At 33.1% G+C, this 68,743-nt stretch overlaps 4 protein-coding genes across 4 annotated transcripts; 2 read left to right on the top strand and 2 right to left on the bottom strand.

Moving 5' to 3' along the window:
* The first annotated feature begins 8,256 nt into the window (after nt 1-8,256).
* Nucleotides 8,257-12,177, top strand: LOC145575111 (putative inactive histone-lysine N-methyltransferase SUVR2). The gene is made up of 9 exons (XM_081633027.1): nt 8,257-8,445; nt 8,582-8,723; nt 8,757-9,044; nt 9,123-10,072; nt 10,647-10,912; nt 11,064-11,130; nt 11,233-11,283; nt 11,890-11,983; nt 12,137-12,177. The coding sequence occupies exons 1-9, from the start codon at nt 8,257-8,259 to the stop codon at nt 12,175-12,177; spliced, it is 2,088 nt and encodes a 695-aa protein (XP_081489153.1).
* Nucleotides 12,178-14,942: 2,765 nt separating this feature from the next.
* On the top strand, nt 14,943-18,494 carry LOC145574420 (calcium-dependent protein kinase SK5-like). The gene is made up of 7 exons (XM_081632204.1): nt 14,943-15,557; nt 16,332-16,475; nt 16,763-16,915; nt 16,995-17,110; nt 17,624-17,791; nt 17,879-18,103; nt 18,231-18,494. The coding sequence occupies exons 1-7, from the start codon at nt 15,008-15,010 to the stop codon at nt 18,354-18,356; spliced, it is 1,482 nt and encodes a 493-aa protein (XP_081488330.1). The 5' UTR covers nt 14,943-15,007; the 3' UTR covers nt 18,357-18,494.
* Nucleotides 18,495-18,698: 204 nt separating this feature from the next.
* On the bottom strand, nt 18,699-20,805 carry LOC145574421 (uncharacterized). Its single transcript, XM_081632205.1, has 3 exons — nt 20,554-20,805; nt 20,303-20,446; nt 18,699-19,039 (listed from the first exon to the last, which is right to left on the bottom strand). The coding sequence occupies exons 1-3, from the start codon at nt 20,728-20,730 to the stop codon at nt 18,896-18,898; spliced, it is 465 nt and encodes a 154-aa protein (XP_081488331.1). The 5' UTR covers nt 20,731-20,805; the 3' UTR covers nt 18,699-18,895.
* Nucleotides 20,806-27,348: 6,543 nt separating this feature from the next.
* On the bottom strand, nt 27,349-29,460 carry LOC145576138 (MLP-like protein 43). The gene is made up of 2 exons (XM_081633923.1): nt 29,216-29,460; nt 27,349-27,844 (listed from the first exon to the last, which is right to left on the bottom strand). Exons 1-2 carry the CDS (start codon nt 29,403-29,405, stop codon nt 27,570-27,572), a joined length of 465 nt encoding a protein of 154 aa, XP_081490049.1. The 5' UTR covers nt 29,406-29,460; the 3' UTR covers nt 27,349-27,569.
* Nucleotides 29,461-68,743: the final 39,283 nt, after the last annotated feature.

Raw genomic sequence — 68,743 nt, 5'->3', positions numbered from 1 at the left:
TGTATCACATATTTCATGATGTATATAATAGAGATATAGATCTTATTTTTAAATGATAAAAAGCTAAGAGATTTTTTTAAAAAAAAAGATTTTGAAGAAAGCTTCGCCAATTAGGAGAACAATTGTCTCTAATGAACTTATCCAAGACATATCTAGATATCCTTATTGTAACTTAAATGAATTCTTCACATTATAAGTCCAAAAATTATAGCAAGGACATCTAATTTAGTCATGTAGTTTTTTATTCAAATACGGAGTAATAATTATTATTTGTTTTCTTGACATATGCATAAATACTTAAAAATTATAAAGTAAAAAAGAAATTAAGACTTGAAGAAGCTGTAGTTGCAAGATGATGCGTTTAGTGAACTCTACTGATGAGGTCAACATTACCTCCTTAGAAGAAAAAAGAAAAAAAAAAAAAAAAGTTACCGCGCAAATGCTTAAAGCAAGGTTTCACAATGAGTTGACAATCTGAAGGAAACATAGAATTTAAAGTATTTACTGGATGTTTGGTACGTGAGATTATAGAATGAGAATAGGAATTTATATATGGGCATGACATGTTCCTTTGTTTGTTTTAACAAAATATGAAATTAACTTGAACTTCACTTAATTCCCACATTTCAATTACTGCCTTGGGGAAATTGGGGAAGAGAATTAAAATCGAAAAATTATTGACAATGAAGAGAAAGAGGAGGATCGCGGTAATTGAAATGTGGGAATGGACCAATAAATTGTCAGTAATGAGAAAGAGGAGGAGGATTTTAGAGGAGAATATTAGGGGTGTGGGCGTGTGAACCTTTGCCTAGTCCCTCCATAGTATCTTTTTGTTTTTTAGTGTGCTTTTGTTCTTTTTCTTTTTCTTTGTTTGGAATTTAATTTCATGTTATGGATTAAAAAAAAAGGACGGAGGAGGAAGGGAAATACGTATATTAGATATCTGAACATATTTGAACTTATTTGAACTTATCTGTTCTTATTAGAACTTATTTTAGTTATAAATTACACTTGGGGTAGTCCTGACCTAATTAACCCTTATCACATCTTATCTGAACTTATTAACAGGGCCTTAGTAAGGGTAATAATGATACTGTAAATTTTTTTTACTTGTATTTAATATTAACATGTTTTTAGCAACAAGTATATATGGATTTTTTTTTTACTACTCGTATATTTCATTAATTCCTAAAAACCAATTCCTAATTTTCCATTCATATCCTACATAAATTCTCTAAATTCCCATTCCTACATGCCAGACGTCTCGTTAAGGAAAGATACAAAAGCATTCTTCAAAGCACCTTTTATGATCTTATCAAAGTCATGTACTAGTATAGTTATCAAAGTTATGTACTAGTATAGAGTTTTTCACTTATCGACTTTTGACACCTCCATCAATTTACAATATAGATCACGCATTAAAAGAAGAAAAAAAAATCTCTACGCATCTTGTGCAGGTGATTGATTAATCCTTAATTAAGGTTAGGTTCAATTCAGCTTATTTAGGTTAATATCAAATTATTTAAGAAATAATAAAATTAAATCAGATATGATCAAATCAAATCTTATTTTTATCTTATATATATATATATATATATATATATATATATATATATATATATATATATATATATATATATATATATATATATATATATATATATATAATTGTAAAAATTTATATTTACAAAGTGCAAATTAATACCAGTCTAGTGACATCTCATTTAATAATTTTTTATTTTTAAAGATTAGGATACAAATTAGGTCAAAATTTGGTTAGATCTAAAAGTCATCGGATCATGTGAACTCAAAATAGCCTAAGTACTAAGAACATAGCCTTAGAAATTCAATCTAATATCTCATACACAATTAATCGAAATAGATCATAGGTAAATAATTGAATTCATAACTTAGATGATCTTTTTCCTAATGTAGGTGATTTCTTTTTTATAATATTTAAAAATGTAGGATTAACGTTCAATTTAACTTATTTAAGTTAATATCATCTTATTTTAGAAATAATCAGATCAAATCAGATCAGATTTGAGTAGATCAGATCATATCTTATCTTTTTATTTGGTTCATATATCGTCGAATATCTTTATTTTTCGTAATTAAAAAAAATCATAAAATTTCATATTTGGAAAGTGCATATGAATAAGTCTAATGATATTTCATTTTATAGTTTTTTATCTTATAAATTAATGTGCAAATTAGGTCATATGGAAATCATAATTGACCAATTCAAATCAGATATCATGTGAACTGAACATAGCCTTAGACTATAATTGATCTGTTACGATTAAGACTACTTACCGCCGAGTCATTTTTTTTTTTCTTTCAAATGTTTTTTTTTCTTCCTTTCAAAAAACACACCATGAGATGATATAATATCAATGTTTATCGCTGATGTGTCTTCTAGTATAAATATTTATTCAATCAAATATCCCTTATACAAATAATCAAAACAAATCATTAATTTTTTCTTTCAAAAAAAAAAAAACCAAATCATTAATTTTCTTAATTATATATTAATGTGTAATTTAATCACCCTTTGATGCTACACAAATAAACATGGATGGTAACCATAATCTTGGTGATTCTCCCTCTCTTTTTTCTTTCTTCTTTTTTCTCATTATTTTGAAGAGGTTGGAATTAGGCTATAATTGTTTTGTTAGTATTGTTACAAGTGATACTCCATTCGTTTCATAATGTTAGTCCCATATACTATTTTACGCATCTCAAAAAAGATATACCCTTATTGAATATATTCCATTTTTAACTTAGTTTTGATATCCTATTTTATAAATATTAAATTCTAATTACTTAAATTAATTGATTATTGATTGATGACATGACTCTAAGTTAGGAAATCCCACCCATAAGGCTAATATTTTCCAAAAAAAAAATCAAAAAATTTAAACAAGGCAAAACTAATTATGAACAGTTTTTGTACTTTAATGTTAAATTTCAAATATTATTCTTTTCTTATTTTATGTGATGATTTTCATATGTAACTATCATATTAAAACGGAGGGAGTACTATTTATTGCTAAGTCAATATTTTATTTACTTACAAAAAAATTAGAAGATGGCAAGTGCAAGTGATTGTATGCCTTTTGTTGTTCTTGATGATGATGGTTAACTATTGATTATTAATTGACTATATGGCTTTATTGTTAGTAATAGCACCGGCAAATTTGTAGATGCGATATTAGAAGTAAGATTATAAAGTATAGTTGAAATCCCACAAAATTTCTAAAGCGTACTATTGTCAATGGTACTTGCTATAATTATCACTCTGTACTTCAAATAATTTAGTTAGAAGTAATAAATGCGGTTGTAACCCCACAAAATTGAACCCTAAGCCTTAGCACAACACTAGAAGACTTGAAAGCCCTAACGTCTCTAACAATCTTTTAGTAACTGATAAGGCCGTGATGAATGTGGTGACCTGTTTCGATACATAAATAGAGCCCATTTTCATAGTTACAAAATTAGTAACACGATACATAAATAGAGCCCATTTTCATAGTTACAAAATTAGTAACCATAAGTGTCAAATTAGATCTTCCATCTTCAAAAAGAAAGGTACAAAGCATATGAGACTTGTGTAAACCTCTATATAGGTCTCTATGTACACTTTTAAGTTTTAACCTTGTTTTTTGTGCAAAATTTTTTATTCTTAAAGCCACTAAACCGTAAGTTTCAGAACCTCAGACTATAACTTGAGAGTATCACACAAAATTCATGATCACAAAAATCTACAAAAACCCAACAATTTCTCCATTGTAGCCAAATTCAGCAACTTTTTTTTTTGTTTTCCATAGATTCTTGGTTGCACTTTCTCTCTCCTTTGTTTATCAGTCGCCAAATTTCGAGTTTTTCGGGATACGATCAACAACACTGATATTTGCTACTTTTACTGGGAACTTGGTCCTCTGATTTTCGGTAATTTTTTTGATAATGTATACAGTATACATGCAATGGGGTTAATTACATAATGTTTTCCATGTTAATTTGTAAAATTTCCCGTGAAATTAATGTGGGTGAAATTTAACATGTGGGTTGTGTTTTTACTCCCCTGTTTTTGAAAGATTGAATTGTTAATTTTTGTGGGTATGGGTCAATTTGTGGAAACAAGGGCGGTGATGTAGACGAGATTTTAACTTAGGTCATGAGTATCACCCCATGTAGTTTTACCAATTAACTTAGTTGACATCCACTTTGGTTTCGAATTATAGATGGTTCCTTTTGTTTTGTTTTAATGGACGAATGTGACTGAAATTTAGAATTTACCAATTTATGTTTTGTTGATGTAACTAATTCTGAGTTTTAAGAACTTTTAATGGTTTGGTGTTGAATTGTTTTTTTTGTTTTTGTTTTTGGTTTTGTTAAATTTACAGGAGATTTTGTTGAAATTAATACTACTCTTTTTGTTGGATATAGGGACCAAGAATCAGAGCTCCTTGTCTGGTCCCACTATAATTGGAGTTGAGTGCTCCTTATTTTGGTGTGTGATCACTTTTTATGTTGATTTTCTCAATTATTACTTTGGCTTTGCTTGATAATGATGTTGTGATTGTTGGATATTGGATTACTTGTTTTGTTTAGTTAGCTGGTAGCATAACAATCTATTGTTGTAATTGTTGGATAGTGTTTATCGCGGTGTTTGGTATAATCAGTTGTTATCGTGTTTACAACTTAAAGTCGAGTATAAATAGTTGTTACTGTGTTTATAACTTAGAAGTCCATATGTGGAATTAGCCATCTTATTTGTTTGACCAAAAGCTATCCCAAACATCTAATTTTCATGTTAAGTTGAAAAGTCAGCTTTTCAAGCATACATTTTTAGTGGTGGACCATTAGGAAATTGGCAAAAACCATATTATATACAGTAATGTTTAATTTCTCATAAAAATGAGACTTGAAGCTCGTTTGTTCCAATATAGGATTATAGGGTTAAAAGTGCCTTGCAATTGTCTTTGTTCCCTGGATTTCAAAAAGTTAGAAAAGGGGAGTATTTATGGATGATAGTGATTTTTGATGTGGTTGCATATTAGACACGTCGAGTTATGTGTCTTTGGAGTAACCAGGAATTATAGGAGTTTGAGTGTATTTTAGTTGGGTAATGGATATCGAGTTGATATTTTCTGTCCTACGAGACAATTGAGTATACGAAAAGGGTATAAGTATATTTTTTGATGCAATAAAAAAGGGTATAAGTATATAATAAGAGGGAAGAATGAGATGTGAGTTCATTATAAACGAATTCATGAAAAGGGTACAAGTATATAATCTTCTTGCCAGTGTACTTCCTCTTTTGTGAGCGTTTTCTTTAACAGGTTTTTGTGTTAACAATGAAAGGATTACTGAGCATTAGTATCATATGGGGATGTTACTAGCCATTGTGTATACATGTTGGAGAGAATATGGTGTTTGATATATTCAAGTAGCATTTTATTTAACCTTTTTACGTTTACATTTGAAATGGAGTCACAACCACCATGTAATGGCTAGGGGTTATGATGAGATGAGACATTTTGCAAGGCATTATAGGTTAGATTAGTGACAACTTGACTTAAGCCGAGCTAAACTTAGTCCATGCAACTGCGCTAGAGTTCATTGCATGTTTTGAAAAAGCTCGGCTTATAAAATAATAGAGTAGAAAGTTGAAAAACTAGATATATATTTTAAGCACCAAATTCTGCAAGTATCGGAATAATATAAAAAAAAAACTTAAGGACACAAGTGTGAGTATTTTTTAAATCTTTTGATTTATAAAAGTATAGAACTCATAAATTGTTTCTTATGTGTTATTTTGTTGCCAAAATTAGATCAAGTTATGGGTGATTGATGATATAGAGGAGCTTTTGACCTATAATTAGTCAAATTTGACTAGAGATTTGGTCACTAACTAAGCTGAACTCAGCACATCATCACCTGAAGGCGAGAACCATCAGTCAATTTGTATGTCAAAATTTTAAATCTATGTCGCAATTTATCTGTGCATTTCCTGGTAAAAAGCCATCTTGGTACTACATAACTGATTCTGTGATGAGGGAGAATTTAGTGGAGTGGAGCAGTTAGTAAAATTCCATATAGCTTAGCTCCTTTGCTTTCTTCTGAGCTGTAGCAGATTTGTAACCTTTGACTCTTTTATTCTTTTCCTTCCCGATATGCTTAACAAGATTTCCAAGGCTTCCCGTTTCTTTGACATCTGGGGCAGGTTACTCAAACCCTTCAAAATGCTTTATCCAGCTGCTTTGCCGTCGTTATGGTATCTAGGAAAGCATTTCACAAATTTGTTTACATTTAAAGTTTGATTCTTGTTTTCTTGTGCTATTTTGCTTTGGATAGGCTCTATTTTTTGGAATCTTAAACCCCAAGGGAATTAAAGAAATCATATATTAGCTCTCTCAATATCTATGGATCGGATGAGTTGAGAATTGTAACCATATTTTACGTGATTTTGTTGTGTAGTATATATTTAATAGTTTGAACTAACATCCTGTAATATCTCCTAGTAACCAAAAAAAAAAAAAAAAAAAAAATATGATTACCCTATAAAAGATGCTGCATTACTTTGTTTCCCAATGATGTTTCATCTTGTATACAGAAGTTTTGTTCTTGTAGTGGGGATGACGTTGGTTACTGGAAACTTATGATGTTTATCATCAAAATTTCTTGTCTTAAAACCTGTGTTAATGGTCTTTTAAATGCTGTTTTTTAAGAGTCAAGTCACTGATTTTTCCCTTTTAATGGAAGTTATTGGAGTCACATTTATTGATGGCAACTCTGTATAAATTATCTTTTGGATCCCTCTTCTTTACTTCTTCAATTCCCTGTATGTTTTTCACAAGCAGTTGACTAAATGAGGAGAAATATTTGATCCTTTTGGTCATTTCTCCTCACCCTTTCTCCAATTCTCTTATGTCTATCACCTGGCATGCTGTAAAATAATATAAAAAATAGTTGGCATAAGTGTGTAATACTTGACTGGGTGGGGAGAAATTTACCTCCATGTGTATGGATTTCAGAGTTTTTCCAAATTGTTGATACATCTATTAGATAGTCTACTAGAGTATTTATACAAGGAATATTAAACTTCAAAGTTTTACTGAGGGCAATTGTCTCCAGAATTCAGCAAATGCCTTTTTAAACTTCTAAGTTCTACTGAAAGAAGTTGTCTCTGGAATACAGCAAATGCTTTTGTTAGCTTGGTCTTCTAAGTGTTCTTTGTCTTTGCATGCAACATGAGCTTTTTGCATACAAAATTGTTGTGAGGCAGGGGAGGGATAGAGGCTATCAATGACGAGGTTATGGGATCATTTGTTTATCATGCAGCGAAGGTGAGTTTTGCTTTTATTAGATGAAGAAGATTCACGTACCATATATGTCAATTTGCAACCATCTCTTGTTAGTTTCCCGTCCAGCTGTCCTGAGTCACTTTAAATGCTAGCTTTAGCCCAAAAAGATCCATTCTCTATCAAGCTGAATATTCAGTTATTCACCAATGGATTAGTGATATGATTGATATTGCCTCTGTCTTCATTTATGTACTTCATAATTTCCCCAACTTTTCCGGCACATCATTCTACAATTTAGTCATGGTTTTGGCAATTGTTTCTCTATATATTTTCCAGGGTCTCCTCTCATTTTTGTGGTGTAAACTTTAACATTCTGCTTCTGTTGGGGCTGTGGAACAATGTAGCATTTGCAGCAAGGCTGACCCCCAATTTGTGGGTTGCATTACTAACAAGATCTTCCAGTGAAGAAACTTTGCTTCCCCATTCAGTGTTAATTTTATCACCAAAATTTATTTATCTAGACAATTTGTGAAGCTCATGTAAAGTGTGTTTTAGCTTTGGTTACCAAATTGAGTTGAAACTATATATATTTCTCGCATTTTTGTGATAATGAAATCTAGACACATGGTACATTGTATTTAGCAGACACTTTACCACATCCCTCTTACGTATGATGTTTATGGATAGTCAACATGTATCCCTGACCTTTAAATATGTATTCCTTGCATAAATTTTTGAATTGATCACATAATTATGATGCTTGTTGCCAATTTGTGCCTGGTTTTTAGAAGATTCTGCATAGAAAAGGAAGAGAAGATAATGACTTAAATAACATCCTGCGAGACTTGAATAACATCCTGTGATTACAGGTATAGATCTGATGGATGCTTAGAAGACAAAGGCACAATATTCCTGTTACCTAATTTGTCAAGTATCCAGTACAAATATGAAGAATCCAAAAGTTGGTAAGGCTTTTCATGCAATGAAGTCCTTAGGAATATCACCAGAGACAGTGAAACCTGTACTTAAGCAACTTTTAAAATTGTATGACAAGAACTGGGAATTTATCGAAGCAGAAAACTATCGTGCTCTTGTAGATGCTATATTTGAGTACGAAGAAAAAAAGGAAGACAAGGTTCGTTTACTATTTCATTCTGTAATCCGTATGAATTTAGACTTTTTTTTTTTTATTTAATTCATATTGCTCTTGACTCTATAATCTATATCATTTAATCTTATCTATGCTTCTTGTAATACACACCTTTTGATAGAGAGTTGAAGTGAAGCAGGAGCCAGTGGATTGTAATGGGTCTGAGTCTGCATGTAAAAAGTTGCATGAGGATCCAGATGAGGATGAGGATGAGGCATCATCAACATTTGATAGTGATGAGATGTTGGTAGATTATAAAGAAGGTCTTCCTCAAAAAAAAAAAGATTATAAAGAAGGAAACATTCTTCCGACATCTTCCTCAAGTAAAGGACCGGACACTTCAATTTCATGTGTAGAGAACAAACAAGTTGAATTTGGTTCCTGCTCTGTTAAGCACAAAGGAAAAGGCCAGCTTTCATCGTTCAAGGTCCCTACTTCTGAGAAAATTGCGTCTGAAAGAGCCTTAAGTTTATCATGCTCTAAATTTCCCATAGATGGAGCTGCCTCTCTTCCGGTGGAATTAGAAGAGGTTTCTGCAAAGTGTCTGATACCTGTTAGCGGAAGTACCTCAACGATTCATTCAGGTATTTTCTATTGCATGAATTGATTCATACAATTTGGATAGACAGGGTATTCTAGCTGATGCTGCTGTTTTCTTGTAGTGCTTCCTGATTTAATGGAGGGTTCTTCAACAGGAAACATATCTGCAAAGTTATCCGGTTGTTTGGATCATGACAATACTAAAGAAAGTGCTACTGCTTGTAATTTTCAGAGAATTGAACACAAATTTGACATTGTTTCATTGCCCTCGGGAGATGTGAAACTCTGCTGTGTCTTGGCTCTTGGAAAAATTTCTTCTCATACACCAGATATGGATGCAGTTCTGAAATTAGTGGAAGAGGAGTTTCTAAGATCACATAAGATCACGGGCTCTCCTTTTTCATTGAAATCTTTACTCGAAGATGTTTGTAAGAGATATTGTGAATTAGCTAATGATAGTACAAATCAATCATTAGTTAGGTCAACATCTCCTGTACAAGACATAAAGGAAACTATAAACCATCAAGTTGATGATGAGAAGGAGCCCGATATTGATACCACACAGGTATTCCGAAATGGTAGGAAGCGGCCGGCCCAGCTTTATGTTGATGATATTACAAAGGGTGAAGAGAATGTGAAGGTCTCATTAGTTGATGAGCGTGGCAACAGGGAACCTCCTAAATTTTTTTACATACCAAGGAATATTATTTACCAAAAAGCAATAGTCAATATCTCTTTGGCTCGGATTTCAGATGAGGATTGTTGTCCTGCCTGTTCAGGGGATTGTCTCTCTTCACCAGTACCTTGTGCATGTGCACGAGTAACTAATGGTGAATTTGCCTACACAGAGGATGGGCTCCTTAATCCAGAGTTCTTAAAAGCTTGCTTTTCTGAGAATAAATACGTCTATTGCCAAGATTGCCCAATCGAGAGGGCTAAGAATGAGACCAAGCCTGAAAAATGCAAGGGTCATTCTGTGAAGAAGTTTATTAAAGAATGTTGGAGTAAATGTGGTTGCAGCACGCAATGTGGTAATCGAGTAGTGCAACGTGGGATCACTCGCAACTTGCAGGTAAATTTTATCTAGAATCTAACCGGTTTGCATTAATTGATTTGTTTACATATTGAACAAATTTTATGTTGGATCAGAATGTTGCAATCTGAAGCAATGCCTGAGATCTAAGTTTAAAATTCTCCCTTTAGTATGAAGTATATAAAGTATAAGAAGCAGCGGCTTACAACTTTGGTTCTAAAAAACATAAATCACTCATGTACACACACCAAAGAGAAGTTTCGTATGTATGCTTGTTTGTGCTCACATTTTCAAATGCTCTTTTGCATACAACAAACCATATTTGATATTAAGTGGCTGTTTCAACTGAGATTTTTTAAAACAAATATCTTTCAAGTCCCAAGCTGTCCTTTACTTCTTGCAACTCTTTGTTTGTTAATTGACCAGCATGTCAAATCTGCTGTTTTTCCCGAAAAATTGGACTTTTTGTACAAAATAGTTGACAGTGAACAACTAATTTTACCAAACATCATTGTGATAAACAAACTGGCAGACTCGAGTTCATTAGTTGGAAGTGTCACACCTTAATTTTCCCTTGTATCTTCATTGCTTATTATAGTGCTCTATCTTTCAGGTTTTCTGGACATCTGACGCGAAAGGATGGGGCCTGCGGACCCTGGAAGACTTACCTAAGGGTGCATTTGTATGTGAGTATGTTGGTGAGGTTGTAACAAATACAGAATTAGATGAGAGGAATAAACAAAGTAGAGCAAATGAGAGGCATACATATCCAGTTCACCTTGATGCAGACTGGGGTTCTGAAAGTATTTTGGATGATGATTTTGCACTCTGTTTGGATGCTACAAATTATGGGAACATTGGTCGATTTGTAAACCACAGGTATTATTCATGTCCCTACTAATTAAGTTTATGGTAATCTACAATGTTATATTACTGCCTTGACAATTAGAGTGAGAGATTCGATGTAATTTTTTTGCGAATTTGCTTTTATATATGTGCTGACTTGGAAATACTCGACTTTTGGACTCAGATGCCATGATGCCAACTTGTTTGAAATTCCAGTTGAAGTGGAGACTGCAGATCATCATTATTATCATGTATGTCATTTCTTATCTTCCTAAGGGAGTCATAATACATACCTTTTCTTTTGGGTTGAAGCACATCTTACATAGATTTGTTCGTATTCTATAATTTGGCAGCTTGCTTTTTTCACCACACGAGAGGTGAAAGCGTATGAAGAGCTAACCTGGGTAAGTTCGTTTTGCATGGCGATTTCCGAAATATTGTTTAGGGCCTGTATAAGTGAACTGATATTTTACAACATTTGAACTGTCCTATATAGGGTGACTTCTTATTCTTTTGAGGGTCAGTTTGTTTAGAGTCTTGAGGGGTAATTTTTGAAATTATTGAGGGTGACTTGTATATTGTCGAGAAGTAATTTATGATATTGTTGAAGGGTGACTTGATGCGCCTCAGCTGTCTAATAAATTGGGCGAGGCCTGTCCTTCCTAAGCACATAAAATTAATATGAATGAGCAACTGATTACATTGATCCAGCAGATGACTGATGTGAAAATTCAGTTTTATCAGAAATGTCATTAACTCATTATGTATTAATATGGTGATTTATGTGTTTAGCAAATTGCACCTAACACTTGGAAGAGTGACTTGAGTAAACTCTAACCTTAACTTATGAAGTTATGATTAAGGAGTGACTTATTAATTGTTGACGGATGATTTGTTACATCGTTCAGAAGTGACTTTTTAATGATATTATATTGGGATAAGAAAGTTAAAACCTTTAAAGATATGAAGTGAGATTCATATTGACTGCTTCCCTTTTTTGGTCTCTATAGGATTATGGGATTGACTTTGATGATGATCATCATCCCATCAAGGCATTTCGATGTCGATGTGGAAGCTCATCCTGTCGATTTAAGACTCGTAAAGGTTCGTTTACTCTTACTCTTGATACAGTCTTCTAGCATATGCTAGTTAGAAGTTACGAGTAACAAATTGTTGCAGTTGCAGTTGGATTAACCAACATTATAATTCAGTCTATGAATCATAATAACTAATGATTAGTGCCTTTTTTTGTTACAGGATCAAGATCAAAGTCAAGGACATCCATTTCCATTAGATGATCACCCATTGTGCATAATTTTTAGAAATGCAGATATCTCTTCTTTAGGGGGGAAGGGGGAGAGAGATAGGAGGCAACTGCAACAAATCAATCGAGGTGGCAATGCAACCCTATCAATGAAACTCTCTATAATTTTCAATTTACCCTTAATTATTATTTCAATTAATCAATTTTTAACTTGAAATTATTGACCTACAGATTTTCTTTCAATCATAATGGTGATAAACCACAGAAAATCATTCTATGAAAACTTGTGTTTATAATGCGGATTATCTTTTCGTAAAGAATTAATATCAATTAATTTAGTTGGTAAAGTATTCGTCAAATTTAATGTAAAATCCACCCCCTTTGTGCCTCTACCTGCAAGGACAAAGAAATTAAGAAATCAAGCGTAAGCTTTGCATGACAAGGACTGAATTTTTGATTTGTAGTTTTGGTGATGATTGACAATTTTATGGATTTATTATCAAAGAAGTCAAAATTAATATAAATCATAATAACGTGGGAATTGTTGAAGTATATTTGTGACTAGGACCATTCATATCAAAGAATTTGGTGAAAGTTTATCTATTTATTTATAAATAATAAAATAAGAAAAATGATATACATAGTCGTTAGGACTACATATAAGCATTTAAAACACTCTTGAAAATTGTTTAAATTTAGAAAATCATGACACACACACTAATTACACTGATCTACGCGTGTTTTTGTCATAAATTCCTAATTTTATACAATTTTTAAGAGTGATTTTAATGCTTATATATATCCCTAAGGACTATGTATAGCAATAATAGCATTACCCATAAAATAATTGGATGGATTTTTTAAACCAAAGTACGAGTACCAAACTAGCTCGTTTTTGAAATCTCCATATTTTCTTTTGCACTGTTACATGCTCTCTTCAGTCTTCACTCTCTTTTATTTGATTGTTTCTGAACAAAGTTGGTTAAGTGAATGTTGGGTTCATTTCAACACAAAATTTTAATATATTAACTTTTTAATTTTTTACTTATAGATATTAAAAAATTTATGGTCAACATTGCATTGTAAATGTAAAATTGAATAAACTTAAAGAAAACGAAGGTATTATTTTTCAGACTTGTGTATAAATCTTATGTATTTCTCACAATGATTTACACAGTCTACTAGCTCTACCACCTAAAATATTGATGTTTTAGTTTTGAGGACCAAACTTGGATTGTGAATGTTACTAGAAATATCATGACAATTATAAAAAAACTATACATATTACCATTACCGACATCCAAACATGTTTTAGCATACAAATATTTATTACCTTTCCCTGACACATAATGATCTTTTTGTTTTGGCTTTTTTTTTTTTTTAAGATCATTGTCAAAACAGGATCATTTTGAGACAGAAAGAATATCCTAGTATATATACACTTATACTATCTCCGTTACAGGTTATGTGCAACGATTAGACATTTTGCTTCTCTGCTTTATGTCAAATCGTTGCATGCACATAACCTATAACGGAGGTAATAATTAGTTCACCAATGTTAGAGACGGATAATTAGTGTCTTTTTTTTTTTTTTTTTTTTTTGACGGGGATAATTAGTGTATCATTAGTTTATTACTCCTTCAAGATTCGAAATTTTCTTAAGCCGTATACCTAATTCAGGATAAAGCAATGCCTTTATTAGGTAAATGTTTTTTTTTTTTTTTTTTTTTTGACGGTAGGTAAATGTTGAGTAAGTTAAGTTATCAATACTTAAAACTTTAAAGCGATCTAGTCAATGAACAACAACTGATTACTGATTAGAACAAATTTGGCTACTAGACGTAGTCTAGGTGCTCCGTAGCATTTTTCAAAAATAACAAATATATAAATAATTGACGTAGACATGTAGTAATGATTTGAGAGAAAATGAGGACAAAATTAATTTTTGGTTTTAAATGTCCATCCTGATATTTATCATCTTATCTTTAATTCTGTGTCTTTTGGTGTGTTTTAATTTTGGCAATGATTTTTATTTTATTTTCTTTTTATTTTTTTGGGTTAAAAAAAAAAAAAACTGATATTGTTTACTGTAAAATCATAATATTGTGGTTTATACAAATCAGCTTGCACCATGTCATCTACTCTGTAATGTACCTTTGTATAACATGTCATTTTACAAGTAGTTTTAACCCAAGGTTGTTCAAATGCAAATACTTAAGTATTTAGTGGTGCTCTTTAAAAAAAAAAGTAATTTAGTCATAGTGTTGGTTTTAAGTCTTCTAGAAGATTCGAGGACAATAGACCGTGAAAACGGCGAGTTTTTATTTTTTATTATTATTTTTTTTTTAATGGAAATTACGTTATGTATCTCAACGAAATTAAAAATGTGAAAAATTAACGTAAAAGAGCTAATTTTTGTAAAACCTAATTTCCCCCCAAAAAAAAAGTCCACATTTTATAATTATCCAACTAGTAATAGGCTCGTAGCAAGTTATCAATAAGGTTAGTGGACACGTGAATGGGTCATGACTTGCATTTAATATTCCACGTAAAAGAGTGTATGATGAAACAGTCCATGTTCATATCAACACAATTCTTATTCCAAACGAAAATTAATTATTAATTGCTTAAATAAATATACCATAAAGTTTATTTAAATCAAATTTATATAATAAGATATGTTCTTCCACTAACACTTTCTGACATTGGGCCAACTTGCTGCATCAAGTTGTTTATTAACAAAATCTTCAAACATATGACTAGTATAATTTCAAACCTGTACTAATCTCTTATTCTCTTCTACCCTTCCTGTTCTGGGTTTAACATCTTTTTTTCCTAAAGAGCACAATATCTGAACAACCACCATGACATTCAACAAGACCAACTCGGTAAAATTTTCGAAACCGACATCGATTCTTCCTTACGAAACCAAAAATGTTAATGATCTTTACACCCTAGGCAAAAAATTAGGCCAAGGTCAATATGGAACAACATACCTGTGCACAGAAAACTCCACAGGAGATAAATATGCTTGTAAGTCAATCCCCAAGAGGAAGCTTTTGTGTAGGGAAGATTGCGACGATGTTTGGAATGAGATTCAGATAATGCACCACTTAGTCGAGCACCCGAATGTAGTAACCATTAACGGTACTTATGAGGACTCCACTAATGTTCATTTGGTCATGGAGTTGTGTGAAGGTGGAGAACTGTTTGATCGAATCGTTCAGAGAGGTCAATATACCGAGAGAGGGGCTGCTAAGTTGATGAAGACTATCATTGGTGTAGTTGAAGCTTGCCATTCATTGGGGGTTATTCATAGAGATCTCAAGCCTGAGAACTTCTTGTTTGAAAGTACTGCAGAGGATTCTTCTCTTAAAGCTACTGATTTCGGCCTTTCTGTGTTTTATCAGCCAGGTGTGTTTTGCAGCTTTCCTAGTATTTTTACTTCTTTGCACTGTTTTGCTGAAGGTTGATAACTGCAATACAATTTTTTATCATTAAAATCAATGTATCCCAGTTAATCAAAGGAATTGAAAATAGCAAATTTGGTTTTCAAACAAGTACTTAACAATGGCAGAGTTTTTTTTTTTTTTTTTTTTTTTCCTTTTTTCCTGTTTACCTTAGCATAGAAAGATCAAATCAAAGTGAAAGGAGCTAAATTAGTAAGACTATACATCATAGATCAAGTTTAATTTTATTGGTTTGAACCCAAAGACATCTTCTTGAGTTTCCCAACTTAAAAGCACGTCCCAAGTAAAAAATTGTGTTTAACATATGAAAATAAAATAATGTCTTCAACAAAGTTCCAATAGGCAAGTTGCATAAAACTAGCACTATTTCACATTCTGTTCTGTGTTCACATTAACTGAATATATCGTAATCTGTATAAATTTTAGTTTGATACCGTTTTCCTTCTCGGGAAACGGATAAGATCAGAGACAGAAAACTATACATGAGATACTAATTTTGGTACCTCGCAACCATCACAAGTTCACAACCAACAAAAATACCACCGCAATCATTTCAGGTACCACAATATACCACCACTCCAAGTACCCATATGAGATAACGCTATACCAACCTTCTGCATCCGGTATTAAAAGCTTTTGTCCTTTCCGGGGGTTTTCCAAACATTCCTCTGACTAATAGTCTAATACTACTCTATTTGCACTCTCTTGTGTTTTGAAGGTGATACTTTCAGTGATGTTGTGGGGAGTCCTTACTATGTTGCACCAGAAGTATTGAACAAGCTATATGGCCCAGAAGCAGACGTTTGGAGTGCAGGTGTTATATTGTACATCTTACTCAGTGGAGTTCCACCTTTTTGGGCAGGTAAACAAAGGCCTAGATTCAGGGGATCCAACAGTATTTACTAAGATAAGTTGCCAATTCAGCAAGAGGCCAAAAACTATAAATAAAAAATAAAAAAAACCTGCAACATCTGCAAATTTTTCTACGTTTTGGCTGAATTGTGCTTATACGCATTTTTGGAGAAATCTTGTATGGAGAGAGTCTGGAATAACTTGTAAAACCAGAGTGACCTTATTTCTGTATAGTATCACAATAAATTAGTGTGAGACTGTTTCAACTAAATCTCACTCTTAATTGTGGTTATGCAGAAACTGATGCAGGAATATTCAGGCAAATATTGAGAGGAAAGCTTGATTTTGAGTCGCGACCATGGCCAAGCATCTCAGAGGATGCCAAAGATTTAATAAGAAATATGCTTCAAAGAGATCCCAGAAAGAGGTTCACAGCCTATCAAGTGCTAAGTAAGACATCTCTTCCAACAAGCTTTTAAAGATGTAGCATAATTAAGGATGAATAAGTACTAGTGTTTGTTTCAAACAGGTCATCCGTGGATAGTTGATGACACAAAAGTACCTGACAGGCCTCTTGATTCAGCTGTTTTGTCTCGCCTCAAGCACTTTTCAGCCATGAACAAGCTTAAGAAGATGGCCTGCCGGGTAAAACTCGATCTATACTGTTAAAAAATTCAAGATTCCTGTACTTTATACTAGACTAAGCCCAAGAACCAAGTGTCACTTTCCATTAGAAAATTATGGGGAGGGCTGCTACGTTGCAGGATTTAGTTACAGTACTTACAGGTCATTTATATATCACTGACAATTAAGTCCGTTAAATTGATTTTAGGTCATATCAATCCAATATAACATTACTAAAAATCATGCCTTAATAGTCCGAGGCCTACCTTTTTTTTAGTTTATGCATATTTTACTGAGTCATGGTACTCCCTGTGCCTTTAACAACAGATATCTTAGGTTAATGGTTTGGGTTATAGACTTATAGATATCATTCAAACCCTAAATATTTAGGATATATGGAAATGGGTCTTAAGACTCAAGTGATTTGGATTTAGAATAGATTTCTAAATTAGAAGATACTAAAATTTAACCACTGAATTTTCTGGCGCAAGCATACCATCATAGTTTTAGAGAGAATAATTATGTCTTTTACAGGTCATAGCTGAGAGACTCTCTGAAGAAGAAATTGGTGGTTTGAAGGAGCTATTTAAAAAGATAGACAAAGACAGAAGCGGAACTATAACATTTGATGAGCTAAAAGATGGCCTACTACGGGTTGACTCAAAGATAAAGGAATCTGAAATTGAGGATCTCATGCATGCAGTAAGAGCAATCAACTACATAAGAAAGCATATATAATTCTCATACATATTCATTAATGGCTACTGAGTAAGGGTTACCAATTGGCAGGCAGATGTGGATGACAATGGAACAATAGACTACGGAGAATTTGTCGCAGCAACCCTGCACCTGAACAAGTTGGAGAGAGAGGAGAATTTGGCATCTGCATTCGCATACTTTGACAAAGATGGCAGTGGTTATATAACCATTGATGAACTCCAGCAAGCCTGCATCGATCTTGGACTCAATGATCATCACCTAGAGGAAATGATCAAGGAGATTGATCAAGATAATGTGAGTAATTATTATAGTACAAAAAATTATGGAAATATAAAATTTGACAATATTATACAATTGCTAAAGTATTTCCCTGCTTAAAACAGCACTACCTGAGTACTAACATGAGACTGATGTCTTTCAGGATGGCCAAATAGATTATGCAGAATTTGTTGCAATGATGAGGATGGGCAATGGAAAAGGTGGGAGGAAAACAACGAGAAGCATTATAAATTGGGAAGATGCTGCTGAATTTCTTGAGGATTCATAGACAAAATCTAGCAGTTAGCACCATTGGATTTTAGCAGTTACTTCTTATTATTACAGAAATTGACTGAAACTAACCATAGGATCTTTCAGTCTCCTGATGATGTCTGAATTTTGCACTTTCATTTACAGTGTCTTTGTATTCGACTTTATTGTCAGTCCTGAATCTGATAGAGTTCAGAAATCTGAAAACCTAGCTGAGTTACTGCACACCAATAATGGTCTGCATGATATCTGAACTTTGAACACAGTATTTGTTCAATACCACGTACATGTTGCCTCGAAAAAAAAATGATCAGAGAATATATATATATATATATATATTACACTCAACAAGAACAGAAAATGGATGTAAGACTTCATATTAAACATATATATGTAAATGAGCATCAATCTTAATAAAGACAAATGTTACATAAAAGTACTTGAGGGCATCATTATACTAGATGATCTTAATGTACTGTACATACGTGTTATTTAATTTCGCAATAGATGACATACATAGAAAGAGCTAGTACAAAAAGGACATTTCCAAATAAAGAGCTACAATTTGCTGGATACAGGAAGGTACTTGGTGTGCCGTCCCTGAGCTATGATCTTTCCGCTTGCCTTCTTCCTTAATTCTACACTAATAACAGCAAGGGACTTCCCAACACGTAGAGCCTTGCCTTCAACTTCAATCTCTTCCTGAATAAATCAAAATTGAACATAGATGTATCAGTAATACATCACTAGGATTCACTGAATTAAAAAAGTAAATCAGATAGCACAGACTTATGAAATGCATAAAAGCCAAAGCTAAGTGAGATCAAAACCTGACTATCATAACTTTCCAAGCATCAGAGCATGTGAGTGATATCTCTTAACATATTAAAACTTTTTGAACATTATCAAAATTATGAGAAGAAAGCAGCAAGTCATATACTCATTGGCCAGCAAAAAATAAAAGACATCTTTAATAGTTTGATCAATGCATGGAAGAAGTAAACAATGCCTCTAGGTTACTTGGACCAGAACATCCAAGCCCCAACATACGGAAATCTAAGATATATATATGACATCTAAATTCTAGATACTTAAAAAATTCATATCTAACCCTCAAATCTACATCCATATAATCGCTTTCTTTCTATATCCAGGTAACACAGCAACAGCCACATGACCCTCAAAACCTACAAGGAAGATAAAAGTAACAAATCTCATTTTCACTCTGACCAGCAACACACCATATCAAGAGTACTTAATTAAACATCAGTCTGACAAATGGTTTCCACACAGAATAAGTAAATAAATCTATGTAGAAGCCATCATATTATAACACCCGAAAAGACGTAGAATAAACTCCTTAACCTGTCACCCCTTCTTAGTAACTTGAGTAATCAACCCCCCACATACAAGCTTTCATAACATACAATCAGTAAGTTGTAGCTAGCCTACTTTGTTTCTGATCAAGAGAAAAAAGTAGCCAGAGGTTCCCTTCATCCCTTGCTTGCTTACCCAACAAAACGGTTTAACTTTCTTACTAGCAATGGACTACAATAACAGAAAGAAACAAATCTTATTCACTATTGTATAATCTATAATTATAACTTATAAAAAGGGATTTTCCCTCTTCAATCTTCCATTGAATGATGAATCACTTCAAGCACCGACAATTAACGAAAACTCGAAAACCCTAAATTTTATCAGCCAGGAAACAATTAAAGCCTTAACAGCACCCTTATTGAACTAAATCACCATTAAAATCAGAAAAATCAACAGTAGATCAATCTTCATTGATTATAAAATCACTCCAACAAGCTCAACCCCAACATTCCCACAAGGCCACAATACAGTGTGTCAAAACATCAAAAAATACAGAACACATACAAATTCCAATTAATCGATACAAATTAAGCAATAAAAATCCAACAAATTTACGAATTTTCCCCAAAAATACCATCAACATACATCAGGAAGCGCAGCATCAAGGTAGGAAACATTGATCTCAACAGAAACACCAGTAGACGGAGCTCCAACAGTGAAAACAACAGCCGAACCCACCAAATCCACCAAAGACGCAATTGCGCCACCATGAAGAGTATTCGCAGTATTCTGCAATTTCATCCCCAAATCAATTTCGGCAATTCAGGTCAAATCAAAAACCGTAATTACAAAATCAAGCAAAATTTATCATAAAAATTGAAGAAAGAAATACGAACCAGGAGACGTTGAGGAACATTGAAGGAGCAGAGAATACGACCATGTTCGATTTGATCAATGCGAAGACCATGAACGATGAAAGCGTCGAAAAATCTCAAGGGAAGTTTGTGGATTTCTGTAGGTTCATCTTCTTTACCTGGTTTTTCCAAGTAATTCTTAATCGTCTCGAACTCCATTATTTCTCAGTTTCTCTCCTCAAATTAATACTATCAGCCTCAGAATTCCGAGTTAACTAGACCGATGTGTGTTAATAAACCAATTAAGGGGAAAGGATGATAAACAGTTGCGTAGGTCCCGCTAACCCAGGTCCCTAGGTCGGGTTAGCCCGTAAGGGGTTCTGATCCGATATGACCCTCCTCAAACGATCTAACTTACTAAAAAGGGAAACAAAGATATGTAGTTGTGTTAATGTTTCGTGATATAATGCTCCTTAGAATTCGGGCAAGTATTAGAAGACGATGGGAGTAGTCCGGAGTACTACTAATACCGGTCAACCATTACTATTATTAAACAAAACTACTATTTGCTTTTATTTACCTTTATTAAGCGGCTGTCTCAATTAAATGAGAAAATACGAGTTTATTTTTGAGGTAAACAATTTTTTTAATCACATGACAAGTATGGTAAATAATAAAATAAATAATAAATAAATTACATACTATTAAAAGCGAATCTAAAGCGACACTTGACAATGTATTATTAAAAAAATTTCCGCCAAAATTACTTTCTAAAAAAGAATCATTGCTATATAAAAATAAGGTTACATTTAGATTATAACTACCTTTTATTTTTTATTTTTTAATATCTAAAGTAAACCTCTTAAAATATCAACTTGCACATTATTACTACGGGTTATTTCACCAAATGCCACTAAGTACTTAAAAAATTCACCAAAATTCACCAAATGCCATTAATGACTACCGTTAACTCCGTTAGTCATTAAGATTAAATTTTGACACGTGTTATAATATGATTGGTTCATTTTAATTATTTATTTTAATTAATAAAAATAATATATTTTTTTTCTTCATTTTCGTGGCAAAAATTGCTTGGGTATAGTTTTGGGGGTCATTTTGAATCTTTATGGGTACAAATTAAGCTCAAAATTGACAAAAAAATAACGTAAATGCTCTGTTTTGTGTGTTGAAAAATATTTCAATTAGCGTGTCGTTATTTTTTAACCACCAAAATGGGTAAGGTTTTGGGGGTCATTTTGACCCTTTATGGGTACAAATTAAACTCAGAATTGACAAAAAAAAAATAAAATAACATAAATGCTCCGTTTTGTGTGTTGAAAAATATTTCGATTAGCGTGTCGTTATTTTTTAACCATCAAAATTGATCGGGTAAGGTTTTGGGGGTCATTTTGATTCTTTATGGGAACTAATTAAGCTCGGAATTGACTAAAAAATAACATATATGCCCCGTTTTGTATGTCGATATTGTAATTTTTTTTCGGAAATAAATGTGAAACAAGGTATTTACGTTTTTTTTTGCCAATTTCGAGTTTAATTTGTATTCATAAAGGGTCAAAATGACCCCCAAAACCTTACCCGAACAATATTCGTCACGAAAATCGAAAAAAAGTATCATTTTTATTCATTAAAATAAATAATTATTGTGTATTAATTTTAAAAAGTAATGGCATTTGGTGAAATAATTTTCCAAAGTAATGGCATTTGGTGAAATAAGAATTGCATTAACGGAAAACTAACGTCCATATGCTATTAGTGGCACGAGGTGTCATTGTATTGTTTGTCAGTGACATTTGGTGAATTTTGAAAACTTTGATGGCATTTGGTGAATTTTGTAAGTACTAGTGGCATTTGGTGAAATAGTCGTTATTACTATTATTACATATAATAAGATTTTTTTTTTCTAACATTTTTTATTGTTTTAATATATATGTAATGCGTTATGATTCAATTTTTTTATAAATTTATTTTTTATTATAATTATTCAACATTCGTACATTGTACTGGATTTAACTTAGTTTTTCTTAAAAGCGGGTCCCACAATGATGATAACTGGATAACGTCGTGGATTTTGTACCAAAAACATCTTCTTCTCTATCTGTTCATTTTTTGTCTATCACAAAGATTAACCTATGTTTTCTCTAAGCAATCATACTAACACGGAGTACTACTATTACAAATTTTTTTAATTTGTTTTGTTTGAAATAAGTCAATAAACATTTTGGGACAGAAGAAGTAATAAATAAATTTGTTCCGTATGTTCTATTGTGTATTAAAGAACCAAGTAGAGCAACTATGTAGATGAGGCTCACAGAATTGCATATTACTCCGTATACTGTATTATGTTGTACTCCGTATAAAGTAAACAAAACTTTCATAAAAGCACAAAGGAAAGCATATGTTACATCATGGAGGGAGGAAACCCCTCTTTTGTAAATTAGTTCAAGCGTTCAACAAACATAAACATAGGAACCTAAAAGGAAATTGACTGCTACAAGATTACAGCCTACAACATAAATTGCCGAGAACAGAAAATAAAGCGAAGATAATAACAGTAGATTTGAGATGGGTAGCAGCAGCTTAGATGTGATGACTGCAGCAGAAGAAGCTCACCAATTCTGATTAACTCTGAGTAAACAAAACAACATAATGGTATGCAAGCTATATACCAACAAATATGACCAGTTATAAATTTATGATGTTACCATAATAAGTTTAGCAAAAAGAAAAACAAGTAATCACATTAAGCAAAGTCATATATTATAAGTATAATTTTTTTTTTTTTTTAAAAAAAAGGATCATTATATCTTGGGACAGACAAAATGCATAGCTTAGCAACTTCTTACTCACAAATTACACTCTGGAGGTCACGGCAAGATAAATGAGGTACTAGCATCACGTGTCCATCGAAATTACACAAGAGAGTACATCAATCTATTAAGAACAACTGGGTCAAAAAAAAAAATCTATTAAGAACACCACTTGAATATTCATTATTCAAGGTCTAAATTCTATGCAGTCACATTAATTTTGTTTTAATTAATAAACTTCTGAAGCAGGTCCTTGTTTGAGGCACTTAAGTTATCAGAAGACAAAGACCAACAAACAATGAGAAAGTGTCTGCATCAGCTTCAAATCCTTTTCCAACCATAAGATCACGATAGTATATAGCATTTGACAAGTCATTATTGAGTATATAACCTCTGATGATCGTATTATAGGTTCGATCATTAGGGGGGCAACCATCTTCGTCCATTATCCTCAACACTTGACCAACTTCACTCATGAGCCCTTCCTTGCAGAAGCCTTTGATCAATATAGTCAGGGCCGTCCTAAACATTTTGGGGGCCCTGTGCTATTTTCTTAAGTCACAAATAATATTTGAAGTTCTCTAATTCATACGATACATTCATAATTATTTAAAAGACTAGATAGATCACTTTTAAAATGTAGATATAGAAAATACGAAATATATTATGCAGAGGCAACTATTCAAATTTTGGGAAAAAAAAAAAGAAAAAGAAAAAAGAAAAAAAAAAGCCTAAAAAACTTGAAGAAACTCATACGGAGTAATACTTTGAAGAAAAAGAAATTAAAAAAAAAAAAAAAAAAAAAAAAAATTCAATAGGCAGCGAGAATCGATCTTTGGTCCGTAGCAATCTTCTAACAAGCTTATACCACTATGCCAAGTAAAATAACATGATTTTTTAGGCGTTGATTCATAATCATACTATGCTTGTTTGTCAGACTTTTGGGGCCCCAAAAATTGTGAGGCCCTGTGCTATTGGGCTGTTTGCACAGCCTAATAGCCGGCCCTGAATATAGTGTATGTTATAACATTAGGTTGCAGACCCTTTGATACAAGATCGGAAAAGAATTTTGCCGCATCTTCAAGCTGTCCAGCCTCACACAAGTTGTTCATCAGGATATTGTATATCATAATTCCAGGCTTAACACCATTATCCTCCATATCTTCGAGTAATTTCACTACCTCGTCAAGCCGTGCACTTTTGCAAAGGCTGTCAAGCAAGGAGGCATAGGTGATAACATCTGGAGTAATTCCAAGAGCCCGCATTTCCTTGAACAGCTTACACGCAAATGGTAGTCTATTGGCTTTGCACAGCCCATCAATAAGAGTGTTATAGGAAACAACATCAGGAGCTATCCCTCTCCGAAACATCTCATAGAATATATTTAGGGCCTTGTCAATGTTTTTAGCCTTGCAATATCCATTAATCATAGTATTAAAACTGACAAGATTAGGCTCCCAACCATTTTCAGCCATGAGATGAAGTAGATTCTCTGCATCTTCCATCTGACCACGCAAACAATAACCATCAAGTAACGCACTATAAGTAATGATGTTTGGAGTCAAACCTCTTTCAATCATGTGCTGTAGAATATCATTACAAAACATGTCAACCAGCATGTTGTAGGTCTGATAATCTGGAGCTATGTTGCTCTCTAACATCTCAGTCAACACACGCTGAGCCTCATCCCCAGAGCCGGAATTGTAGAGGCCTCGAACCAAAGAAGTATAAGTGACAACATTGGGTTTAATGCCCTCAGTTTTCATGGAGGAAAACAGGTCTAGGGCCTGTTGTAACAACCTGTCCTTGCAAAGACTATCGATGATAGTGTTGTACATAACAATGCCAGGCTTAAAATGAGATCGAGATTGCATTTTGTTAAGAAAAGTGAGAGCAGACGCACTATCGCCAATCCTACAAAGTCCTTTGACAATAGTATTATACATAATTAAGTCGGGTTGGAAACCAAGCTTGACAATTTGATTCGACAAATGAGCAGCTTGGGGTAGCTTATCACAGTGAACATAGCCGTTAATTAAGGTGTTAAAAATGACAGAATCAAGGGGGAAATCATTAGAAGGAATTTATAAATTAGAATCCATTAACAGTACAAGATTCCGTGGGAACGGACCGTACAAACATATTCCGAACAACCACTAAACCACGAGTAAGAGTGAGAATATCTCAACTTCTCAAGTGGTTAAAGTCCTCTCCCAGTTTCAAGAAATCTTAGAATCGATTATCATCACTCATCCATGTGACTTTCTTAACACCAAAAAAACAAAATTGTGCTCTATAACTCATTTGTCCTAAAATAATGAGTTATTTCCGTGAAAATTAGTGAAATAACTTGTTAACAAGCAGACCCGAAAAGTGTATCTAAACCCGATATGACCCGACCTGAAATCAACTCGAGACTCAAATTAACCCAATATTTGAGACTTGAACTCGAAATAACGCGGCTCGAAAATGACCTGATTATAACCTGCAAATTATTGAATTGAACCAAACCCGACTCGAACCCAAAAATCACCCTAACTCATTTTAACCCGATAAAACCCGAATTAAACCCGATCTTTATTCACCCGACAAGAATGTAACTCGACTTGTCATTGACCCGACCTAGACCCGACTCAAACCCGATATATAAGATATATGACTTGACGTGACTCGACTCAAGCATGATCCAACCCGACCCGCATAGGTTACGACATTGACCTGACCTGAGTTGACCTAACACACACTAACCCGACCCATTTACCCGAACTGATAGCTCTAGCTAGATCTCTTCTCCCAATTACAGAAGATCTTGAGATTGATTCTCAACACCCGCTCTTGTTTCTCTCTAAAGACCCAAAAAAAATACCAATTTTTTTCTCGATTAAGTTTCATTAAACTTCTCACAAAATGAATGTTATCACTACAGTATATACTTAAGTTAAGTACTGTACACATTTTCCCTCAAAAAAAGAAAAAGTACTGTACACATTTATTATATACACCTTCTATTCGTCACATTTTGGACATTATTGTAATTATGCTTGCATTTTTAATGTTGAACACTGCTTGCATTTTTAATGTTGAACACTGTTAAAACTTCACGTTGCAATTTTTAAAATAAGGAGTATAAAATTTTATACTTCCTCTGTTCTTTTTTTTATTGTATAATAAGATATTTCACGCTTGTCAATGCATTTATGCTATCAATATCTTCAATTATACTTTGTAAAAATTATAAAAATTTGATATTTGAAAAGTGGAGTTCGATACGAATCTAACTAGATCCCACATGACTATATTTTTCCTAATGTATAAATCACAATTGATGGTCAAAGAAAATAAAGTGAATAGTGTAAAAGTCCTAATGGTACAATAAAATAAAACGGAGGAAATAATTTATTTGATAGATTAATTAAAAATGTAATAAATGGTCAAACATATACTCCGTCTTTATCATTACATAACTACTCGTATTTATGTAATTTCTTCCCCTGTCCCTTATTAATATTCTCTTTTGGCCAAAATTTTGTCCCAAAATGTTCACCCCCATTTGCTCTTTTCAACAATCATTAATATTAATTTTTTACCAAAATTATCTCCAGTTTACAATAATAGTTGTGCAAATTTAAATTTTCCAATGTAAATTTTGCTTTTTCATGTATTTTTACTACTTTCTCTCTACTTTTTTGCATAACCAATGTAAATTTACTTTTTTTTAAATGTACTTAACTACTTCTTATTTATGTTTATTAATTCCCATAAAAAATGCTCATAAGAGACTATTATTATGAGATGGAGGGGGTATGTTGAAACTAAACAGAATGCCCAAAATTATAGGACATGCATGCAAAAATGAAGATATGGGATCGGAGATATCGTACAACGAATTTAGTTTCATACCATCTCAATTACTTAATAATATTACTCGTATTAGATTAATTACTATCAGATCAGAACTAAATTATAAAACATGACATATATTTAGTATTTTGGCAGACATTAAAAATGCATATAACAAATACAGCTTAGAACACAGTATAGTAATAATACATATGGTCATATGGATAATCAAGGATTGAATACATGCATGCATGCATCATATGCATGCCTTATTTTGTAGCAATATTTTTCACAATTAACATTAAAACACATAAATAACATGGAAACCATGCTACTTCTTACAAAATTTAAATGTATATGGTGTATGTAATAACATAATTATTAATTTGTTTACTTTTGGCCATGGTGATGATCATTGACGCGTTTGATAGCATCTAGCCAGGAGTCGAGCAGAGCAGATGGTTCAGGAACATCGGGATGCTTCTTTTCATACTCTAAACTCCATTTAACTATGTTGGTTTCTTCATCCTTGGGTATCACCTGGCTTGCTCCATAGATGGTCTTGTAATCGTCCAAGAGATCGCCTTCAATCACTTGGTACTTTACATACTTCTTCTCCTCATCAACCTCTCTAAGTACAGTCTTTCCCTTTTGAGGCTTTCCAGCTAAAACCATAATAAATATTATAAATTACATTTTTAGTACTTTGTGAAACTATATATATCGAAATTATAATCACTAAAAACAACTTACTATAAATTAAATTTTGGATTTTTTTGTGAAAAATTACCTTTTATATACAACTTTTTGTGAAAAACTACCTTTTAAAAAATTTGTTGTAAATGACTACCTCTTTAAAACCAAATGTTGTAAAAGACTATCAGTTGCCGGAATCTCGCTGTTGACTTTTTACTCCGACGTTGACTAGATCATCCCCACCCCCTCCGCCTCCCTTTTCCAATTTCCGACCACCCCCACCCCCTGCAGCCCTCCTTTTAGCCATCCTTACCCCTTCTTGCAACCCTCAAACAAATTATCAACTTCCGGCCACTCCCCTCCTTACCCCCACTTCCATTTCCGGCAGCCATTTCCATACCAACCTCCCTTTACTGCTCATCCTTTCCCCGAACACCTCGAAACCCCTCCTCTTTCCCTCGCTTCTTGATTTCAGGCCACCCCTCAAACAAATTATCAATTTCTGGCCAAATTTCATCTTACCCACACATATCTCACCCTCGAAATCCCGCCCACCCTCCTTCGGCCCCCTCGAAAACCTTACCCTTTTCGATTTCTGAATTTTGGGTTTTTTTTTTTTTTTTGTGAATTTTAGGTTTCAGAGACATTGAAGTATGGTTTTAATGGTGGTTGTGGGGAAAAAGGGGTAAGGACGACTAGGTAAAAGGAGGGTTGCAAGAAGGGGTAAGGACGGCTAGGGAAAAGGAGGGCTTGCAGGGGGTGGGGATGGTCGGAAATCGGAAAAGGGAGGTGGAGGGGCAACAAGCGCAACAACTAGCAGGGGTTAGGGTAGTCGGAAACTGGACAAAGGGAGGGGGAGGTGACGGCGAGGGAGGGTGGTCAAAAACTAGAAAAGGGAGGAGGAGGAGGAGGAGGGGGGTGGGGGTGGTCGAAAACGGGAAAAGCCGCCAAGTGGTCTAGTCAACGCCGAAAAAATGAGTCAACGGCGAGATTCCGGCAAGTGGTAGTCATTTACAACTTTTTTTAAAAAAGAGGTAATCATTTACAACAAATTTTTTGAAAGGTATTTTTGATTTTTTTTCACAAAAGGTTGTATATAAAAGGTAGTTTTTCACAAAAAATCATTAAATTTTAAATGTTTTATCAAGATTGTAATAGATTGAACTAATCATCTATAAGAATTAAATTTTTAGTATTGTGTGAAACCATATATATCAAAATCACTAAAAACAGCTTATAAATTAAATCTTAAACGAACGTTTTATCAAGACTAAATTGAAACATTAAAACGAATTATTGAACTAGACTGTATAAAATTATTGGAATAGAATTGAAGTTACCTAAAGTGTAGTTCCAAGTATGTGTAGAGCCAACTTTGCCATGGTCACCCTCGTGCAAGTCAACACCGTGCACAAAATGAGGGGCAGCATGAGAAATATGATGAGGTTTATTCTTAATTATGTCATGGTGGACATCTGCACCACTTGCTCTAATCTCAACTTCACCCTCAAGCTTACGTAAACCACTCATGTTTTCTCACTGCGGTATCTAAATGCTCGAATTGAAATATGTATACCCACATTATACGAGTAGCTGCGCTATTTATAGATTCGAGATAGTCGAGATATTAGGTACAGTACTCATATGTATACTTGTATTTTATTTTTTTTAAGATAAGATGAAAGATCATACTAAATCGGCATCTCTCACAGGTTAAACTAGCCCAACTTTGTAGGTCAAAACTTGAAAATGAAGGGGGAAGATAAAGGAATCCCTCTACTCCCAAACAAATGTAGTTGGTGGGGTTTAAACTTGTGACCTTAAAGTTACAAGGTGAGTTCCCTGCCAACACCATTAAACTTTGCTTGGTGTATGTATATATAGTTGTATATGACAAGTCCAAATACAGAGTATTATGTTCCACAATTGGTACGTATTTCTCATGTACTCTTGTACTACCTTCGTCTTTTTTATTATTATTATTTAGTTGTCACATTTTGACTTCTGCACTATTCACACTTCCCTTTAACTGTGTTTTGTGCTTTATACGTAATGAAAGATATATTCACGTGGAATCTTGTTAGATTCGTCACAATATAAATATTTTCAAAATATTGACTTTTCATAATTTTTGCTTATTGGTAATTAAAATTATTACTCCCTCCATGCTATAATAAGTGTTACACTTTAACCGACACACAGTTTTAGGCAAATTAATTGACTTAAATAAAATAAGATGTAAGTAGGAATATTTAGAGCTTGGAGTATTAAAAAATTGTGAAGAACGAAAGTATGGTTAATATTTTATTTTGCAGAACCCGGCCTATTATATGGATCATCACCTTTCCAACATAGTCAATGATGTTGCTAAAATTCTGCAGAGGGAATGGATTGTTACTGTGTTCCATGTGAAGAGAAATGCAAATAAGCTTGCTCACGGGATGGCTGAAATTGGGAGGCTTCAAGATGATGACCTGGTGTACCATTTCCGCTGGCCTCCTACACTCACGGCATCCTACACAAAGGAGCTGGCCAACACCATTGCCATGGCAGGTGGCAGCTGACTCCTTTGTTTCAGCCCTTCTTGAGCTTATAAGCTCCACTTACTAATCATAATCTTCCGACGCTTTTAGTTTACCTTCTGTCTTTTATTTTTATGTTTGTTTTGGCTAGTTCAGGAACCATGGCTGCAATTTTCAGTTGTTGTAGCAGCATGGTTGCCTTCTTTTGTCTTCAATCTCTGGATATCCTCGATGCTTTAAGCATCTATATACTTCCTCTATTCTTTTTTTATTGCACCATGAGAGATTTCACGCTTATCAATGCATTTTTTAGCTATAAATATCTTCAATTATACTTTTGTAAAAATTATAAAAAAATTGATATTTGAAAAGAAGATTTTGAGACGAATCTAACTAGATCCCACATGACTATATTTTTCCGAATGAATAAATCACAAATGATGGTCAAAGAAAATTAAGTGAATAGTGTAAAAGTCCTAATGGTGCAATAAAATAAAAACGGAGGAAGTATAATTTATGTTCCTTTCCTTGTTAAAAAAAAGGGTTAATATTTTATTTAAAAAATGATGAATGTAAGAGGAAAGAATTGAAGTAATAGCAGTGAGTTTAAGTGGGGACCATGAAAAAAAAAAGTATAACACTTATTAAAAGACAGTCGCATTTGATAAGAATTAATTACTTAATTATTATTATTATTATTATTATTATTATTATTATTAAAATATATATATATTTACCAATTACATGTTGACACGAGTTAGGTAACTTGTTATAATAAGTTAGATGACCGATTGAGACTATGAGAAACAAATCCACATTTAAGTTGGGATTATTAAAAAATAATTCAAAATTATCATTATTTTAAGCGGATAAGATAAAGTTCGGTTTATTCTAAACAATTTTTCCAAAGGCAAATTTTTATATGTGATTGGCCTCATCGTGTGTCCGAGGTTAATTATAAGGGCTTATTCATTTGGACAAGGGTTACTGGTAGGGGTTACTACTTACTTGTATTCAGAGGTTACTCGTTTGGCCAGAGGTAACTTTTAAGGATTACTTATGCTGTTATGCAAGGCAGCAGGGTTACTTATTTAAGGGTTATTCGGTTGGTCAGGAGTTACTCTCACACAGAAAACGCGCTAACTGATTGAGTAAGTAAACCCTACACGTAACCTATATATATAAGTAACCCATGAATAAGTAACCCCTACAAGTAACTCATATACAAGTAACCTCTGAATAAGTAACCCCTACAAATAAAACCCTGAATAAGTAACTCATACAAGTAACCCATATATAAAGAAACTCTTACAAGTAATCTCCGCCACACGGTGTGGCCAGCCACACAGAAAAACTGTTGTTTTCCAACATTAGTTTGCTTAGTTAGCATTAATTATTGTTATAAACATATCGGAACACTTTACAAAAAGTAAGTAATATTGATTTTCAAAATTTATTTGGTGAATGGGGAGTTTGTGGATGCTAATATTGGTGTTGTACAAAAGCTTTATTTTATTTGTAATACTACCTCCGTTAACAGTTATTTGCAATAAAGAGGTGTAGCACGGACTCCTAGACAAAAGTTTTAAAACATGATTATTGAAATATAAGGGTAGTACTTAAGTATTAATCTAATTTTAAAAAAACCACAATTAACCAAAATCAATAAACCACCAAACTCAAAACCCAGAATCACCACCACCACCGAAACCCATAACCCACCGACCACCACCACCGAAACCCAGAACCCACCGACCACCACCGCCGAAACCCAGAACCCATCGAAAACCACCACCACCCAAACCCAGAACCCACCGAAAACCACCCTCACCAAAAACCACCACTAAAAACCACCAACACCCATGAATTGACTGAAAACCACCACCAAAACCCATTGAAAACCACCAAAATCACAAAAAACCACCACTAAAACCTATCGAAAACAACCACCAAAACCACGAAAGCCCTAATTGAACCACCCCCTTCCCCCCATGAATTGAATTAATCCCAACCACCACCACAAAACCCAACACCACCTAGACCACCCTCAACACCCACGAAACCTAGAATACCACCTAGACCCCCGACACTTAGATCCACCCACGAAACTCAGAAAACCCGCAAAACCTTAACCACCATATCCACGAAACTCGTGCCGCCCAAAACCACCACACTCTTAAAACCCACATGCGACCACCTCCACCTCTAGATCTAGATAGAAGATGGGGAAGATGAAGGAGGAGTGAGATTTTGATGGTGGAGGAGAGAGATAGATTTTGATGATGGAGGAGAGAGAAATTTTGATGATGAACCACACCAAGGGGAGTGAGATTTTGATGATGAATGAGGAGTGAGAAATTTGATGAACTGGATGAATGTTGAGAAATTTGGTTTTTTTACAGATTTGTTTTTTTTTCTTTGAAGATTAGATGAGTTTAGTTAGGGTTATAATAGAGTATGGTTAGTGAAATAATTAAAGGAGTAAGTTGGTTAAGTGAGGGCAGTTTGGTCATTTCCAACAAAAAAAACTTACCAAAAGAGGAAAAAAAAACATTTGTTGCACATAACAGATAGCACCCGTTTTTGGCAAATGTTGCAAATAACTGTTAACAGAGGTAGTAGTTGTACTAGACATGACAAGTTGACAACGCATGATATTGTAGCACTTGGCAGATATCCGAATAGACCAAGTAGACTTGACAACATTAATATGAACCAAAATCGATTCGATTTGAGCTAATAAAAAATAAAATAAATATGACTTTACTTTTTATTTTGAAAAAAATTGAATCTAATAATCCCACCGGTTCGCTATTAATAATCCCGTTTTTGGATTATTATCTAATAATCTTACCTTTATAGGGTATCTTTTTTTATTGATTCCTAACCTGTTGATAACCTGTTTTGATAGGTTAAAATACTACATGTCACTTTTGTGATTGGTTGAATTTCTTTATAAAATTAAAATTAAAATTAAAAAAACTACAAAAATAAAAAAGAGAAAACCAGTCCACACACCAACCCTACGCCACCACCCCCAATCCTCCCGGTAACCCCTCATCCCCACCCACACCGTCGAAACCCCATCCCTATCACCACCCAGCGAAACCGGCCCCCCTTCCCCTTAAAAAAAAAATTAGATTCATACTAAAATCTTGAATTGGAAAAATGTAAAGTTCCATTTTAGTTGTTATAATTTGAGTTTTATATTGTTCTTATTCATTTGTTTTCACGGTGATTTCAAACTCTTATATCTACCCAATTTCAATTATTTCATTGTACTATTATGTATATTTCATTGCTTCAGGAAAAAAAAAAGTGTACATATTTCATATAGCCCGAAAATCTGAAAATTAGTAGAAGAATCTTTGAATTTATACTCAAATTACGATTTCAATTGAGTTTTTTGAGCTCCATTTATGGCGGTTTCAACGATTGCGTTAACCGAATCCATGTTCAATCTACTCTCGTTCATCTAGAGTTGTTCGACGTTGGGGAAGGGAAGCTGGATGGTTTTCGAGGTGGGAAAAAGGGTAGAGGGTTGTTTTCGTGGGTGGGGGTGGAAATCGGGGTGGTTTTAAGGGAAAGGGGGCCGGTTTTCGCCAGGTGGGGGTCTGAGTTTGGCACTGTGAGTGCGGAGGAGTGGTGTTACGGTGATCGTGGGGGTTGGGGGCTGTTGGGATGAGCTGGTTTTTTTTTCAATTTTTTTTAGGTTTCTTTTTTTTAAAAAAAAAAAAAATTGACTAATTACTTAGTGACATGTGTTAGTTGATTAAAAAGAAAAAATAGTTTACCCAATGTACAGGTGATCGGTCATAAGGGACCAATAGAAAAAGATGCACTATAAAGGTGGGATTATTAAATAATAATAATAAAAAAAAAGTGGGATTATTATTAGCAAACCGGACAAAGGTGAAATTATTAGAATCAATTTTTCATTTTACTTTCCAATATAAAATCAATTGCCCAGGCAATGGATATGAATAAATTCAAATGACCATATAGACTTTACATTCCTAAATCCGAACCAAATGACCAAAAGCAATAGTCTGCTGATGGGAGATATGACTTCCATTGCAAAAAGAGGAGATTGTGAATCTTGTAATATAATTTGGATGGGTGTGCGTCATAGATCTAAGTCCTTTATAGTAAGAAAGATGATTAACACACAAATAAAGTGAGATTTCATTCTAAAACCATATAATAGCTTAATATGAGATTAGGAGGTACGAGTACATTATAACAATATTTATGATTTCTAATGTTGTATGAAAGACAGAAAGCGTGGTTGTGTATGAAAAGACTAATCGTGCACTAATTATTGTTAATTTGTTACCATACAAATTAATGGTATGGCCCCATGATTTTCCCTCGAGTAGTCGAGTTTCACCATCACCATTTTACACCACATGCGTATAGATCGATCTTATATTGGTATGGCCCCATGATTTATATTGGAAAGTAAAAGGAAAAATTGATTCTAATAATTTCACCTTTGTCCGGTTTGCTAATAATAATCCCACTTTTTATGTCATTTCAAGTCATATTCTCTTATAACTATGTAATTATGAGATGGTTTGACAAAGAATGAGTTCATAAGTTAAGAAATGAAGAAAATAGGCATGTTAGAAGCCATATTGGTTTTAAATGGCTTTATTTTGATGATATGGACCCATAAACTTAGAAAATGGCTTGTTTTATGTCATTTCAAGTCATATTCACTTATAAATATGTAATTATGAGATGGTTTGAGAAAGAATGAGTTCATAAGTTAAGAAATGAAGAAAATAGGCATGTTAGAAGCCATTTTGGCTTTAAATGGCTTTATTTCGATGATATAGACCCATAAACTTAGAAAATGGCTTCTTTTATTTCATTTCAAGTCATATTCACTTATAACTATGTAATTATGAGATGGTTTGAGAAAGAATGAGTTCATAAGTTAAGAAATGAAGAAATAGGCATGTTAGAAGTCATTTTGGCTTTAAATGGCTTTAATTCGATGATATGGACCCATAAACTTAGAAAATGGCTTCTTTTATGTCATTTCAAGTCATATTCACTTATAACTATGTAATTATGAGATGGTTTGACGAAGAATGAGTTCATAAGTTAAGAAAATGAAGAAAATAGGCATGTTAGAAGCCATTTTGGCTTTAAATGGCTTTATTTCGATGATATGGACCTATAAACTTAGAAAATGGCTTCTTTTATGTCATTTCAATTCATATTCACTTATAAATATGTAATTATGATATGGTTTGAGAAAAAATGAGTTCATAAGTTAAGAAATGAAGAAAATAGGCATGTTAGAAGCCATTTTGGCTTTAAATGGCTTTATTTTGATGATATGGCCCCATAAACTTAGAAATTAGCTTCTTTTATGTCATTTCAATTCATAATCACTTATATGTTTATTTGCTTTACTTGTTAATTATGTTGTTGGTAAATTGTTTAAACTATATATTATTGTATAATGTATTTCTGTAGGAGAACTACCAGAAGAATGTTGAAGAAGCCACCACTCAAGGGATTAAAAAGAGTCCTAATGAGTTGTATTGGGAGAGTGTGGGTGGTCGCAACAAGAAGGGTCAGGTGAGGGGACTTGGCCAAAGTGCAGAGCTGCACTATGGCAACCGGATGGGTCGAGTTTCTAGGTCTTCACAGCAGTACACACCCGTCCGTTGTTTCTCAGATGCAGGATCAGATGGAGCATAGGGTGGAGGCTCTTCGTAGTGAACTCCGGAGTGAAATTCGGAGTGAACTTCGGAGTGAAATGGAAGTTGAGATGCAAACCCGAATTCAAGCTGAAGTGGCCGAAATGGAGAGGAGAGCCGAGGAGAGGTGGAATGAGTTCATGAGTCGATTCGCTAACAACGACACATGTTCCACCTTTCAGCCTCAGCGCCGAGACCCAGGGATGACCCGGGTAGTGGAGGAGCAAACCAGGGTACCCCGACAATTGTATAGCATAGCTTTGGTTTATGTAGTATGGACATGTACTTAATTTGAATTTATGTAACGTTTGATTATGTTCCCGCTTTTGTAGAATTACTATATGTTTTGTAGCATAGCCTTTGTGGAAATATATATATTAATATTTCCGTAATTCGATGATGATTTTAATTTTCACAGGTATTAGGTGTAGGAATATAGGTTATTAACGATGTTTTTTTAAAAAAATAATTACCAGGATTTTTTGAAATGAATATTTTTTTTGCGACGGAAAAAAAATGTAAAAATCGTCAGAAAAAACATTTGCGACGGAAAAAGGGAGAAAAATTCGTCGCTGGGAGGAAACTCAACTACGGAAATAATTTAATACTTTGAGATGGAATATTATTCCGTCGGTAGTTTGCGACAGAATTTTCCGTCGTAAACTAGCGACGGAATATAATTCCGTCGTAACATATTTCATTTGCAACGGATTTTTCCGTCGTTGATGTTCCTTCCAGCGACGGAATTTTCCGTCGTAATATTGCGACGGATCATACATGAAAGTCAAATTCTTTTACGATGGAACAGGGTCCGTCGGAAAATCCGTCGTAAAATAATTTTCCGACGGAATTTTCCTCGGAAAGTTAACTTTTTCCTACGAAAGGTTTTCCGACGGAACGTCACGATGGAATTCCGTCGTAAACTTTATTTACGACGGAAATTCGACTTTCAACGAGGGACATTTTCTGTCGGAAACAGGCCTTTTTCTTGTAGTGAGAGACAGTTAGACACTCATCATTTGGCTTAAATCATTTGATCATAATACGACAATAGTATCAACTATCAATGTCCTTCGTAACTGTGATGTTCTTAAGTTCTTTACAGTAAGAGAAGTTAATGGGTGAATCAACAAGGAAAGTTCAACTCAACATTTATGAATGATTAATCAATTATAATGATATCATCTAAATGGTTACGTAATTGATTTAGTATACTAACATCATTCAAACAATTGACCATGTCATACAACCAATTAATCATATTATTTTACCTAGACAATTCCAACTATTTAATTATATCATCTAGACAATCAACCATATCATTCAACCAATTAATCATATCATCACCCAACTTAGACACTTAAAGATATCATCCAAACAATTAACCACATTATTCAAAATTTCAAATAATGAATGCTATCATTCAAACAATTAATTATATCATCCAAACAATTAGTAATAGAAAAATGCTATACGCAGCCCTTAGGGCTACATATAAGCATTAAATTTACACTTGAAAATCGTAAAAAGTTAAGAAATCATAAAAATAGGACAATGATACACATACATTGAATGTATGTGGTCCCAACATACATTACCAATTAAAAATTGACAACTCATCATTAGCTAAAAAAATGAGAGGGAAAAGTTTTTGGTTTTTGGCGTCATTAACCCATAAGAAGGCGGGACAAATTTCATTGGCGCCAAATAATATTTCTTGTTACTAAAAAAATATTATACGTTACTAAAATATACAATTTTGTTACTGAGAAAATAGCATCCTAGTCAACGTCATTAATAAAGAGAGATGTTTATTATAGGAATTGAATAATACTTCATTTAACGATATTTTACAAACTACAAATCAAAAAATTATTATAAAAAAACCAATGAAATTATTTTTTAAAGATCTTTTTATAGACATCCATATCGATATATTTTCAAAAAATTTATGAAGCTGGACAATTTTAACCTTACTATGTTTGTTAACTTTTTTAAAGAAATGTTAGTAATTTGTCATTATTGTTACTACAAAAATTTCAAACAAACTAAAAAAGTACAAATTATATTTTTATTACATATAAGGAACTATATAAAATTAAATAGGTGTTAGCTACAATTATACAATTATCAAGTGTTGTACGGATTAATTCATACATTGGAGGGTTTTATTCATTTTTTGATGGTTTTTAATCACAAAAGTTAAGGTTACACACAAATTATTATCACTTATTGCTAAATCTCCCGTGTGTTTATAACTTATCTTTTTTATTTGCGTTACTAAATAAGTTGGTTTAACTTTTTATTTGATTTTATCATATTTACGTATACTAGTTTACTCATATTATGTGTCAAAAAAAAAATTACTCATATTAAATATGTGGAAAAAAGACTAGTTTGCTTATAGTATCAATAAATACAAAGTGTTAATAAAAACAAGTAGTGTTAGATACAAAGTCTTAATAAAATAAATACAAATTGTAATTAAAAAAAAGGATGCTTTTTTTTTTTTTAAAAAAAAAAAGGATGAATTATATGCTTGTAAACATCAAAATTGAAACATTATTGAGGCCTTTGAGAGTTACAATCTAAGTGTAGTAGATTTACTTTATAGATTTGAAGATTTAAATAAAATAATTAAGAGTGTAAATCGAATCATGATTGGTTACACACAATATAATTATTGTCACTTATTGCTAAATATCCCATGTGTTTACGACATATTTTTTTAATAATAAGTTATTGCTTTTCGTTTTATAAAAAAAAAGGTTGTTACTAGAAAAAATGTTATATACGAATAAAATATATAGTTTTAAATGCTATATTTTCATTTTTTGTTACCGTATAATTATGTGATTAAGGAAACTATACTAAAAAAACCGTTGTGACTAAGGATGAGATACAAACCCGGTACCAAATTTAATGTGTAACAATTTATGAGCATCATGTTAGTAATCAACATTGTGAGATATTATGATATTCACCATGTAAACATTTAGCAAACAAAATATATTACTCTTCATTGCATCGTCGGTAACTAATCATACACTTACAGTTTTCACATCAATTGTTAATATTGATGTGAAGCTCGATTACTATATATTTACTTATTCAACTTTATTTCTTATGAATTTTCAGTGACTGTGTCTATTTCACATCATCCATAAGTTTAAACACTCGTCGCCTCTTTATCTCGACATGAAAAAAATTTAAACAAAAAGCATTACACGTGATCAATATGATGTTGCCTTATTTCCTATAACGATTAATGTGGTTTATTAAGTTAAATTATTAAGGGTAAATTGGTAACTTTGAAAGTTATAGCTATGGTCTATGTATAGTATTCAAAGTTTGAAAAATTATTGAGAATTATATTCAATATATCAATTTATTACTAATAATTATATGTTCACAATTTTTTTTAGGTTTTGTTGTTACTACAAAAGTGTATTTATAAAATATTTGTTACCATCTTTGTAAATATCACTTCGAGGGTAAGGACAAATAAAATTTGAAAAGAAAAAGATAACTCATGTTATTGTAAGGGATCGAACTCCAAGACAATATTTCATCGGTGCAAATTTATGTTCATCGTTAGTAATCAAGATTGTAAGATAAACATCGACATTTGTAGGATTTTTTTTGTTAATAATAAGTAGTGCTACGTCTCTTATATTTGGTTACCAAACATAACTGCTTGTATTACTAAACAATCTGCTTGTGTTACTAAATAAATTAGTAAGTTAGACATTATCGGGATTTTTTTGCCATGTCGACCTTTTATCTTTTTATTCTCTCTTAAAACTTTTTAAAGCTCGGCTAGAATAAAGAGTTTTTCAGCCATAGTTGAGGTCATTCGAGTCTCCATTTTTTTAATGAATATGACTTTGACCACTTTTGTTACTTTAATAATTATTGTATTTCTACACAATTCCAAATTCAATAGAAAACAGGAAGAAGAAGAAGAAGAAGAAGCAGATGACCAATTTCAATAGTTTAATAGAAAAAGGAGAAGAACACTAATTTCAATTGTTGTAGATGATTAAATGATGAAGCTTAACTCAATTAAAACACAAATTGTATTACACATTATCTTCTGAATTTGACTTTTTACGATTTTTTTTTCATCTTCCATGGCGGCCATTGTAATTCATGGTGTTGACTGTTGATGATGAACAAGGTTTTTTTTATTTATTATTTTTTTATTTCTAAAATAAAATGTTGTCATGTAAAATAACTAATAGGCGGCTATGATCGGTGTGATCTTATAGACTAGACAAATATATTATACAATAATATGCATGTATGTGGGAAGGTAAAGACAAACAAAGCAAAATAAAAATTTTCAAGGCTAAGTGTTTCTTTGCATTTTTACCGAACAATCAAAGAACCATAAAAGATGCAAAGAAACACTAATCCAATTAGAAGAGGGTTATCTTTTCTTCAAAGGGTCATCAGACTCATCACGATTACATTAACAATAATGCAAAGAAAACGGGGTTATATATATATATATATATATATATATATATATATATATATATATATATATATATATATATATATATATATATATATATATATATTTATTTATTTATTTTTAAAAACTTTTTTTTATACACTTCCAATTAAAAACATGTTTTCCCTTTTTGGCTAAATGAAAGCTAAGATATGTAAATGATTGTTCACGGTTGAAGAAAGATACGAATATATAGTATAGCTTAGCAACTAGAAATAGTCAATTTATGTTGAAATTATTATCAATGGAGGATATATTTTTTTTTTCATGAATATGTATGTAATCATATAAATGAATAGTTAAGTAATCATAAACGAACTGAAGAACATTTGATAAAAACAGTACAACAAGGTTCACAAACAATTTTTCTGGGCGTCTAAGGCCACTAAGCATTAATTTGGTTTGTCTAGTATGCGTCCAAAAACACTAATTCAATTATGTATTTAATTTTTTAAAAAAAAAAATTTACATTGGAAATTGGAAAAAAAAAAAAAAAAATTGAAATTCAAAGTTTAAACTAGAAATTTATTTGAAATTCAAATAAAAAATTCATATATAGTGGATTTTGGGGCCTATTTTATTAACCAATGAAATGTTGACATGTCACAACTCACAATGTATGTGAGAGCCACATACATTCAAAGTATGGTAGTTTTTTCCCATAAAATTAAATATAAACACTAATTACACTGATTTACTCATGTTTTGTCATGAATTCCTAATTTTATACTATTTCCAAAAGTATATTTAATGCTTATATATAGCCCTTAGGACTGCATATAGCATTACCCTTAATAATATCATCCAAACAAGGAAGGAAATCATTCAACCTAGAAATTAAAGATATTATCAAAATAATTAATTTATATCATCCAATGAAGAAAGTAAAGATATTAACTAAACAATTATCATATTTTTTTGGACCTAATCCATGTCCAAAGCCCAGTAACCTAAAATGACAAAAATACCCCTCCATGATCCTGCCCATCACCGATCATTGCAAAGTTAAGTACGGATTTGCCCCTAATGTGTCCACACAAGTACATGGCTGCCACATGAAAAGTAGTACAACTATAAATAGCTCATCATTCATTAATGATGGAAGACTTTTCTGAATACTCTCTCTTCTCTCACTACTTTCTCTTTCTAAGTACACTCTCTCTAGAAAGTACATTCGCTGACTTAAGTATCGGAGGGTCTTTCCCAAGTCACACACCTAGGGCAGCTTACCTTCTCTGTTTTGCGACATCAACGCGGAGCCCTCGGACATACCTGTGCAAGGCGGAGCTCTCTTACTTTTGGACAATAATTGGACTTAGATTCTAGGCATCTTGATACCTTATTATAACACTCTGAGGAGTAATCTGTTTCCAGAAACACATATCATCCAAACAATAAACGTTACCATCCAAATAATTAATCATATTATCCAAACAATAAACGTTACCACCCAAATAACTAATCATATTATCCAAACAATGAATGATATCATCCAAACAATGAATGACATCATCTAACCTAGAAATTATAGATAATATTCAAACAATTTAATCATATCATCCCAACAATGAATGATACCAGGCCATCTAACTAATCACAAAGTCTTATATTGTGTTAATGAATGAACAATATCCAAACAATTAAATTGTGTTAATTAATGAGCAATGAATGATATCATCCCACCAATGAATGATACCAGACCATCTAACTAATTTAACCTAGAAATTATAGCTATCGTTAAAACAATTTATCTTATCATCAAAAAATGAAGGAAAATTTGTTATTATTAATCCCAACTTTGGGCCATTTACTTTCATTAATCTCAACTATCGATTATTTTTGAATAATCCCAACTTTAGGGGACGTTTTCTTTTATCAGGTCAAATGACCGGTGACTTGTTTAAAAGATAATTTTTTTATTTTTTTTCTTAAATGTCACATGTCGCAATTTCATAGGTTAAATTTTTTTTTAAAAAAGCAAAACAAAAATTAAAAAACCAAAACCCAACCACCTTCATCCCACCGCAGCCCCACCACCTCCCTCCCTAGCACCCACCGGAAACCACCATCTCCCTCCCCAATCCCATAAAAAACCACCGAATTTCCCCAAAACCACTCGATGCCCCACTCTATTCCCTCGAAACCACCCGCAACCTTACTCCCTTCCCCCAAAACCACTCGCAACCCCACGCCCTTCGCCGAAAACGACCTGCAAGCCACAATTTTCACACCTACCTTCTCCCAAAACCACCGCAACTCTACTCCCCTTCGCCAGAAACACCAGATCCCCATACCCAATCCCTCAAAACCACCTCTCACCCGTTCGTTTTCAAGGTGGTTTCGGGTGCCGAAACCACCACATCCTTGATTTTTGGGTGGGTTCCAGCTTTTCAAGCGGCTCAGGTTAGGTTCTTGGTGGTGCTAGGGGAGGATATTGGTTTCTGACAGGGGTAGGGAGAAGGTGGTTTCGGATGAGGGGCTGGTCAGGGTGGCATTGGCGACGAGGTTGGCTGGCTAGTTTTTTTTTCATTTTTTTAATTTTATTTTTTAAAACCTTGATTTAAATTTTTTTTTATTTTATTTTTTGGACAAATCATGTGTTGACATGTGTCCAATAACCTGGTATAACAAGTCATTGATCGGTTTCGGCCTGATGAAAGAAAATGCCTCCCAAAGTTGGGATTATTTAAAAATAATCGATAGTAGGGATTAATGAAAATAAATGGCCAAAAGTTGGGATTAATAATAACAAATTTTCCAAAAATGAATGATATGATCATCATCTAATAACCAATTAAATGATTAATCATATTATCCCGCTGATATATCATTCAAACAATTAATCATATCATCCCGCTGATTAGAGGTGTCCACCGTGCGAGTCGTGCGAGCTGGGTTAGGGTTAGGTGGGTCGCGGGTTGGGGTTTCATGACACACGACACGACACACGTTAGGTAGGGTGGGCCGGGTCGTGGGTTGGGTCGGAGAAGTTGGACACACTAGGGTTAGGTTCGTGGGTTAGATGGGTCGTGGGTGGGTCGAGCTGGGTTCGTGGGTTAGACGGGTCGTGGGTGGGTCGAGGTGGGTTCGTGGGTTAGGGTGGGTCAAAGGGTGGGTCGAGGTGGGTTAGGGTGGGTCGAGGTGGGTTCATGGGTTAGGGTGGGTCAAAGGGTGGGTTTGGGTTGAGTTGGGTTAGTGTGTTAGGGTCGGGTGGGTTCGTGTGTTAGGGTCGGGTGGGTGAAACGGCTAAATGGGGTGTGTGATGTTTTAATTTTTACAAAATTAACAATTTGATGGCTTGCTCTTAATTAAGATGCCTACGTATCCTTATATCACAAAATAAGGAATCAAAGCCAACGTAGTTCTTATATTGTACTTATTTTGGAATTTGGGGGAGGAAGGGGGGCTTGGACCTATCTTTAGAAAATTAAAATTTAATTTTTCAATTAAATTCTAATTTTCGAAAAATAAGTTGCCTACGTATCCCGAAAGAATCAAAGCCCACGTAGTTCTTAGCGTACCTGATTAAGACTTTTCTAGCCACCCATGTTTGTTGCATCATCATCCCCGGAAGCTGCATCATCCGTTGACGACTCCAATATCATCACAGGATCATCTTCATCGTCTTCGTCTTGCTTTAAACCTTGAGTTCTTCTTTCAGCTTGATCCCAATCTTTCTTACAAACACAAATTTGAATGCTTTCCGGAGTTAAGCGAGATCTTTTTTCATCTAACACTCTTCTACCTGCACTAAAAGCAGACTCGGAAGCAACTGATGAAGCGGGAACTGCAAGTATATCTTTTGCAATTCTCGCTAATATAGGAAAACTTTTTTGATGTTCTTGCCACCATTTTATAATTTGAAAGCTGTTGTTGGTCTCATGTTGATATGACAAATAATCATTAATAGCAAGTGTTGAAGAAGATGATGATGAGAATGATGTAGATGCTTTGTGTTTTTTTTTCATAACTTTATCAAGAAAACCAAATCTAGAATCGGAAGTACTAGTATTAGTTGGTGTAGCTAAATCAAAACCATAAATAGATGCATAATGATCATAAAGGTCTCCCAAAACAGATTTGCATTTGTTAATATATTCACTAACATCATAATCGATTCCTAAACTTGTATAATAAAATTCTAAAAGATTTTCCAAACCTTCAGCTTTGACACCGGGGTCAAGAATAGCAGCAATTCCATAAATAATTGGAAATTCACTAAAATAAGTATGCCACTTACGTTTCATGCTATCAAGAACGGGACGAAGTTCATCAATCTTCATATGCTCTTCGATGGTGTGAACAACTTTAACACACTCAATTACTACTAAATGAATGTTAGGCTCGTAGATATAAGAGAAAATATGAGTTGCACTATCAAAAGCATTTAAAACATCACGAACAAAAGAAGCATTAGTCCATTGACTTTCGGTTAATAACTCAGTAGGATCAACACGAGTCTCGTTGTAAAGTTGGGTCAAAATATCACGATACTTTATAGCATCATTCAACAAATTGAAAGTAGAATTCCAACGGGTAGGGGTATCAATAGACCATTGTCTTTTCTTAAGACCTCTTTCTTTACACATAGCTATGTACTTTCGTCTAACTGACTGAGTTATCCTAATCCATTTTATAACTGTTCTAATTGGGTTTAGCAATGGTTGCAACTCAGCGAGACCCTCTTGAACAGACAAATTCAAAATATGAGCACAACATCTAACATGCAAGAGACTACCACCCAACAACAAATGCAACTCGGAGTCATTTTTCAAATAGTCAATACACTTTGTGTTTGCAGTTGCATTATCAAGAGACAAAGAAAAAACTTTATTATTCAAGTGAAATTCTTTTAAACAATCCAAAATACGAACTTTGATGTTAAAACCGGTATGCCTTTCTTCCATAGCTTGAAAACATAGTATACGTTTTTGAATAAACCAATCATCATCCACCCAATGAGCAGTAATGCAAAGAAAAGGTTCGCCCATACTAGAAGTCCATGTATCACTTGTAAAACTAACACGACCATCAAAAGTACGAAATAATTCAATCAAACCACTCCTATATTTATAATAAGAAGTTTGTGTATAACGTCTTAGGGTGTTTCGGGGGACACGAGTAAATGCAGGTTGTAATGCAACTTTATTAAAATGCTCAACATTTGCATTTTCACCATAACTAAAAGGGTATTCATTAGCAATAACTAAAGTACTCATTTCATCAATCATTCTATCTTTATTATAATGGAAAGGTGTACCTCCGCCTGGTAGATGGCTCATGTATCCACCCAATTGTGTTTGGACGGGCAACTTACCCCCCGAAGGACGGGGGCCATTTTCGAACAAGTCGTGTTTATTTTGCAAATGCCGACTAAAGGTTCCGGTTCCATCTCCCGTTTTCCAACTATATGACTTGTCATTTGCACCTAGCGCCTTGCAAACTAGGCATGTATACGTGAACCTCTTTGGTTGACCGGGTTGCCATCCCGGGGGTGTGACGTCAACACCGTCAAAATGTTTCCACACCCAAGAAGTGTGTCCTCGACCTCTACTTTCACCGCCACCACCTTTCATAAATCAAATTATTGAAATTAATTTTTAAACGCTATTCATGAAAATAAGCTTTTAAATTTTAAATATTTTAATTATAATTATTTAAACGCATTTTTCATGGTAATTATAAATCATAGAAAATTGGAACTAAACGAACTTTATAATCATTAATAATAGTTTTTTTCAAATATTCATAACAATAAAAATTAAATTAGAAATTACCTTGAGATGAAGGTTGAGATGTTGGTTGTGATGGAGGTGGCATAGTTGAACTCGATGATTGGTGGGAGAAATGTTGTGGTGGAGACGTTTGAATATTTTGCCCATCTCCTAAACCATAATCTCCATATTCATTGACAAATTGGTTTAAATTTTCCGTATTAATTTCATACGAAAAATTTGCACCACCACTCCTTTGGCCACCACTTCGACCACCACTTTGACTCCTTCCCATTCCTCCTCTTGAGCCCATTTTTTTTTTTATGATTACTAATTATAATATGGAGAAGAACTTTTTTTTTTTTTTTTTTTTTTTTAGAATCTTAAGAATACTAATAATAATAGTAAGGAGATTTTTTTTTAACAAAAATAAAACTCTATATAACACTAAATAACACTTGAGAATTTGAGAACAATTAAGAATTTTTTAGTAAGAGAGAAAGAAAGCTTGAGTTGTGTGGAAATTTCAATGAAATGGAATTGGTATTTATAGGAAAAATTGAGGGGATGATCATACAATACAAAAAAACTAGCCGTTAACATTCTTCATCAAATTCAAAAAAAAAGTAGCCGTTAGTTTTGAAAATTATTTGGAATATGGCTGTTAGGCTAGGCGGGTTGGGCGGGTTGTGCGGGTTGTGCGGGTTGTGCGGGTTGGCGGGTTGGGCGGGTTGTGCGGGTTGTGCGGGTTGGCGGGTTGGGCGGGTTGGTGGGTTGTGCGGGTTGGCGGGTTGGGTGGGCTGGCGGGTTGTGCGGGTTGGTGGGTTGGGTGGGCCGTGCGTGATGGGTCGGGTTGGGTGGGTTCGTGGGTTGGGTGGGTTCGTGGGTTGGGTGGGTTGAATCACGTGGGTCGAAATGGGTTGAACGAGTTGGGCCGAATCATGTGGGTCAAAATGGGCTGGGTCGAAATGGGCTGGCCTAGAATTTTTGGACCCATGACGCACCCACCTTTTCAAACGGGTTGTGCCGGGTTGTGCCGAGTCGGATCCGGGCTGGACCCATTTGACCCACCAGCCGTGCGGGTCAGGGTGGGCTGGGTCCAACCCGGCCCACTGGCCACCTCTACCGCTGATATATCATTCAAACAATTAATCATATCATCCAATAATTATTTTTCATCATTATTGTTCATTCACTAACACAACTTAATACTCCATACAATCTAGCTCACAAAAGTCAAATTGCTCTAAAATAATTATCACATTGGGGTTTGCCCCTCTTTCTCAATAAAAAATGCTAGTTCAATATAGTATTCCGTAACAATTAATGCATTTTGATTTACGGAGTATTTTATTTTATTTTTTTGTCCATAACCCGACCATATTTTGTAAATGTAGCATTTAAAAAAATTTGGAAAGATTAACTTAGCTTTGACCCCATTTTATATATTCACTTAAGGTCAAACTTGTGTGCTGACATATGTGTTAAATTTAACCATTTTAATTATATTATGACAAAAAGAGTATTTTTTTCATGGAATAAAGATAAACTAAATGTTACTATCAAATTTTCTCTCTTCTCTCCCCAAAACTCTAGCCTTCATTGTCAATTTTAAAGGGGGTTCCATCGAATTTTACTAGTGGAAAGCCTCAATCTTTATTTTTTTATAACTTTTTTTGTTTCTTAGGTTATAATAATGTCTTCCTCGAAAGAAAGGGTTTATCTCCTTCAAAAGACAAGGTTTTTTGTTCTCATTCGAAAGACAAGGTTTTTTGGACTCCTTTGAAAGACAAGGTTTTTCGAACTCCTTCGAAAGACAAGGTTTTATTTGTGTTTAATTTGGTCTCCGGTTGTGCGGGGCTACGATTGATTATGGTTCGGTTTCGGGTTACGATATCAACACAAGAATTTACCTTCTCACAAAATTACGAAATGACGACGAATCCATTCAAAAAGTTGTATGAGACAACGAATCGAGAATGTGCCGAATTGTTATATTTATGTATTTGGATTTTTAGCCTTTTCCCGATTAATTCTTATTTAATCTTATTAAATTTATTTTCATTATCATTAATTGTTAATTATAAATATCGTATGGTTTTAATTAATGAAAATTAGTGTACTTTAGGATTTCTTTCAAAATATTACTATCAAATTGGCACTCGATGAACCATATAAAGCTAGTCGATGCTAATTTAGCAAGTCGGAGAGATACCTTGTTTGTTATTACCTTCTTTATAATAAAAGGAATCAGTCCAACCATGAATTCAAAGAACATGAAGTACTATTGCAATCGTTAATAGCTGGACTCGTCCAACTCTAGCCCAACCAACTCTAGCTGGACCCTCATTTAGAAATGAACATTTACTAAAACAAAAGTAAACCCTTTTCTAAGTGAACATATTTTACAATAATTTTGCATTTTTCAATAATCATTTGTTCATTTTCATACAGTATGATATTTATTTTAAAAAAATAAATGTTCATTTTTATGCAGTATGATATTCATTCTTATAAAATACAATGGATGGCTTTTGACAACATTATTTTTTAGTTTGGGTGGTCTTTTACAACATTTTTTTTATTATGGGTGGTTTTTCACTAAAAAGTGTTTTTAGTGGATGGTTTTTAACAATATACATATAATTTTATTCCACTCATCAATCAATCAATCAATCAATAAACCTATATTAAAGGCGAAACCAGGAATGACACTTGTCATTTTCTGGTTAAAAATTTTCCCGCCTTTTTTTCCTTTCCTTTTTAGTATTTTGACAATATATTTTATCCAATTATATTCAATTAAATATACTAGGAAACTTTTAGTTACAAAAATACTAACATTAATTAAAAATAATGTATTGGAATATATTCGAGGAAGCTCCAATAAATCTTTGGGATAAACAAAATTTGTTGATCACATGGCATTTTGGTAAATAAATCAACAACTTTATCCAATTATCATCATCATTGTGAGACCCGCTTTTATTGAAAAAAATGTCATGTGATAAATAAATTTTGTGTATCTCAGAGATTAATTTGTATTTACCCAATATATTCTTTTCCAAAAATTTTATAATATTATCAATATCAATTTTTTTTTCTCCAACTTTTATCATTTGATAATAAAATTTATTTTAATTAAAAGAGAAAAATCATTTTGGTAGCATACTTTGTATTAATTTTAAAATTATACGTAACATTTACAAGAACAAAATAAGTTTGTTATATTATACTTCGTACACGACATATATTGGAAATTATTTAGTTATTCTAAACATTTATGTGATTATTTAAAAAATAAAAACCTCAACTACTCACTAAAGATATATTTAAAAAGTTGATTATTGATTACTAATTATCTTAAAGTAAAATAAACTCAACTAAATTTTCATATTATGTCGATCAAAATGTGTCAACAATTTAAGGACAAATGTATATGAGTTCGTATATGGGTACTAACCTAAGCTAATATTTTAATTTTCTCATATAAAACCTTATAGCTTCTAAGTTACTATTACTATATTTATTTATACAATCCAATTCAATAACCTTTACATATTTATTGTTAGTATAAACTAAATAAAATTCAAGTTATTTTGTTACAAATAATTTTTTTGGATAAATTATCGTTGAATTAACACCATTATTTATTATTTATCTGTTGTAAAATTTAATTATGACCGTGTCATAGACTTAACCTAGTAATGTACCAAACCCATAAAGAAAGGGTATGGAAAAAATCCGATCGATTTTGATTTTTCTATTAAAAATACTATGTAAAATCATCGGGTTTTCCAGTTCTCCTATCCCACAACTCCATAAGTATTGAAAAAGAATCTACGTAGTTTGACCATCAAATAGCACTAAGCTACATCAAGAAGAAAAGGAAATTCTCGTATTCTCTATCTACATTGAGTTTAATATTTGATCCAATAGAGTTGAGTTATTAAAAGAACATTCGTGGAAAAAAAAATTCGTCTAACATTCACCCTATTAATATAATTTTTTACCTTTTTCCAGAAAAAAAAAAAAAAAAAAAAAAAAAAAAAAAAAAAAAAAAAACATTCACCCTAAGTTCACTCCTTATTTTTCAGAGTATATGAAGACATTCTTAAAATCTTAATTCAATCAACTCCAAAATGATAATCATCGTACAGCTCCTACACCATCTTCCCATTAGCAACAATTTTGATACTACCTCCATGCCAGTACCTCAAAGTCACATTGTCACAAATTTCAGCATTAATTAGGTTCCAAAAATCAACATCTTCTACTTAAATTCACATCAATTAGCACTAAAAGTTTCTAAGTGGCATCAAAATTATCATATTACCTTCAACATTTAACTATTTCAATACACAAAACTAAATTATATATCACATTTGTTGAGCATACAATGCAAATAATCAACATCAAAACCCACTAACTTTACTTGCTCAAATCATATTCAACTAACTCCCAACACAAATAATACCTCATATAATAACTCAAAACATAATATATTTGACATAGAAAGACTTCAAAATTCATGTGCAATTGTTGTATTTTAAACAAAAATATTAAAAGAAAAAAAAATGAACATACCTCCCATTAATTTCAAGGTCCCACCGATAAACAATACACCGAGTCTATACTTTTTTTTTGACACATCTATAAACTAATACTAAAACAAAACATGCTTACATCATTTTTTACATATGTCAAGCTATTATTAAAAAAAAATCCACCAAAATAATATATAATGTTATCTATATGTTTTTTTTTCTCTCTTCTGTTTTTGTTATTCTACTTAGCTTATTTTTTGAAAACACGTTGTATAATTTAAATGAGAAAAACGATCTTCATTAATTTAATACTACTATAATGTATATTACTTTTAAGTATTTTTAACACACCTAATCAATAATATTTTTTTTCAATTTTCATTTTAATAACTTGGCCTTATTATTTCAGTAGGTAAGCCCCGTGCGATGCACGACATAAAAAATTCTTTGAAATAAATATATGTTATTAAAATGAGCAAAATTACCATGGCATAATAAAAGTTACGAAGTATTTATATTTTATTGATAAAAGTTACCCAAAAAATTGTAAAAGTGACCCTAAATTTGATAAAAGTGACCCCGATGTACAGTAAATCGGATGTATACAAAAGTTACTTTGAGAAAAAAAAGACCTCATAAATTAATCTTGAAAAATTCAAGGACTTTCTAAAAAAAGTGAATTTTTTTTTTTTACTTGAGAATGTGAAAAAAAAAATACATTAAACATTTTTATTTTATGTATTAATAATTATGGATATGGTTGTTGTAGAGGAAGAAAGTTATAATAGCAGAAGTGAGATAGAGCATCCACTTCTTATAGAAGATTTGATAACAATAGCGACCAATTGGTTGTAAAAGTTAGCGCAACGGCTTGATAATTATAGCAGCTCAGTGCTCACTTTATTAAGGACAAGAAGTGATATTACACGAGAGTAAGAGATTACAGAGTAAGAAGAGTAAATGCTACACGAGAGTAAGAGATTACAGAGTAAGAAGAGTAAATGCTGAGGGTAATAGAATTTGTTACTGTAGAGTTTGAGGTGGATTCATTTGGGTGGATATGGTTAACGTCAATTAACGGAAATGGTTACTCTACCACGCCAACCAAAAAAGTTGTAGCAGGATCTCTTATTAGAATTCGGCCTATTTCCAACCCCTGAAATGCATATACCAAACATGCTCTTAATGTACTGTATGTGCCTCTTAATTCTTTACTTAACATATCTGCTACTAGATTTCATATTAGAATATAAGATTGACATAACAAAAGAAGAAACTGGGAAGATATATATTTATAAAGCGACCATTAATCCGGCCAATAAGTAATTAAACAAAAGGAGAAAGCTTTAATAGGCTAATTAAGCATATCATGTCCAACCTTCATCAGCATATATTCAAACTTTCATTCAAATTTTAAGACTGATATAATTTTCATCAGAAGCTCGTGTATCCACTCACAAACTAGCTTAACACCTTCAATCGCTCACCTCAAAAATCTCATCATCCAAAGCAAAAATTTGATGTGAACGGAGATGTTGTATTAAAATCAACCCAATATATCCGTCGGCATTCCTCATCACTAAATGCACAATAGTATAAGTCGCAATTTGCAGCGTATCACGGTAGAAATTTATAGACACGCCATGAAAATAAAGTTTGAATCTAAGTCCAAGTAAAACGTCTTCAGAACTTTTAGCTACACAAGGATTCACAACATTAACATTTTGTTTTTCAATTAATATTATTTCTCGCGCCAACAAATTTGTAAGTTCCTCACGTCTTAGCTCTTCAATCCATAATGAATAGTTCACTATGTCTCAGTGACAAAATGTTCCTAGATTCTAAAAATAATAATAATCACTAAGAATAAGATTCTAATATTATAAAATCAAAATATTATAATTTAGTAGTTATAGCCGTTAAGTATTTATGTAATTTATTAATTCATAAATAATTTCATGTAATTTGTTAATTATTTCATCCGTTATTTTAATTGCACTATTTTGACATTTCCATTATTCACATACCATTTTTATGTTGAGATTTGATTCGTGTGATATATGGGTTTATCATATGATATTTGAATTTTTTTTTTTATTATTGCTAACTTTGAGATTTAAATGTTATTATTTATTTAAAACACTAATTGGGAGTTTGCAGTACTCTTTTAAGTTAATTGGATTAATAGATAATGTTTCTTCTAATTCTGTGAAACTAAAGAGAAGCAAAGTTAGACCGAACTTAGTTTATATTATTTTTGTATCGGATTTGTGACACTCCTTCCATCCTATGCATATTGGATGTTCTCTTTTTTTGCTTCTATGTGAAGTGTGCTTTTTATTTTTTATTAGAATGACATATATTATAATGAAATTAAATGTTTGCTTATTCTCACGATTTTGTACTGTCATTTCTTTTTATCTCTAGTTTTTGAGGGTTTTCAGGTTGTTTTAAGGGTTTTCTAAGTTCTAATTACCCTTTTTTTGTAGGAATTGGAATTTGTCATAGACAATTGGGCTTTTTTTTAATTTTGTTTGTTCTTAGTTAAGATCTTCATAATTTTACTGCAAATAAGATATCTTAAGGTGGATTATGTTGAAATATTAGAGTTGACAAAGGTTATGTACTTGATCTTTTATGTTTTTCACAGGTTCATTTACTTATTTATCAACTAATGTTTACATATCTGAACTTGGTGAGGAGCCAAGATGCGGTACAAGTTTGAGATATGATATTGAACAAGTAGTTAAATGCAGAGTTGCAAGATCTGATGCTGCATCTCGTTGTATCTATCTTATTTTTTTTAAATTCTCCACTTGTGAGGATGGCATGATCAAGTTGAATTAGAGATCTTTGTTGAATAATCTATACGGAAACCAACCATATTAAATTGTATTTTGCAATATTGTGTGGTTTGTAGTCTTAAAAAGTTATGGTGCAGCTGGTGTTATCGATAGAGTGCGTTTGCAATATAATTATAATATAAATAGATTATCAAGTATATATATGGAGTAGTTGTACTTAGATTTAATTAATATTTTGGATTTTAAGGGTTAAGCCCTCAATTTATGTATTCACTCCATCACATAATATAATACTTATTGTGTTTTTTTCACGGTATTTAAGAAATGGAAGCAGAAGTGGAAAAAAGTACATTAAAAGTGAAAAAAAAGCTAGATAAAAGTATAAGACATTGGATAATATAAGGGAAAAAAGTGAAAAGAACAATTATAGACAAAAATTAGAGAGAGAAAGAAGAAAAAAGTACAATGTAAATGGATAATTTAAAGGTAAATTAAGATTTTCAATGAATATAGTTAAAAAAAATTAGGATATAATGGTATTTACATACTATTCAAAAATAGAAATAGAAACAATATTTTGGGTCTGCAAAATAGGAAAACAAGAACTATATTGTGGGACGAAGAGAGTACATAATACACGTACTAAACACATTTTATTCTCTAATATCTCCAATATGTTTGTTAGACTCCATTTTAGATCGTACAAGTGGATAGTTTGGTTTATGGAATTATCGAGATATTGTGTTCATGTGAAAAGAAACATGATAACTGAAAATTGGCCTTTTACTGGATGCATTTTGCTCGGGTTAAGTCATTGTTGAAACATGGGCATCAATGGCGGATCCAGGGGTACACAGAGGTACAATGTACCCCGATTCCAAAATATTAAAAAAGAGAAAAAAAAAATTGTTAACCAAAGAAAAAAAAAATTGTTAACCAAAGAACCTGTTTTTTGAAATAACAGTTCTCTTAGGTACTGCTATAGTAATAACTAACAACCTTGCGTGCCGTGTGCGCTCTTTAGGATTGAAATAAAAAGAAACCTGTTTTTATAGGTACTGCACAGAAGCAAACCTAACAAATTAACAATCTACCGCATTGTTGTCTGTAGATTAAAATTAAAGAGACCAGTGCATATGATAACAGGTCTCTTAAGTATGTTCTTTTCAATAATTTTCTTTATACTTTGTAATTTTTTTCACACAAATTTATATCAATTCTATGAAAATAAAAACAAAAATAAAAATAAAAATAAAAAACCTTAGATATTATTCATTGTAAATTTTCGTGTACTACTCGTGTGTTAGATTATGGAAATGTATTAAAGTAAGTGTATGTGATTAATTATACTTAATTCAATTATACATTACAAGTATCTATAGTGTATAACTGTATATGTATAGTCGTAAGCTTAAAATTATAATTTGGCTAAAATATTTATTTAAGTGTAACCTTTAATTATTTCGTTTTTTCTGTTATAGACAAATTTCGGGGTGAAATACGTGGAATGACGAATAAGAGTAAAAGTGTGGAATCATATAACTAATATATGAAGCTAAACTTTTAGCCAAGTCACGAAATAACGACACTTGGCCTTCCAACTTTTCGCCAAGTGATTTTCGCCAAATGTCGCGCTACCTTGGATATATTTAAATGGACTTTATAAGTTAAAAATCGTCAAGTGTCGCGCCACCTTGAATAGATTTAAATAGACTTTATAATAGAGGTGATCATGGGCGGGCCGGACTGGGCCGAGGTCAAAAAAATTTGCCCATTTCACGGGGCGGGCCAAACTTCGGGCCGGACAACGTGTGCCCAAACCCGCCCAAACTAGTCAGGCCCTACGGGCTTTTCGGACCGAGCCAAAAAAATCAACTAAAAATGCAAAAAATCCATTTTCCAAACCTGTCCAAACTTTTTTAAAATTCGGGACGGGCCGGAAAATACTGCCCAAAACCCGCCCAAAATTGGGTCGGGCTCAATGTGATCAGCTCTACTTTATAAGATAAAAATCGTCAAGTGTCGCGCCACCTTGGATAGATTTAGATAGACTTTATAAGATAAAAAAGTTAGTTAAAAATTCCATTTTCAATCAAATTAGGATAGAATTTTAGAATAAGATGGTTAGTTTAGAGTTTTATTTTTGATAAAATATCAAATAATAAATTTATAATTAGGCCACAAGACAAGATCATATAGCGTTTTAACTTTTCGCCAAGTGTCGTACCACATTGGATAAATATAGATAGACTTTGTAGCAAAATGAGTTAATTTAGAATTCTATTTTTAATCAAATTGAATTATAATATAATTTTATCTTAAAAGTCCATAAACAACCCAGGCATCGCATGGACACAAAACTAGTTAATAATTAATTAAAATTCTAGTATGGCAAATTTTGAGTTTAAATTTTTCTTAACAAACTTAATTTTGTATCAACATACCTAAATTCCTGGATCCGTCACTATGGGCATGCATGTTTTCTTTGAGGTGCTGGTGTTATATTGAAGAGACAATTTGAAGCTCGCTCTCGAAAAAGTTTGGACTACTTTAACAGTATAAAAGGTACTGGCAACACAATACTAGTTTTTTCACCCAAAAAAAAAAAAAAAAAAAAAAAAACCTAGTATAAATGATTTAAACTACTCATTTGCCACCTATAACGATGGTAAACTCATCCGGTCATCCCTCATACAATACTCAAGAGTCAAGACCCAACACGGCCTAAACAGCTAAACTTAATGGGGTTGAACGTACTGTCCTAAACTAGTAAATTGTGACATGTACCATAAAACCTATCTACAATTCATATACTCTGTATAAAATCTCCACTCGAACAAAATCTTAATGCAAGTAATATACTTCAATGAAAAATGTATTTGGAGTAATTAAATGTAAATAAATGTATGTAATATCTAATGGAATATGATCAATACTCCAAGTCTCCAACAAAATTAGTGAAGACTTTAATAAGTATAAGACTTTAACTAGTTAATGCCCGATCTATGCTCGGATTTTTCAATTAATACATAGTTGGATTATTTTTATGCATAACATGATAAATAAAGTTAGTATAATGATTTACTTTTTTTTTTTTTGAAATGGTATAATGATTTACTTAGTCGTCAATAACTAGAATCATCAATATGTAACAGCCCTTTTTTTTTTTTTTTTTAATTTGATCAAATTGAAAACAGATTATGTATGTTAAAATTTAAATTTTCTAGATAGATATGTAGATTGAGAACAATGAAACAAAAAAAATAACCTTATCTAATTAGAAATAACCCCATAGGAAAATAGAGGGAAAGAAAACTACTTTGTTACTATGTTAGTAGTAGTTAATTTTTTTTTTTTTTTTTTTTTTTTTTTTTTTTTTTTTTTGAAAGATGTTACTATGTTAGTAGTTAAGGCACTGATTATTAATACTATAGTAAACTACTCGTAAAATAGATTAATATTAGTCGAAGTACCATCATATTTGCTAAAAGGCATAATACTAGTAATTAATTAGATACTACTCTGTATCAATGACCATGTTGTGTCCATGTATCAATAATTCAATAGTCGTTAGTTTGTTACAATCTCAGCCTACACATTTCAAAGAGACAAATGAAGTTGTTCTGTAATCTGCAAGGCTTGGCGGCTATGGCTAATATAATAACATAAAGCCAAAATCCCTTATTCATTATTTAGTTATTTTTTCTCCCTCGTTTTCTTTACTATACATCGCGAGTAGTACTGAGCACATCGCGATTAGGCAACAACTTTCATACATTCAGTGATCCAATCCAGCCCTGCCTACAGCCATGATAAATGATCTTACCAGGTACATTGACCAGTGCCCTCAGTGAACAAGCTCCATAAAAAAAAAAATACAATGAAAGCTTCATTTGTAGTCTAATACAATGAAAGCTTCTCCTTTTCATTAAATAAGAATTCTGATATTCATTCAAAAACAAAAAGAGAATACTGACATAACAATTTACTATTGCATTAAATGGCATCTGTAATTCATTATCAATGTCTTTAAAACGATTTGCTAGAAACTACGCCAATGTATCCAAATTAAGATAACACTTCATCATTGGTACAAACATGTAGACTACACTGATAGACGAAAATTCACATAAAAAGGGAGAGATTATGTGAATTCAACTGCAGCATAAAGCCAAGATTACAGAGTTGTTCATGTAACATCGCCAGGGATACCATGATACAGACATCGGAAGCAAAGCAAAAAAAACCAAATGAGAATGAAACACCAACAGCCAAGTCTGAACTATACAAAAAATAACAAAAGTAGTAAACCTGCAGCAATAACATATCATTGCATATATAATTTATGTCATAGCTAGATTCAACAAGTTTATATATAATCTGAAGTAACCTCTTTTCTTCTCTGTATGCCCCAAAGTAATAAAAACATTAGCTATCCAATTATAACTTATTGTCACTATTCACTACTACTTCACACAGGAATTATGTCAATTGGAGCTAACAGCGGTCTGTTATTCATAGATTGTCTAGGAGCATCCTACTCCATCTCAAACTTCTCTGCAGAAAAAATATACAAGGTCCAAAAGCTTTGCATACATTCTAACTGGAATTCATCTGATAAACTTCCGTAGCAGCTTCTTCTTTGAGTCATTTAAGTTATCAGAAGACGAGAGGCCAACAAACAATGACAAAGTGCCTGCATCAGCTTCAAATCCTTTTCCAACCATGAGATCGTAATGGTATAATGCATTTGATACGTCATTATTGAGTATATAACCATTAATCATAGTATTAAATCTGACAAGATTAGGCTCACAACCATTTTTGGCCATGAGATCAAGTAGGTTTTCTGCATCTTCCATCTGACCACGCAAACAATAACTATGAAGTAATGGACTGTAAGTAATGATGTCAGGAGTCACACCTATCTCAATCATGTGATGTAGAATGGACTGAGCTTGATCAACACATCCATCTTTACAAAACATGTCAACCAGCATGTTGTAGGTCTCAACAGTAGGTGCTATGTTGCTCGCTAACATCTTGTTCAGCACACGCTGAGCCTCATCCCCACAGCCGGAAATGTAGAGGCCTCGAACCAAGGAAGTATAAGTGACAACATTGGGTTTAATGCCCTCAGTTTTCATGAAGGAGAACAGGTCTAGGGCCTGTTGTAATAACCTGTCCTTACAAAGACTATCAATAATAGTGCTGTATAAAACAATGTCAGGCTTAAAATGACATCCAGATTGCATCTTCTTAAGAAAAGCGAGAGCAGACGCATTGTCGCCAATCCTACAAAGCCCTTTGACAATAGTACTATACATAATTAAGTCAGGTTGGAAACCAAGCTTGACAATATGATTCGACAAATGTGCAGCTTCTGGGAATTTATGAGAATGAATATAGCCATTGATTAAGATGTTAAAGGTATAGCAATCGGGGGGATAACCAAGCTTTAGGCTTTTACCAAGGAGAGAGAAGCCGAAATCAACTCTTCCCAAATGACAGTAGCAATTAGAAAGAACGCTTAAAGAATGCAAATCATATGAAATACCAAGTAATTCAATCTTCTGGAAGAGAGATATAATGGTGGAATGAGGTTCAAGGCATTTCAATTTAGAAATTGCAGTAAATAACTGATTGAAATATACAACAGAAGGAAGAGGACGCAAATTAATCATTTGATTGAAGAGTAAAAGGGGAAATTTAAGATCGGAAAACCCTAATTTTGATTGTTTGGTAATTGATTGAAGAAACAAGTGACGATTACCAAACGTATGAGCATGATCAGGGTAATGAGGGGAATACAGTCGGGAATAAAAATGAAAGGGGGAAAACTTGAAGAAATGAAAAGGAGAGAGAGAAATACCACCATGAGTGAAGAATAGAGAAGCAGCAGCAGCTCTGAAACTCATCTTGTTCCCAACTTTCTTCAGACAGCGTTTTCTTCGCTGCTAACAACTTCAACTGTATCTTCATGGATTTTCACTGAGAGAGTGATGAGTGATGACTAGGAGAAAATACATGTTCATCACTTCATCAGCCTGATTTTCTCTTTGTTTTTTTTTCCTGTTTTTGGTAAAGGGAAGGGCCCTACGTCCCTTACGGAACTCCTCACAAGTCCTCCTAGTCCGAGTTAGTAATGGGCACTTTCAAAGTGGAGGAAAAAGATAAGGGAATTTCCACGTGCCTCTTGATAAAATTTGATCCTACAACCTTATACGGAGTAGTTAGATTATTGTTAATAATACTCCATGGTACTTGTATTGTTACTATAAAATACTACGTATTAGTAAACTTGGAGAATCATGACCCGTGTAGCCAAATTAAATTAATAAAGGTTGCCAATACTCAATTTGTATTTGATACCGTATTAGAATAGTGGTTACATTCTCTACACTTGGTGCGATCATAACAATACTAATAAATTGGATCCTATCAAAACTTTGTAGTTAAGTGTGCTTGGACAAAAGTATGTAATACGTCAGAGAGAAACCATTCACATATTCTTATTAATCCCAGTCCTAATTACAAACAACGTGAAATAGAGGGATAAAATAGGTACAAATATATTTGTCACGAGTCTCACGACTTCTACTATCCCACCCTACCTCTAGCCTCTGAGATTTTTTTTTTTGTGTGTGTATGAAGATGAGCAACAGTATTATAAACATATCTAAAGTAAGTTGTCATTCCCTCTATCCCTATTTATTTGCCCAATGTTTTATTTTTGAATTCCCCTTAAATATTACTTCGTATCTCTTTTCCTAATATAGCAACATGTCCCCACCGCTAAGCTCACTTGTATACACCCATAAAAGTGAAATTGATAAATACACCAACATTCACTTGAAATTTTTTGGTTCAATGTTTAATAAATCACATTTTGATTATGGGCAAATAAATAGAGACACAGGCAGTAACTTGCTATTACGAGTTTGTAAATATATCACGTTTTCCATTAAAAAAAAATGACCTTTTGGGGGATTTATTATTTTAAGGTCCCATATCAATTTTCACATTTGAATCATATCAATTACAAGTTTACAACTTATAGTACAGCATAGCATAGCAATAACTCAATAAGCGTCATGCATGCACCTTATGGTTCATATTTAACATGAGATGATAGTCTGTTAGTTGAAACGAACACTACAGGAGGGGGGGTGAATTGTAGGTGAGTTCCTAGTGGCTACTTTTGCAAAATATAAAACAGAATAAACAGGAACTTTGCAACACACACAGGATTTTACAAGGAAACCTTCCAGGGCCCAACTGGAAGTAAAACCTTGACCCTTCTAAGGGATTTCCAGATAACAACCAATCCACTATAAGAGAAAAGGGAAAGAATGAGTTTTGTTGTTATTTCCAAAACGAGTTTTGTTTTTAAAATACACGTATTGGAACACGCTTTCAACACACATGCAATGTACGTTACTAATCACTTATGCAATTAAGTGGTTAATGAACTAACCTTCAGTGATTAACAATGGTGACACTTCAGCTATGTTCAGCACACCAAGATTGCGCTAAATGCTCTTTTTGCTTTATTTACATTATTTTTGATTTTTCCATATCTTGGAACTTCAAAAGCAATCAAGTCAGCTTGATCATCCCAAGTTCCAATCTCAATTTCTCAAATCTTTCTCTGTTCAAGGGCTTGGTTAGAATATCAGTTATTTGATTTTCAGTTTGACAAAATTCTAACTTAATATTCCCTTGCTCCACATTGTCTTTCAGGAAGTGATGCCTAATGTGGATGTGTTTTACCTTTGAGTGTTGAACTGGATCTTTAGAAATACATATAGCACTGGTATTATCACAGTAAATAGGAACACATTCAAATGTAATTCCAAAATCTCTAACCTGTTGCTTTATCCATAGAACTTTTGAGCAACATACTGCTGCTGCCACATACTCAGCTTCAGCTGTAGATAATGCAATTGTGTTTTGCTTCTTGGAACCCCAAGAAACTAAACAAGGTCCTAAAAACTGTACCATACCTGAAGTACTTTTTCTATTTACCAAATCACCTGTATAGTAGCATCAGTAAAGCTATTTAACTCAAACGAATCAATTCTAGGATAGAAGAGACTCAAGTCATCAGTTCCTTTCAAGTAACGAAGGATTCTCTTTACTGCTATCAAGTGGGATTCCTTTGGATTTGCCTGGAACCTGGCACATAGACCTACACTAAAAGATATGTCAGGTCTACTAGCTGTTAAGTAAAGTAGAGAGCCAATCATACCTCGATACATAGTTTGATCTATGCAAGTTCCAGTTGGATCTTCATCCAACCTAGTTCCAATACCCATAGGAGTCTTATTGGTTTTTGCATTGTCCATCTTGTATTTCTTGATCAGTTCCTTGATATATTTTTGTTGATGGATCATGATTCTTTCTTCAGTTTGTTTGATTTGCAAACCGAGGAAGAAGTTTAATTCACCCATCATACTCATTTCAAATTCTCCACTCATTAGGTCAGCAAAATACTTGCACAAAGATTCATTAGTTGCACCAAATAAAATATCATCAACATAAATTTGTACAACTAGTATATCAGTTCCATTTGATTTTAAAAACAAAGTTTTATCAATCTTACCACGTTTAAAACCATTTTTCAATAGGAACTTAGATAATCTTTCATACCATGCTCTAGGAGCTTGCTTCAATCCATAAAGAGCCTTGTCAAGCTTATAGACATGGTTTGGGAAATCTGGATTCTCAAATCCAGGAGGCTATTCCACATAGACTTCTTCATCAAGAAATCCATTTAGGAATGCACATTTAACGTCCATCTAGTACAGCCTAAATCCCATATAAACAGCAAAAGCAATAAGTAAGCGTATAGCTTCTAACCTGGCTACAGGAGCAAATGTTTCTTCATAGTCGACTCCTTCTTGTTGATTGAAACCTTGTACAACAAGTCCAGCCTTATTCCTGACAATAATACCATGCTCATCTAGCTTGTTCCTAAACACCCATTTTAATCCAATTGTCTTCTTCTGTTTCGATCTATGTTTCAAAAGCCAAACTTTGTTTCTTTCAAACTCATTAAGTTCAGCTTGCATAGAATTAATCCAGTCAGCGTCAGTCAAAGCTTCAATATAGTTCTTAGGTTCCATAGAAGATAGGAATGCATAGAATGCACAGAAGTTCCTAAGCTGAGATCTGGTCTGAGTTCCTTTTGTGATATCGCTCACGATTGCATCCACTGGATGTGACTTCTGATGTTTCCAAGGTTTTGGTATAAAGTCTTTGATTGGATACATTCTTTCTTCATTGTTGATGACTAGTTCAACAGTAGGAACTTCAACTTAATTCTCAGTTTGAACTTCTTCAGGAACTTCCTCATTAACTTCATTCTGTTCTGGAACTTGTGGAGTTTCTGCTGCATTCTCCAATGTAGGTCCTTCATTAGCTTCTGTATTTGCTTCATTTTCAGCTTGCTATTTCTGCAATGATGCTGATTCCTCATCTGGATCCCGTTTTCGCACAAGACCAATTTCAAAATCATCATCACAATCCTGTACATCATAAATTGTTCAGTTTCATCAAATATAACATATACATATTCCTCAACACACATTGTTCTCTTATTATAAACTCTATAGGCTTTACTATTAGAGGCATATCCTAAGAAAACAGCCTCATCACTTCTTTCATCAAACTTTCCCAAGTTCCTTTTTCCATTATTGTGGACAAAGCATTTATAACCAAAAGATCTAAAGTAAGAGATGTTAGGTTTTCTCCCTTTCATAAGTTCATAGGGAGTTTTGTTGGTGATGGCTCTAACAGATTCTCTGTTGAGGATATAACATGCTGTGTTCACTGCCTCTGCCCAGAAGTTCTTAGGCAGTCTGCTTGAAATTAGCATTGTTCTAGCCATGTCTTCAAGGCTTCTATTATTTCGTTCCACAACTCCATTTTGCTGTGGGGTTCTTGGTGCTGAGAAGTTATGATCCATTCCATGCTCTGTACAGAAGTCATCAAACTTGGAATTTTCAAATTCTGTACCATGATCTGATCTGAGATGTACCAATGGATTACCTGTTCTTCTCTGTTCTTTCTTTACAAAAGCAACAAATTCATCAAATGTTTCATCTTTACTGACAAGAAAGAATACCCAAGTATACCTTGAAAAATCATCAACAATTACCATAACATATTTCTTACGACTTCTACTTTGGATTCTCATTGGTCCACAGAGATCCATATGAATAAGTTCCAAAGGCCTTTTAGTGCTTACCATCTTTTTGGATTTAAAAGAAACTCGAGTCTGTTTTCCTCTAACACAAGCATCACATACCTTATCATATAGGAACTTAATGCAACGAAGTCCTTCCACTAATTCTTTAGATCTCAGTTTATCAAGTAAAGAAAAACTTGCATGACCAAATCTCTTGTGCCACAATAGAGGATCATCCTCAATAACACTAAGACATGTCATACTACTGTTAGGAACCTCGTTAAGATCCACAACATATGTGTTCCCTTTTCGAGTTCCTTTTAAAATTATGTTCCCAGTGTTATTGTGGATGATTCTGCACTTATTAGAAGTAAAGCTAACAGAGTTACCTCTGTCACAAAATTGTGAAATACTTAACAAGTTATGTTTGAAACCCTCGACTAAAAATACATTATCGATAGCATGGGAACTTGACCTTCCTACTTTTCTAAGAGCAACTATATCACCTTTCATATTGTCACCAAAGATCACAGTCCCACCATAGTAGGCATCCAGTGAGAGAAATCTAGATTTATCCCCAGTCATGTGCTTAGAACAACCACTGTCGAGGTACTAAGTGTTGTTTCCCCTCACTGAAATCTGCATGAAGAATCAAACGTTAGTGTCAGGAACCCAGGTTTCCTTGGGTTCCTGTGTAGTAGGAGTGGTATTAATTTTCATAACCCAAATCTGCTCTACAAACTTTTCATTCTTCTGTGTACTCTTTTCTTTCTTAGGACATTTAACCTGCTTATGTCCTGTATTACCACAGAAGTAACAAACAATACTACTAGGCAAATTAACATACTTCTTTTCCTTTTGGAACTTCTTCTTAAAACCTAAATCCTCTGTTCTTTTGGTCTGAGCATTAGTGATCCAGTCAGGAGCTCTATACTCAACAGGTTGTTTTCCTTTCCTGACCTTCTCAAGTTCCCCCTCAAGTCTAGCTTTCTCCATTCTTATATTTTCCAAATCAAATTTTAATTTTTCAAAATTAGTATACTGAGCTAGTGGAGGAACTTCAGAATAATGAGTATCAATACCAAGTTTTAACAAGGACAGTTCCACATTCAAAAGTATGTTATCATGTTTCAATTTTTCTACAGTCTCTTTTAAAACAATGTTATCATCAAAAAGACTAAAGAACCTGTATTGAATATCAAACTTCATATTGTCAACCCATTCACTATTTTCTCTATAAGTAGTTAAAGCTTTGTCACTTTATTGTTTAGCTCTATGTAATTCTTTAAGTTCTTCTTGAATGTCTAAAATAGCACATATTAGTTTCTCCTTAGAAAAATGTCTTAATTCATTTTGAGAGAACCATACCTCAGCCTCGAGCTCCTTCAGTTTGGCCTTTTCATCAGTTTTGGCCATTAGACATAGATGCGCAGTTTCTTCATGAGGTTGGTCTTCTTCCTCTTCTGAATCTGCGTCTCCCCAGGCAGCTAGCATTACCTTCTTCACATAATACTTAGTGAAGTGTGATTTATAGACTTTGGACTCCTTGGATTGCTCCTTTCCTTTAGTCTTTCCTTCCTTAAGTGGACAGTCCTTAATGAAATGATCTTTTGCTCCACACTTGTAACAGGTAGTGTCTCTGGAACCTGTGAACTTCTTGTTCCTATCAAACTTCCTGTTATTCATCATCTCTTTAAATCTTTTGACTAGCATAGCCATCTCTTCTTCATCAACTTCCGAGTCCTCTGAATCTTGAGCCTTTAGAGCAAGGCCTTTGTTTTTGGAACTTTCAGTATTAGAACTCAGGTGTATTTCATGAGTCATCAATGATCCTACTAGCTGTTCCATATTGAACTTGGTGAAATCCTTTGCTTCCTGCATGGCAGTAACTTTGGATCTCCAACGTTCATCTTGTGGTAGGCTTCTCAAGATCTTTCTAGCCTGTTCGTCAATAGGAATGTGTCTGCCAAGGGAACTCAGTTCATTAATTATATCATTAAACCTAGTAAACATTTCTTCTATGGTTTCCTTTGACTGCATTTCAAACCTTTCATATCTAGACATCAATAAATCAATTTAAGAACATTTTACCTCATTTGTACCTTCATGAGTTACCTCCAGTAGATCCCAAATCTGTTTAGCAGACTTGCATCCCATGATACGATTATGTTCATGAGGTCCAAGTCCACAGTGTAAATATTTTATTGCTAAAGCATTCAATTTAAGTTTCTGATAGTCCTCTTTGTCATAATCAGAAATGAGTTTAGGAACTACCTCGTTTTTATCATTTGTTGCAGTTACCTCAAAATCACCAGCTTCAATAACACGCCAAACCTGGTAATTTTCAGCCTTGATGAAGATCTCCATTCTGTTCTTCCAGTAGGTATAAAACTTACTATTGAACATAGGTGGACGTTGGGTGGAATACCCTTCTTCAAGTTTCTCCTTGTAGTTCATTTCTCCTCAGGAACTTACTCTGAAAAATTATATGCTTACACGTGAGAACCTTGCTCTGATACCAATTGTTAGTTGAAACAAACACTACAAGAGGGGGGGTGAATTGTAGGTGAGTTCCTAGTGGCTACTTTTGCAAAATATAAAACAGAATAAACGAGAACTTTGCAACATACACAGGATTTTATGAGGAAACCTTACAGGGCCCAACTGGAAGTAAAACCTCGACCCTTCTAAGGGATTTCCAGATAACAACCAATCCACTATAATAGGGCAAACACCAAGTTACAAACCTATTATATGACAGACCTTTGCTCACAAGTTCCAAATAGAACCTGCTACACAGTAGGACCCTATCCTACCCAACTCAAGTTCCCAACTTGAATTCTCTCGAAGTCTCACAGTACTATTTCACACCTTTTACACTCAAAGCTATCTGACCTATATGCAATATAAATTTCATACACACACACACCCAATAACCCAACCAATTACAGAAAATATAACACCTAGAATATGTTAGGCAAGCAATGCATGAAACCTGAAACAATTATGACAAGATTAAAAGCTTGGCAAACTTACACAAATTAAGCTCAGAGATTTCTTCACGCAAAACTCACAAAAACCAGTAAAATGAGATTTCTCTACTATTTATACAAGAATGACTCGTATACCTAGTAGAGTTTTCAAAAAGATAAAGATGTTAATTTTCCTAATCTCAAATACACGGTTTTAAGTAAATTAGTTTAGAAGAAAATCTTTTCGAAAAAGATAAAGAAAGATATATTTAAGAATCATATCTTTTTAACAAACTGATTTTAAGAAATAAAACTTATAGAAAATCTTTTCCTAAAATCTATCTTTTTATCTTTTCCATTTTTAGATTATTTGCCAATTATCTTGTCATGCTTCTAATAAGTTTCGTGCATATCTACTTAACATATTTAACAATAAATGTAGAAGATAAAATCTTAACTAAATTAATATTGATGTGTCGCGTTTCTGTAATACTGAATTACTTGGGTTTCACGCAGACCAGGACCAAGTTCCTGCTGTCACTCGTTCTTCAGTCTTCAACTGGAACTTCACAGACTAAGTTCCTTCCAGAACTTACTGTCTTCAACATGCATCATCCAAGTTCCTGTTAGGGAACATTCCTGTTAAGGAACTCAGTTCTTGTTAGAGAACTCTTCTTCTATATTGTTTAACTTTTCTTCAAAAGTCTCTTGATGTCTTCTTAGCCTAAGTTACTCTTCCACCTCCAAGGTCAACTTCACCTGTACTAATCAAACACTTATAAACCTTTATTAATTGAGTTTGCTTTAGTTTAAGTTCATCGTCATCAAAACCTTTAAGCTTCAACATAGTCAAATTGAGCTCACAATTGGGATCTTTAATTGAATTAGGGCCAGTTAAACGAAAAGGTAATGTAATTATTCCACTCATACTATACCAATCCCATGATAAATTTGATTCTTGAATCTTGATCCAATAGTTAAGACTTAAGAGGATTTATTAAAAGAGTAATTTGATATCTGTGAGAAGAAATATGTGTAACGAACATTTAATATTAGTTGACAAGTCACTCTTCTTTTTTTGAGACAGTATAAATGTATAATCCAATCTACTCCAAATTTATCATCATCTTTTTTTTTTTTTATATATATATATATAATTTCAATCAATATTTTTTTTTACCATTCATTACTTGTGCCAATAAAAAGTCCAAAAGAGTATGTAAAAACGGTTGTACTTCGTATAATTACTACATTAGCAACAACTAGAGTTTCACTAGCCACATTGATCTGCATAGAACTGGTGCCCTGGTCCCCTTCAAAATAAGCAACAATAGCCTAACAGCAAAAACCTCTAATATTGCCATTATTACAGGGTTAGTTAGCAAGCCCCTTAGAGCTGTAAAATGACCAAGTCATAAATCATATAGGTGTTGGACCTGTGTAAGTGTATCATGTACGTGTATTGTTTCATTAGCCAACCCCCTCGTGTAGATCGTTACTCCATCCATTATCAAATAATTTTCAGATTGGTCTAATCCCTAGCTTGTAAATCTCTAGTTGATACAAAATAATTGATACTCCGTATATTCTTTTTAAACTGTATAAATAATCGAAGATCCAAATATTCATCTCTAGATTATTTTTCTCCAATAAGAAACTAAAGTATATATTATACCTTATATCTTGATTTAAAATCTCCAATAAGAAAGTACTTGTATATGATACCTTATACCTTTTTTTTTTTTTTTTTTTTTTTTTTTTTTTTTTTTTTTTGGCAAACATTTTGCAAAGCTTACAGATAAAACCCAGCAAAATAATTAACCATTATAAAATCCTCCAATACAGGATACAACCATTGAAGAATTTGAATTTCACCAAAAG

Source organism: Chenopodium album, chromosome 13 (assembly GCF_948465745.1).
Source record: "Chenopodium album chromosome 13, dcCheAlbu1.1, whole genome shotgun sequence".
NCBI lineage: Eukaryota > Viridiplantae > Streptophyta > Magnoliopsida > Caryophyllales > Amaranthaceae > Chenopodium > Chenopodium album.
Note: the sequence above shows the minus strand (reverse complement) of the source record. Positions and strands in the feature narration are given on the sequence as shown.

What these genes read in the sequence shown, in the direction of transcription:
- LOC145575111 (XM_081633027.1), top strand. Translation starts at nt 8,257, where the DNA reads ATGAAGAATCCAAAAGTTGGTAAGGCTTTTCATGCAATGAAGTCCTTA. An exon ending in GTTGGTAGATTATAAAGAAG is followed by an intron (nt 8,724 to 8,756) that starts GTCTTCCTCAAA and finishes ATTATAAAGAAG; the next exon opens with GAAACATTCTTCCGACATCT. An exon ending in GGATCACTCGCAACTTGCAG is followed by an intron (nt 10,073 to 10,646) that starts GTAAATTTTATC and finishes TCTATCTTTCAG; the next exon opens with GTTTTCTGGACATCTGACGC.
- LOC145574420 (XM_081632204.1), top strand. Translation starts at nt 15,008, where the DNA reads ATGACATTCAACAAGACCAACTCGGTAAAATTTTCGAAACCGACATCG. An exon ending in TTAAGAAGATGGCCTGCCGG is followed by an intron (nt 17,111 to 17,623) that starts GTAAAACTCGAT and finishes TGTCTTTTACAG; the next exon opens with GTCATAGCTGAGAGACTCTC. An exon ending in TTGAGGATCTCATGCATGCA is followed by an intron (nt 17,792 to 17,878) that starts GTAAGAGCAATC and finishes ACCAATTGGCAG; the next exon opens with GCAGATGTGGATGACAATGG.
- LOC145574421 (XM_081632205.1), bottom strand. Translation starts at nt 20,730, where the DNA reads ATGGAGTTCGAGACGATTAAGAATTACTTGGAAAAACCAGGTAAAGAA. An exon ending in ATGTTCCTCAACGTCTCCTG is followed by an intron (nt 20,447 to 20,553) that starts GTTCGTATTTCT and finishes ATGAAATTGCAG; the next exon opens with AATACTGCGAATACTCTTCA. An exon ending in TTGATGCTGCGCTTCCTGAT is followed by an intron (nt 19,040 to 20,302) that starts GTATGTTGATGG and finishes TGATTTATTCAG; the next exon opens with GAAGAGATTGAAGTTGAAGG.
- LOC145576138 (XM_081633923.1), bottom strand. Translation starts at nt 29,405, where the DNA reads ATGAGTGGTTTACGTAAGCTTGAGGGTGAAGTTGAGATTAGAGCAAGT. An exon ending in TACTTGGAACTACACTTTAG is followed by an intron (nt 27,845 to 29,215) that starts GTAACTTCAATT and finishes TTATGGTTTTAG; the next exon opens with CTGGAAAGCCTCAAAAGGGA.